Genomic DNA, 72089 nt, shown 5'->3' on the forward strand with positions numbered 1-72089 from the left:
TGAAGGTTTCTTAACGGCCGCTTGGCTCTCTGGAATCTTTCCAGTATCAGTGGAGAGGAAGGCATAGTTCCTGGAAGGGGGTACAATTCCAGGAAGGAGGCACAGTTCCAGGAAGGAGGCACAGTTCCAGGAAGGGAGGCACAGTTCCAGGAAGGAGGCACAGTTCCAGGAAGGAGGCACAGTTCCAGGAAGGGAGGCACAGTTCCAGGAAGGAGGCACAGTTCCAGGAAGGAAGCACAGTTCCAGGAAGGAAGCACAGTTCCAGGAAGGAAGCACAGTTCCAGGAAGGAGGCACAGTTCCAGGAAGGGAGGCACAGTTCCAGGAAGGAGGCACAGTTCCAGGAAGGAGGCACAGTTCCAGGAAGGAAGCACAGTTCCAGGAAGGGAGGCACAGTTCCAGGAAGGAGGCACAGTTCCAGGAAGGAAGCACAGTTCCAGGAAGGAGGCACAGTTCCAGGAAGGAGGCACAGTTCCAGGAAGGAGGCACAGTTCCAGGAAGGGAGGCACAGTTCCAGGAAGGAAGCACAGTTCCAGGAAGGAGGCACAGTTCCAGGAAGGAGGCACAGTTCCAGGAAGGAGGCACAGTTCCAGGAAGGGAGGCACAGTTCCAGGAAGGAAGCACAGTTCCAGGAAGGAGGCACAGTTCCAGGAATGGGGCACAGTTCCAGTATCAGCGGATAATAATGCGGTTCCAGAACCACTGGAGAGGAGAGAAAGGGTTTTCCAGTCAGTAGAGAAGGTACAGTTCCAGGAGGAGGAGAGAGGGCAGTGTTCCAGGAGAGAGAGAGAGAGAGAGAGAGAGAGAGAGAGAGAGAGAGAGAGAGAGAGAGAGAGAGAGAGAGAGAGAGAGAGAGAGAGAGAGAGAGAATTTCTCGCACCGGCAGACGAGTCCAGGTGCCGCCGCCTGGATCCGGCTGGAACACGTGTGAGGGAAGGGCTCTGTGTGTGGCACCAGCAGATCACGACTTAGGAAGCAACACACACACACACACACACACACACACACACAGAGGAGCTTGACTGTGGGGGAGAACAGTCGAGCCATCGAACACAAGAGGTCCCAGCCTCGCCCCTAGCCAACACCTGTGTAAACCTGCCTTGTGTGTGTGTGTGTGTGTGTGTGTGTGTGTGTGTGTGTGTGTGTGACTCACAGCTCTGGGGTGAGAAGGCTCTTAGCCCGGGTGTGTGGTGGAGCGATGATGGTAGTTGGATGGGGGGGGGGGGGGTGTAGTAGGGCGTCCTGAGGTGATGGTGGTAGTGTACGTAGGCCCTTGAATGGGTAGTAGGATGGGGGAAAGGGGTGAGGAGGAGGTGAGGAGGAGGGGTGGTAGGTAGGTGGTTGAGGGAAGGGGTGAGGTGGTGTTTACTAATTACACAGCGACTGATAAGAGATACTGTTATCATCTTATCTTACCCCCCCCCCCCGCTGACGACTGACGATGACCCTGGCTCTGCGGCAGCCAATCACACGCGTCGACTTAGTGACGACCCTCCCTCCCCCCTTCCCATGACCCTTGACACACCCCCCCTCCTCCTCCTTCCCCCACCTCGCTCGCTCGGGGTCATGAGGGGTCGCCAGGTACACTTAAGGTCAAAGTCGCTTGTGATTAATACCACGAATAAGCCATACATGACTCATGACACACGCATGACACACGCATGACACCGATGGTGCAGCTGACACGACAGATGACACATGACACAAGTGAATCCACAAGAGACGACACACAGGGTCGACGACGGAACATGACACGTATCATACGACACGATGGTCATGCATAATGACCCCCATGTGACACATACTCAACATGACACCCCCATATATGACACGTGGAAACAGGAGACGCAACACAAGTGACGCAATAGATTCTGACACACAAATATGACGCAATAAACTGACGCAGAGGCCGACCCAGCACTGGTGTCATGCCACGTGCGACACACAACAGCTGTGCGACACAGCGCAGTTGACACAGAACGCACCGGTCACGTTACGTAACACAGGTGTCAAGCCGACCCATGTGACACCACACAACACCTATGACACAGATCCTCGGTGTCAGACTGCTGTGTCACGCGGAACCAAGCAGAGGAAACCCATATTTGACACATAACAATGTCAAGTGACACACACACACACACACACACACACACACACACACACACACACACACACACACGTTCATGACGCCCTCGATACCTCAAAAATCATCTGACACAAACAACAAACAAACAAACAAAACAAAACAAACACATACCTAACAGCTAACCAAGGTGTTGACACACAAGAACATTTCTTAAAACTTCGAGACATTATTGTGTTATGTAAGTCAGGCGACCAGACTGTGCGCACGAGGCGCAACACAGTGGCATACTGACTCGTGGGGGGGGGGGACACACCCCACCCCCGCACTGCGCCAGAACAACACGAAATGCTCATCGTCAAAGCCAGGAAAAAAATATCTATCTATCTATCTATGTATCTATGTATGTATGTATGTATGTATGTATGTATGTATCTATGTATGTATGTATGTATGTATGTATGTATGTATGTATGTATGTATGTATCTATCTATCTATCTATATATATAAACAGAGAAGAGGTAGTAAAAGCTTTGCGGAAGATGAAAGCCGGCAAGGCAGCAGGTTTGGATGGTATTGCAGTGGAATTTATTAAAAAAGGGGGTGACTGTATTGTTGACTGGTTGGTAAGGTTATTTAATGTATGTATGACTCATGGTGAGGTGCCTGAGGATTGGCGGAATGCGTGCATAGTGCCATTGTACAAAGGCAAAGGGGATAAGAGTGAGTGCTCAAATTACAGAGGTATAAGTTTGTTGAGTATTCCTGGTAAATTATATGGGAGGATATTGATTGAGAGGGTGAAGGCATGTACAGAGCATCAGATTGGGGAAGAGCAGTGTGGTTTCAGAAGTGGTAGAGGATGTGTGGATCAGGTGTTTGCTTTGAAGAATGTATGTGAGAAATACTTAGAAAAGCAAATGGATTTGTATGTAGCATTTATGGATCTGGATAAGGCATATGATAGAGTTGATAGAGATGCTCTGTGGAAGGTATTAAGAATATATGGTGTGGGAGGCAAGTTGTTAGAAGCAGTGAAAAGTTTTTATCGAGGATGTAAGGCATGTGTACGTGTAGGAAGAGAGGAAAGTGATTGGTTCTCAGTGAATGTAGGTTTGCGGCAGGGGTGTGTGATGTCTCCATGGTTGTTTAATTTGTTTATGGATGGGGTTGTTAGGGAGGTGAATGCAAGAGTTTTGGAAAGAGGGGCAAGTATGAAGTCTGTTGGGATGAGAGAGCTTGGGAAGTGAGTCAGTTGTTGTTCGCTGATGATACAGCGCTGGTGGCTGATTCATGTGAGAAACTGCAGAAGCTGGTGACTGAGTTTGGTAAAGTGTGTGAAAGAAGAAAGTTAAGAGTAAATGTGAATAAGAGCAAGGTTATTAGGTACAGTAGGGTTGAGGGTCAAGTCAATTGGGAGGTGAGTTTGAATGGAGAAAAACTGGGAGTGGATCTGGCAGCGGATGGAACCATGGAAGCGGAAGTGGATCATAGGATGGGGGAGGGGGCGAAAATTCTGGGAGCCTTGAAGAATGTGTGGAAGTCGAGAACATTATCTCGGAAAGCAAAAATGGGTATGTTTGAAGGAATAGTGGTTCCAACAATGTTGTATGGTTGCGAGGCGTGGGCTATGGATAGAGTTGTGCGCAGGAGGTTGGATGTGCTGGAAATGAGATGTATGAGGACAATGTGTGGTGTGAGGTGGTTTGATCGAGTAAGTAACGTAAGGGTAAGAGAGATGTGTGGAAATAAAAAGAGCGTGGTTGAGAGAGCAGAAGAGGGTGTTTTGAAATGGTTTGGGCACATGGAGAGAATGAGTGAGGAAAGATTGACCAAGAGGATATATGTGTCGGAGGTGGAGGGAACGAGGAGAAGAGGGAGACCAAATTGGAGGTGGAAAGATGGAGTGAAAAAGATTTTGTGTGATCGGGGCCTGAACATGCAGGAGGGTGAAAGGAGGGCAAGGAATAGAGTGAATTGGAGCGATGTGGTATACCGGGGTTGACGTGCTGTCAGCGGATTGAATCAGGCATGTGAGGCGTCTGGGGTAAAACAAGGAAAGCTGTGTAGGTATATATATTTGCGTGTGTGGACGTATGTATATACATGTGTATGGGGGTGGGTTGGGCCATTTCTTTCGTCTGTTTCCTTGCGCTACCTCGCAAACGCGGGAGACAGCGATAAGAAAAAAAAAATATATATATATATTCTGCATCTCGCTTTTTAAGAACTGTAGAAACGAGAGGTCAGAATTCCTTGCCTGACGTGGCATTATTGTGGGAAGGTAATCGCTCAGATAATTTCTATATAATTCCTGTGTGTGTGTGTGTGTGTGTGTGTGTGTGTGTGTGTCAATGCTGGTCATGTCACGGTCCCGTAAGGTCGAAAATCGTATGCATCACGTCCACATTCTAGTTCTCATGGCTGTAACTCACTGCGTAACAGAATGAACATAGCTATATAGACCCAGGTTAATGGCTTTGTACCTCAGGGTCATGAACTCCGTGCTCCTCCTGCCACAGGTCAGGTCAGCCACGGGCGTGTTGCGAAGCCCCGTACCGGAACCTTCTAACCTCCATGCGAGACGGGAGTGTGTCATTAGCGGTTCCGTCTACGATCTTTACTGTCAACAAGAGACGCAGTCTGTCTACACACCTTCTTCTGTCACTGGTTTAGTAATGAGCTCAAGGATAGACAGTCTGGGATACGGAACGGGAGTCGATAAGTTTCCCAAGTGCACGTTCGTGTAATAATCACATCATCAGGGTAGACACAAGAGAGAAATATAACAGTCAGTTGATATACAACGAAGAGACGTAGCTAGAACGCCATTTGGTAAACAAGTGACTATCTGAATAGAGGTTCAAGTGAGTTTAACTGACTGTTATATTTCTTTCTTGTGTCTCCCCTGATGATGTGATGATATAACGAAAGTGCACTTGGGAACTTATCGTGTTTCATTTTCCCCGTGGACTCATAGGAATATATATATATATATATATATATATATATATATATATATATATATATATATATATATATATATATATATATATATATATATATATTTTTTTTTTTGTTTATACTTTGTCGCTGTCTCCCGCGTTTGCGAGGTAGCGCAAGGAAACAGACGAAAGAAATGGCCCGACCCCCCCCCCCCATACACATGTATATACATACGTCCACACACGCAAATATACATACCTACACAGCTTTCCATGGTTTACCCCAGACGCTTCACATGCCTTGATTCAATCCACTGACAGCACGTCAACCCCGGTATACCACATCGCTCCAATTCACTCTATTCCTTGCCCTCCTTTCACCCTCCTGCATGTTCAGGCCCCGATCACACAAAATCTTTTTCACTCCATCTTTCCACCTCCAATTTGGTCTCCCTCTTCTCCTTGCTCCCTCCACCTCCGACACATATATCCTCTTGGTCAATCTTTCCTCACTCATCCTCTCCATGTGCCCAAACCACTTCAAAACACCCTCTTCTGCTCTCTCAACCACGCTCTTTTTATTTCCACACATCTCTCTTACCCTTACGTTACTCACTCGATCAAACCACCTCACACCACACATTGTCCTCAAACATCTCATTTCCAGCACATCCATCCTCCTGCGCACAACTCTATCCATAGCCCACGCCTCGCAACCATACAACATTGTTGGAACCACTATTCCTTCAAACATACCCATATATATATATATATATATATATATATATATATATATATATATATATATATATATATATATATATATATATATATATGTATATATAATATTGTTTTATATCTGGTTTTATAGATATTTCTAGAACGTTTTAATATATGTTGCCTTTACGAAGGAAGCGGATCTTAAGCCAGACATAAAGGAACGTCATTTTGCAGTAAAAATTCTCAATGGTTGTTTTCTCTTCGTTACGTCATAGCTTCGGTTCTTTTACGATTGTAAGAGCATTTGCTCGTTTCATTTGGGTCATGTTGAGTAAAGTTTAATGTTACTTTACGTTGGTTTCCGCCACCAGACAGAAATAGAAATGGAAAGCATTGGTTTGCGATGACATGTGACGCCTCCTTGCCTCCTTGTGTGGGTGGACCAATCAGAGCCTTCGAAGTGGTGATATCACAAAGTCGGCTAATTAGAGCGTGGCTCGAAACTGATGACGTTTAATGACGTAATGTAAATTAACCAATCACACCGTAGCTCGACAATGACAATGACGTTACGTGGGCTGGCCAATTGGAACAGCTTGTCAGGTTACTGGAGCTTCGAGACTGGATGGAACTTTAACAGGTTCTTGAAGCTTCGAGACGGAAAGGAACCCTAACAGGTTCTTGAAGCTTCGAGACGATGAATCTTGAAAACACACAAATTTCTTTCTTTTCCTGGGATGTCACTCAAGCCACACGTATCCCGAGTGACAGTCCAAATAGAATCAAAACAAAAACAAAACCGAATCGTACATCGTCATGGTTCGTAGTTGTCTCGAGGCTTCGGGACTCTTGTCAGTATCTTCCTCGTCTCGAGACATCTGAAACTCATCAGGGTTATTCCTTGTTTCAGGGTCACAGGAGCCTTCAGTCGGGGCTCTTCCTCATATCGAGCCTTCAGGAGGCCACCAGGGCTCCTCGTCTCACGACTACAGAAGCGAGGGTCACGCATGACAACAAACGAGACTCAGAGACGAAGCTGGTTTGTCAACACGCCTGGGGGGCATCTTGGATTGACCTCATTTCCAGGAACAGATGATGAAATCCGAAGAAACCGGCTCAGTTGGCCGGTCTGGCTGGAACTGGCTGGATCTGGAACTGGCTGGATCTGGAACTGGCTCAACGTGATTTTTGGACTTCGACAGCTTATATCAATCCAAGGAATGTGGATTTGAAGGTAAAGATTCAAAGGGAAAAATACGATTGAACTTAATCTGTTATTCACGTAACGAAGAACAGCCATTGGTGTTCTATTTTAATATACATATCTGCTTCTTGTATACACCCACACAGACTGAAATAAAAGAAGTCTCTATTGGAATCTCGAGATCATTGGTGAAGTCAGTCAAGGTTTGGAGAGGAGCAGGGCGTGGCTTGTGCCGCCGGGGAAGGAGAGGGGGGGGGGAGAGGGGGGGAGAGGGGGGGGGGCTTAAGGAAGGAGACGTGACAAATTTGCTAATGCAAGTTATGCGTCCTGATAACGGGGTTTATGACTAATGAAGTGATGTAAGTCGTTAATGAAGAATGAGACGATGGAACTATGTCTACTGCTTGTGGGTCAGGACACAGGACTCGCTGTAGCCCATAGTCGACTACAGGCGAAAACTAAATACAAAAATACAGGACCTTTCAACTCCCTTTTTTCGCTCTTGGAATTCTGTGGTCCTCCGAGCGCTACATGTAGCGAGGTGGGGAAGGTGTTACAATTTTAGCAGCGAATATCTTTTCCTATTATCATCTTCGTCAGTATGAGGAAGCCATTATTTTTTTTCGGCCCAAATTTCTTTTATCATTTTCCTTTCTAGACAATAATCAATAACCCAGCGCCCTTCCTTTGTTTACAGGCAGACTGACTCGAAGCTTGGTAGAGATGTGTCTGGGTTCAGCACGACCAAACCACATCATTTTGAACCACGTTAACTCCTCAGAGGTCAAAGGCTACCACCATACTTTTGTGGTGTGGGAGCAGAGGAGCGCCACATGAGAACAATTGAATTCTTCGTATCATCGGCGCAGATTTTAAGGAGAGAGAGAGAGAGAGAGAGAGAGAGAGAGAGAGAGAGAGAGAGAGAGAGAGAGAGAGAGAGAGAGAGATTTGGGATCTGAATCAGAGTACGTGAAGGTAGGTGTTGGAGTCATGTTGGGTTTGCAAGATGGGTTAGTTGTTACCACGGCCTCAAATATATCTACTGTATTGAGGTTTTAGGATTACCTAGTCATTGTCGGAGGTGGGGAATGAGTGAGTAGACTTTTTGAAGGGCGATAGATGTGAGGACATTTAGTGTTTAGAGCGTCAGATGCGATTATGTTAGGTCTTATCCTGCTTCGAAAACCTGGTCTTAATCCTGATGGACAGAATCAGTTCAGAAGATGAGACGCCGGTGGAACTAAGGTGGCCCATGTTGGAGGAGGAGGTGGTGGGCTGTGGTGGGTTGGAGGAGGAAGAGGGTCGTGCTGTTGATGGTGGGAGTGGCAGGTGACGGGAGTGGTGGGTGTGGGGGGAGAAGTGGGTGTGATGGTGGGGAGAAGTGGGTGTGGTGGTGGGGGAGAAGTGGGTGTGGTGGTGGGGGAGAAGTGGGTGTGGTGGTGGGGGCAATTACCAGCGTGGATGGTACATGGGAAACAATTCCTCCAGGTGTTGGAAGATGGAGGCGAGAGTTCTCAAGGGGTCGATTTCTTGGAGGTCGACCTCCTCACGGTGTATCTCCCTCGCTACTAGCGAGACGGGGCGGCAAAGACGTAAGCAGGAGTTCGGAGTGTGTGAGTGAGTGAGTCTGAGGACGTCGTACTGACGGAGGAGCAGTAGGAGGAGGAGGAGGAGCAGCAGTAGGAGGAGGAGCAGTAGTAGTAGGAGGAGCAGCAGTAGGAGGAAGAGGCAGCAGAAGGAGGAGGAGGCAGCAGCAGGGTCGTCCTTCGTCATCCTGGGCCTCCACACCTGCTCACATCTTCCTCCAATTTCAAAACCTGGCACCACAGGTCCACACCTCCTCCCCCTCACACCTCACGACCCTCCCTCCTCAACTTATTCTCTGGAGTCTTACCTCCCCCGTGTCATACCCCGTAGAGGGGGGAGGGGACTGGTTGGAGGTGAGGGCTTGTGACGAGGGCGCTCAGGAGTGTTGAGGGGAAACGAAGTATGAGGGGACAGTGAGGGTATGAGGGGACACTGAGGGCGTGAGGGGACACTGAGGGCGTGAGGGGACACTGAGGGCATGAGGGGACACTGAGGGCGTGAGGGGACACTGAGTACTGGAACAGGAGAGGACGTCATAACCTCCTCTTTTTCCAGACCACCTTCAAACTTCCTGACCCAAACGACCGACTTTCCCATCCTTTTCCTTCGTCCGTTCGACCATGAGGCCCTGCAAGACGGGGCTGGAACACAGCTGCAGCACAGTCTTGCCCCGAGAGCTCCCCCCCCCCCACCAACCACAGCTGGTACTTCAGAACGAGATTTCACTCGAGGACACAGCTGGTGGGTTGAGGCAGCTGGTTCTGATGGCCAGACAGCTGGCTCAGGAACTGCGTCGATCCATCTAGATGGTTCAGGCAGCTGGATACAAAGTGGAGGAAGCTTTTTAAGACCTGCGATCCACAGACAGATGGCTACAGACACACACGCATAGACACAAACCCAGACAACGGCACCAGACACACAGACAACGGCACCAGACACACAGACAACGGCACCAGACACCCAGACAACGGCACCAGACACCCAGACAACGGCACCAGACACACAGACAACGGCACCAGACACCCAGACAACGGTACTAGACACACAGACAACGGCACCAGACACACAGACAACGGTACCAGACACCCAGACAACGGCACCAGACACACAGACAACGGCACCAGCCACACAGACAACGGCACTAGACACACAGACAACGGCACCAGACACACAGACAACGGCACCAGACACCCAGACAACGGCACCAGACACACAGACAACGGCACCAGACGCCCAGACAACGGCACCAGACACACAGACAACGGCATCAGACACCCAGACAACGGCACCAGACACCCAGACAACGGCACCAGACACACAGACAACGGCACCAGACACACAGACAACGGCACCAGACACCCAGACAACGGCACCAGACACCCAGACAACGGCACCAGACACACAGACAACGGCACCAGACACAGACAACAGCACCAGACACTCAGACAACGGTATCAGACACACAGACAACGGCACCAGACGCCCAGACAACGGCATCAGACACAGACAACGGTACTAGACACACAGACAACGGCACCAGACACACAGACAACGGTACCAGACACCTAGACAACGGCACCAGACACACAGACAACGGCACCAGACACACAGACAACGGCACCAGACACACAGACAACGGCACCAGAGACACAGACAACGGTACCAGACACACAGACAACGGCACCAGACACACAGACAACGGTACCAGACACACAGACAACGGCACCAAACACACAGACAACGGCAACAGACACCCAGACAACGGCACCAGACACACAGACAACGGCACCAGACACCCAGACAACGGCACCAGACACACAGACAACGGCATCAGACACACAGACAACGGCACCAGACACACAGACAGCGGCACCAGACACCCAGACAACGGCACCAGACACCCAGACAACGGCACCAGACACCCAGACAACGGCACCAGACACCCAGACAACGGCACCAGACACACAGACAACGTTACAAGACACCCAGACAACGGCACCAGACACACAGACAACGGCATCAGACACACAGACAACGGCACCAGACACCCAGACAACGGCACCAGACACCCAGACAACGGCACCAGACACCCAGACAACGGCACCAGACACCCAGACAACGGCACCAGACACCCAGACAACGGCACCAGACACCCAGACAACGGCACCAGACACCCAGACAACGGCACCAGACACCCAGACAACGGCACCAGACACCCGGCTCCGCTGGCGGGAGAGGAGGTCAGAGGAGGGGTTTGACCTCAAGCCACACGACTGTAGGAGTCCCTGCAGCAGCCAGCCAGCCAGCCAGCCAGCTAGCCAGCCAGCCAGCCAGCCAACCAGCCAGCCAGCCAGACAAACAGCCAGCCAGCCAGACAGCCAGCCAACCAGCCAGCCAGACAGCAAGCCAGCCAGCCAGCCAGCCAGCCAGACAGCGAACCAGACAGCCAGACAGACAGCCAGACAACCAGCCAGACGGCCAGCCAGTCAGCTAACTAGTCAGTCAGCCAGCCAACCAGACAGACAGCCAGCCAACCATCCATCCAGCCAGCCAGCCATCCAGCCAGCCAGCCAGCCAGACAGCCAGCCAGCCAGCCAGCCAGACAGCCAGCCAGCCAGACGCGTCTGTGTGTGTACCCTGCCGCCAACCTGGCTCTCAGGTCATCGTCTTTAACCTCCCAGGTACAACGGTCATAACCAACGTCTGTACGACGACCTGACTCCTCCTGAGTACGACGACCTGACTCCTCCTGAGTACGACGACCTGACTCCTCCTGAGTACGACGACCTGACTCCTCCTGAGTGCGACGACCTGACCCTCTTATGACGACCTGACTCCTCCTGAGTACGACGACCTGACTCTTCCTGAGTACGACGACCTGACCCCTCCTGAGTATGACGACCTGACTCCTCCTGAGTACGACGACCTGACTTCTGAGTACGACGACCTGAATCTCGAGTGCGATGAGTTAATCCTTGAGGACGAGGACTTAGCCCTCGAGTATGATGACTCGAGACTCCTCTTCCTCCCTTCCCCTCCTCCTCCTCCTCCTCCTCCTCCTCCTTCGCTCTCTCTCTCTCTCTCTCTCTCTCTCTCTCTCTCTCTCTCTCTCTCTCTCTCTCTCCCAATACCTTATTAGTCAACGATCCTTATCTTTCTCTTTCTTGATGTCGTGCTGTTCACGTTGTGTTCTTCAACCCTTCATAACAAATGTCTGTTCGTCGCTCCTAACTCACCCCAAGCGTCGTCGCTCCTAACTCACCCCAAGCGTCGTCGCTGTTGTATTTCCTGCTCGCCAAATAACTGGACTTCCTGCTGACCAAGTTTTTAAACCCGCCAAAATTTACGTGACTGGCGAAATTCCATTTCTTTTTTTTTTAGCAAAGTTGTGAAATTTCATTTTGTTCATCTAAATACTTTTTTTTTTAATGGGTGATTGTAGTGGGTGTGTGTAATGATTGAGTATAATAGGTGAATGTGGTTGGTGAGTGTGGAGGGTGAGTGTGGGGGGTGAATGTAGTGGTTGACTGTAATGGGTGAGTATATTGTGTGATTGCAAAGGGTGAATGTAGTGGGTGAATGCATTGGGTTGTTGTGGTAAAGTGTGATGGGTGAGTTTAGCGGATGACGAGGTGGATGGGAATGTATTAGTTGATTTCATTGGATGTGTGGAGTGGGCGAGAGCTGTGAGGGTTAGTGTAGTGGCTGAGAGTTAAGAGGGTGAGAGAGGGAGAGTATAGTGGGTGAGAGAGGGAGAGTATGGCGGGTGCGAGAGGGAGAGTGTAGTGGGTGAGAGAGGGAGAGTATAGTGCGTGAGAGAGAGTATGGTGGGTGAGAGAGGGAGAGTGTAGTGGGTGACAGGGAGAGTAAAGTGGGAGAGTGAGGGAGAGTATGGTGGGTGAGAGAAGGAGAGTGTAGTGGGTGAGAGAGGGAGAGCAGAGTGGGAGAGAGAGGGGGAGTATGGCGGGTGAGAGAGGGAGAGTATGGTGGGTGAGAGAGTGAGATTAGAGCAGAAGAGAGAGGGAGAGTATGGCGGGTGAGAGTGGTAGAGTATGGTGGGTGAGAGAGTGAGAGTATAGTGGGACAGAGAGGGAGAGTAGAGTGGGAGAGAGAGGGAGAGGAGAGAGAGAGAGAGAGAGAGAGAGAGAGAGAGAGAGAGAGAGAGAGAGAGAGAGAGAGAGAGAGAGAGAGAGAGAGAGAGAGATGTGGTTGAAAGAGGGAGAATGTATTGTGTGAGAGTTGGTGAGTGCGGTACGTAAATGAAGGGAGCTGGGATGGGGAAGGGTGGGGGGTAGGTTGGATGGGGGGAGGGTGGGGGGTAGGTTGGATGGGGGAGGGTGGGGGGGTAGGTTGGATGGGGGGAGGGTGGGGGGTAGGTTGGATGGGGGGAGGGTGGGGGGTAGGTTGGATGGGGGAGGGTGGGGGGTAGGTTGGATGGGGGAGGGTGGGGGGTAGGCTGGATGGGGGGAGGGTGGGGGGTTGGTTGGATGGGGGAGGGTGGGGGTAGGTTGGATGGGGGAGGGTGGGGGGTAGGTTGGATGGGGGAGGGTGGGGGTAGGTTGGAATGGGGGGAGGGTGGGGGGTAGGTTGGATGGGGGGAGGGTGGGGGTTGGTTGGATGGGGGAGGGTGGGGGGTAGGTTGGATGGGGGAGGGTGGGGGTAGGTTGGATGGGGGGAGGGTGGGGGTCAGGTTGGATGGGGGGAGGGTGGGGGGTAGGTTGGATGGGGGGAGGGTGGGGGGTAGGTTGGATGGGGGGAGGGTGGGTGGTAGGTTGGATGGGGAGGGTGGTGGTAGGTTGGATGGGGGGAGGGTGGGGGGTAGGTTGGATGGGGGGAGGGTGGGGGGTAGGTTGGATGGGGGGAGGGTGGGGGGTAGGTTGGATGGGGGGAGGGTGGGGGGTAGGTTGGATGGGGGGAGGGTGGGGGGTAGGTTGGATGGGGGGAGGGTGGGGGGTAGGTTGGATGGGGGGAGGGTGGGGGGTAGGTTGGATGGGGGGGAGGGTGGGGGGTAGGTTGGATGGGGGGAGGGTGGGGGGGTAGGTTGGATGGGGGGAGGGTGGGGGGTAGGTTGGATGGGGGGGAGGGTGGGGGGTAGGTTGGATGGGGGGAGGGTGGGGGGTAGGTTGGATGGGGGGAGGGTGGGGGGTAGGTTGGATGGGGGGAGGGTGGGGGGTAGGTTGGATGGGGGGAGGGTGGGGGGTAGGTTGGATGGGGGGAGGGTGGGGGGAGGTAGGTTGGATGGGGGGAGGGTGGGGGGTAGGTTGGATGGGGGGAGGGTGGGGGGTAGGTTGGATGGGGGGAGGGTGGGGGGGGGTAGGTTGGATGGGGGGAGGGTGGGGGGGGTAGGTTGGATGGGGGGAGGGTGGGGGGTAGGTTGGATGGGGGGAGGGTGGGGGGTAGGTTGGATGGGGGGAGGGTGGGGGGTAGGTTGGATGGGGGGAGGGTGGGGGGTAGGTTGGATGGGGGGAGGGTGGGGGGAAGGTTGGATGGGGGGAGGGTGGGGGGTAGGTTGGATGGGGGGAGGGTGGGGGGTAGGTTGGATGGGGGAGGGTGGGGGTAGGTTGGATGGGGGGAGGGTGGGGGGTAGGTTGGATGGGGGGAGGGTGGGGGGTAGGTTGGATGGGGGGAGGGTGGGGGGTAGGTTGGATGGGGGGAGGGTGGGGGGTAGGTTGGATGGGGGGAGGGTGGGGGGTAGTTTGGATGGGGGAGGGTGGGGGGAAGGTTGGATGGGGGGGAGGGTGGGGGGTAGGTTGGATGGGGGGAGGGTGGGGGGAAGGTTGGATGGGGGAGGGTGGGGGGTAGGTTGGATGGGGGGAGGGTGGGGGGTAGGTTGGATGGGGGGAGGGTGGGGGGAAGGTTGGATGGGGGGAGGGTGGGGGGTAGGTTGGATGGGGGGAGGGTGGGGGGTAGGTTGGATGGGGGGAGGGTGGGGGGAAGGTTGGATGGGGGGAGGGTGGGGGGTAGGTTGGATGGGGGGAGGGTGGGGGGAAGGTTGGATGGGGGGAGGGCTCCGTCTGGAGATAAGGCCAGGCGCCGCGTGTGGTCTGATAAGGACTATCAGCAGTGTTATCATGAACGGCTGCGACTCCTGCTTCTCCATCACTGCCACCCACCTGTTCCTGGCCCCCTCCCTCCCTCCCTCCCTCCCTCCCTCCCTCCCTCCAACCCTTCACCGTCATGCCTCCCTCCCGAGGCCTCCCACAGATGGAAGGAGGGAAGGGAAGGGAAGAGGAGGTTTAGGTGTTGCAAGAAGACACCTCCCTCAGGAGAGAGAGAGAGAGAGAGAGAGAGAGAGAGAGAGAGAGAGAGAGAGAGAGAGAGAGAGAGAGAGAGAGAGAGAGAGAGAGAGTTTCCAGCTTCGAAGTAGATTCCAGGAGTGACCCTCGTGATGCCTTCGAAGTGCGGTACGATCCAGGAATAAGTGTCGAAGTGATGCATTCCAAGACTCAGTGAATAGCTGACGGCGGCGCGTGCCCCTAGGACCCTCCTCCATCATCACACAACAGTCCAGGACGTCACCACCGAAGTACATTCCAGGACCAACGACATTCCATGACGCACTGCTGGAGTCGATTCCAGGTCACGGTGACAAAGAAACATACCTCATCTCAACACCAAAATGAATTCCAGGACCCACTACCGAAGAATATTACTAGGATTCACTGCCAAACAGCATTCCAGGATTCAGTGCTGAAGAACATTCCAGGATTCAGTGCAGAAGAACATTCCAGGATTCAGTGCTGAAGAACATTCCAGGATTCAGTGCTGAAGAACATTCCAGGATTCACTACCAAACAGCACTCCAGGACCTACGACCAATGAACGTTCCAGGACTCACTAAAGAAGTAGATTCCAGGACGCATGACCGAAAATGATTCCAGGACCCATTATCGAAACAGATTCCAGGAATCTTTTCCGAAGCACCTGATAGACCACTCCTTCCAGGCAACCGGTGCATTCCAGGCCTCACTACTGACCTTGACACCAAACTCTAAACAAACTCACACCCATTTCCGCAAACACTGCTCCCCAGCTGACTCAAGTTCACCCACCCTTTCCTTAGAAAATGTAAGGCGGCTCACCCATATCATCCCCCCTTCGAGGCCCACTCTTCCACAGGAGAGAGAGAGAGAGAGAGAGAGAGAGAGAGAGAGAGAGAGAGAGAGAGAGAGAGAGAGCCTGAGAGAGAGAGAGAGAGAGAGAGAGAGAGAGGTCTACTGGAAGAGGGGGGGAGGGGGTGTGTCTGGGTTGGTGGTGTTGGTGACGGTGGATCATGATGAGTGCTGGAAGAGGTCAAGAAGACGTATGGGGGGTTAGGTGGGAGGAGGAGGAGGTGGAGGAGGAGGAGGTGGCGTTGTCGCCTCCGCTCTGAATCACTAGAAATTCCAGGCCACCGAGGAAAGGCCGCCAGAATTCTTCTTTTTCTTCTCAACAGCAGAGGACATACAGCACTTACCTACTTACCAACCCCCCCGGCGTAAGCTAAGCGCCTCCCCTCCTCCTTCGCCACCCTTCCCTATGTTTCAATGGACAAGCTATGGCTCATGAGTCGTCATGAAGCCCTCTTCAGCGTATCGTTACCTCATGGCGTATTTACGCACCTCATGGGAAATCGATGCATCACGCCCGTGCATCACTCACTCGCTACTCGTACATCACCGCCTCTCTCCACCTACTCGCGTCTCCACCTCTCCTTCTTCCGTGAGCCATCCATCACTTCGACTTAGCCTGTGCCGTTCGGGCACGTAAGCGGCTTGCGGCCCCCCTGTCGATGAGGCCAAGAGGATTCCGAGGAGGACTCAATCCTCTCGCTAGCAGATGTCACAATCCTGGGATCACACCCAGACTGGCGTTGCTACATTTTTTTTTTTTTTGCTCCAGCTGATGGCGGTCTGGTTTACAAGCCAAGGAAGCGGATATGTAGGTCTCTTGTTCTGTAGGTTTGGTCAGTGCCAACCCGAGGCCTGTCATGTTGGACAGTGTTATACTGCGATGTCCCAACTTAAGCTGAACTTACTTCTCGCTGAGAGGGGAGGATGAGGGAGAGAGAGAGAGAGAGAGAGAGAGAGAGAGAGAGAGAGAGAGAGAGAGAGAGAGAGAGAGAGAGAGAGAGAGAGAGAGAGAGACTCGGCATATCAGATTCTACCATCCTGCCAGGTTCAGGTGAAGTTGTTATAGTGTGTTGCAGTAGTTATGATGGTAAGGCTTCCCCTGCTCACGTAAGGCTTGCTGCTGTTACCGACCCGGCCACCCTAGCGCCTCTACTCCCGCTACCACTATACAGTAAAAGGTTCGCCTGGCTCACCATTATTAATCATGGAGGACCAGGGACACGTCCCCCTCCTTTGGACAAGGCACTAGAGACACGTCCCCGTTTCCTTGACAGGGTACCAGGGACACGTCCCCCTTCTCTTGACAGGGCACCAGGGACACGTCCCCCTCCTCTTCACAGGGCACCAAGGACACGTCCCCCTTCTCTTGACAGGAGGCTAGTATGACATACTATTCCTTGACAATAAGGTTCTCTCTATACCACTGACTAGTAGCTGAACTCCAAGACACAATCTTTAAACTGTGACTCCAGGTCTTTAGGCTCTGGACAAATCCAAGGCTGCTGACGCTTAGGATGATGGTTGAGTTAGGATGTAAATACAGAATATGCTAGAACCATGAGGATAGTCGTGCCAATCCTCGGTGCGATGGTAGGGCCTGGTCACTGTATGCAAGGGTCGTTCCGGCTAACGCAAGTGGTGGAAGACACACGACTTCTACACCACGCAAATGCTCCTCCAGTTACTCAATCAAGACAAAGAAAAGCTCCTGTTGCCTCTTCCTTCTCTCTCTCTCTCTCTCTCTCTCTCTCTCTCTCTCTCTCTCTCTCTCTCTCTCTCTCTGTAACAAAACTGTAACAAACACAAAATAGTGCACTCAGAACAATCACTGGCTGCCTAGCAACAAGAAACACTAAACACCATCACAGTGAAAGAAACACACCAAGAGGCTTGACACTCACCAGTATAACAGCACAAGGCTCCTCCCACCCACACCACTCTACAACGAACCACCAGCACCCACAAATCCTCCCTCACCCACCCACGTCAAATACAACACGGACAAAACAATGTTACAACCCGACAAGTACGCTAAACAACCGACCTCTCAACTCAGTCTTCAACTCAAACCCACCAGATATACACCCGTCAGAAACCACACTTCCCAGATAAACAAGAGTCACACTCTCGCGCTTACGCCGTATATCTAACCATCACTACAACACTAGAAACACCATTTCAACATATCCCAGGACCCTTTTTTGCCCATGAGACAAATACCATGATAAGAAGAGAGCGAATACTTACTCTACAATTACCCCGTAGTCCCTGGACACAGACGCACACACATCAAAACACTTTTTGACCTGTGGTCCCGCCCGGTGGACGTGGCCAGCTTCCTGAGTGCTGTATTAGGGATAGATTGGACTCAAGGTGAAGGAATGTCTATTTAAGCTTAGAAAAGAGGACGTTCAGAGGTGATCTAATACAGGTATTCAATTTGATATAAGCTTGATCTATCAAGTTGTCTAAGACTCAATTCGTCTGATTTCACACATAGTAATGGATGCAAACTCGTGGGCAAACGTTTCACCTCACACGAGGCGAAGTACCTTCTCTTCAACAGGATTGTTAACATATGGAACGATTTGCCAAGTAGAGCGGTTGAAGGCAGTACCATAGTTACGTTTAAGAATAGACTTGATAAGAGAATATTTGGCTTCAAGTCCACGCACGACTTTCAGTATTTGTGTCTATAGTCATCCTGATGATTGGCAGGTAAATTCTATCTGAATTACCTGTATTATCATCTAACCACATTTATCTGAGTTTCTGATATCATCCACCATCACAGACAGAATCGAGAAGACCCAAGTGGTCTTTTGCTGCTGTTTCAATTCCTTTTTTTTTTTTTTTTTATCTACGTATGAACTTTTCCTTTTCTAAAGTGAAGGATCAAAAACTGCCGTCCATCTGATGAAGATAGAGGAAAACAGAAAAGAACTGGGAGGGAAAGAGTCGAATTCTACCCCTAACTCATTGGCTTATTGGTGCAGGGGCCTCGCTGTCATTAAAACTTTCCTTTATATAAGAATTTGATGAAATTTGGAATAAAAAAGAATTGGATCGTATTGTAGCCGTAAGATGATCTACTATATAATCCCAGTCACATTAATGATTTACTCTCAGATGCAGCGGGTTGGAGGTAATGAGGCTAAATTGGCGTCGCGAAATTATCCTTAGCACATGTGATACAGTGAGAGAGAGAGAGAGAGAGAGAGAGAGAGAGAGAGAGAGAGAGAGAGAGAGAGAGAGAGAGAGAGAGAGAGAGAGAGAGAGATGATCTGACCTTACCTTTAGCAAGTCAGGTACTTAGTTCTAAGGGTCGGACACCTTCCCTCGGTGTCCAGATGGAGCTCACCTGCCGTGGGTAGCGAGGTGAGCCAGGCGTGGCGTTGGCCCAGGGAAGCCCCAGCAGTGATGGTCCCTCACACTATTCAGGATCTGGTGTTTACCTTAGATAATCTGTCTATCTATCTATCGATTTCCTGCCTAGGTGTCAAACTTTCTTCATTTTTGAACAACCGCTCCTTTTATACAAGGGATTTGATCCGTCCTTGTATGGAGTACTTTTAGACTTGACCCCCCTTGCCCTACGCCGCAATGTTGGTTCACTTTCCCCTCTTCTATAGGTATTACTTCGGTTTTTTGACGGTTTTTTGCTCCTGAGAGCCCACGTTCACCAGGTCAAGTCATCTTGTACGTGCACTGCTCACGCGCGTCCGATCTCGGGTACGGCTCACTGTTTCCGTCCACACACACACACACACACACACACACACTGCCTGCCGGAGCTGGGCCCCTACTGTTCATGCTAGGCCTCTGCTTATTGGCGCTCGTCATGGTAGGCCTCTGCTTACTGGCGCCCGTTGCTTACTGTTGCTCGACCCCTACTGTTGCCCTGTTGGACTTGATGTTATCAGCGTCTCTTGTAGACATACTATTGGCTACCTTACCCTTCCAGGAGGACGAGCCTCGCCTACTTTTATAAAGACGTCGTGTGTAACAGAGCGAGGTATGGCTTACAGGGATTCGTGGCAGTTAGCCGTCATGCCCCAACCACCAGCCCGGGCTGGGCAAACTGTCTCCATGGTAGTTAGATACTCACTGACCCTCGTCTTGTTCTGCGTTATGGAGGATGACATTTCTTGTATTACTAAGGCAACAGTTTTCTGTTTCCTGGGTTAATTACTCCACTAATTACTGGGTTAATTACTCCACTAACTTACTTTTTCACTTTTCCACCCACTATACATTTTCATCATCACTTAAATTGTTACTTTATCCTCGTATATTTTCTCACTTGACCACTACAAATATTACAATTTAAGGTTTATTTCATCTTCTGGGGGGACCAGCTATGGACGTTGCCAGGTCTCGTGAGTCTGACAACTTGACTCTTACTACTAACTTACTACTAACTTACTACTAACTAACTACTAACTTACTACTAACTCACTACTAACTTACTACTAACTTACTCTTACAAACTTGATACAAAATATAAACAAGTTATTCAAGAACTTCAACACTCGGTCACTTCTCTTATTGCTACAATCTGGAGTTTGATTTACTAGTAATTAAACAATTTTACAAGAATATCTGTAATCGGTAACGTTCCGATGCGTATCCGTAATCGGTAATGTCCCGATGCGTATCCGTAATCGGTAATGTTCCGATGCGTATCCGTAATCGGTAATGTTCCGATGTGTATCCGTAATCGGTAATGTTCCGATGTGTGAGTGAGGCGTGGGATGACCACATAGTTCATGACCCTGGAGACAAAGGTCACAATGAGGTCAACCTAATGTTAACACACACACACACACACACACACACACACACACATCACACATACCACACACACACACACACACACATACCACACACACACACACACACACACACACACACACATACCACACACACACACACACACACGCACACACACACACACACACACAAGCTCCCTATCTCCCAACCTGTCCCGTCCTGTTATATATATATATATATATATATATATATATATATATATATATATATATATATATATATATTGGAAACGATCACAATTGAGCGCGTGATCAAGTATATTCCCATGGGTCCACGGGGGAAATGAACACGATAAGTTGCCAAGTGCACTTTCGTGAAATAATCACATCATCAGGAGATACAAGAGAGAAATATAACAGTCAGTTGATATACAAAGAAGAGACGTAGCTATGACGCAATTTGGTAAACAGGTGACTACCCGTGGCCTCAGGAATACACACACACACACACACACACACACATATATATATATATATATATATATATATATATATATATATATATATATATATATATGTATATATATATATATATACATATATATATATATATATATATATGTGGTTTCAGAAGTGGTAGAGGATGTGTGGATCAGGTGTTTGCTTTGAAGAATGTATGTGAGAAATACTTAGAAAAGCAAATGGATTTGTATGTAGCATTTATGGATCTGGAGAAGGCATATGATAGAGTTGATAGAGATGCTCTGTGGAAGGTATTAAGAATATATGGTGTGGGAGGCAAGTTGTTAGAAGCAGTGAAAAGTTTTTATCGAGGATGTAAGGCATGTGTACGTGTAGGAAGAGAGGAAAGTGATTGGTTCTCAGTGAATGTAGGTTTGCGGCAGGGGTGTGTGATGTCTCCATGGTTGTTTAATTTGTTTATGGATGGGGTTGTTAGGGAGGTAAATGCAAGAGTCTTGGAAAGAGGGGCAAGTATGAAGTCTGTTGGGGATGAGAGAGCTTGGGAAGTGAGTCAGTTGTTGTTCGCTGATGATACAGCGCTGGTGGCGGATTCATGTGAGAAACTGCAGAAGCTGGTGACGGAGTTTGGTAAAGTGTGTGGAAGAAGAAAGTTAAGAGTAAATGTGAATAAGAGCAAGGTTATTAGGTACAGTAGGGTTGAGGGTCAAGTCAATTGGGAGGTGAGTTTGAATGGAGAAAAACTGGAGGAAGTGAAGTGTTTTAGATATCTGGGAGTGGATCTGTCAGCGGATGGAACCATGGAAGCGGAAGTGGATCATAGGGTGGGGGAGGGGGCGAAAATTTTGGGAGCCTTGAAAAATGTGTGGAAGTCGAGAACATTATCCCGGAAAGCAAAAATGGGTATGTTTGAAGGAATAGTGGTTCCAACAATGTTGTATGGTTGCGAGGCGTGGGCTATGGATAGAGTTGTTCGCAGGAGGATGGATGTGCTGGAAGTGAGATGTTTGAGGACAATGTGTGGTGTGAGGTGGTTTGATCGAGTAAGTAACGTAAGGGTAAGAGAGATGTGTGGAAATAAAAAGAGCGTGGTTGAGAGAGCAGAAGAGGGTGTTTTGAAATGGTTTGGGCACATGGAGAGAATGAGTGAGGAAAGATTGACCAAGAGGATATATGTGTCGGAGGTGGAGGGAACGAGGAGAAGAGGGAGACCGAATTGGAGGTGGAAAGATGGAGTGAAAAGGATTTTGTGTGATCGGGGCCTGAACATGCAGGAGGGTGTAAGGAGGGCAAGGAATAGAGTGAATTGGAGCGATGTGGTATACAGGGGTTGACGTGCTGTCAGTGGATTGAATCAAGGCATGTGAAGCGTCTGGGGTAAACCATGGAAAGCTGTGTAGGTATGTATATTTGCGTGTGTGGACGTGTGTATGTACATGTGTATGGGGTGGGTTGGGCCATTTCTTTCGTCTGTTTCCTTGCGCTACCTCGCAAACGCGGGAGACAGCGACGAGGTATAAAAAAAAAAAAAAAAAAAAATATATATATATATATATATATATATACATGCAGAGAGAGAGAGAGAGAGAGAGAGAGAGAGAGAGAGAGAGAGAGAGAGAGAGAGAGAGAGAGAGAGAGAGAGAGAGAGAGAAGTTTTATCATATTGATACCTGGAATCTGGCCAGCAACACTACCTACCAGCCAATAATTGCACACCACACCGCCTCACTCACTCACCTGCTGCCTCACCCAGCCCCAGCTCTCCCTCTTCCCCCTCCTCCTCCGCGGCGGGTAGGAGGGGAGAACGGGCGTGGGGTGTGGGGAGAGGGGGTGTGGGTTGTGGGGATGGTGCAACACGGAAGGCAAATGATTCAAGTTGTGATAAGAGATAAGAGGGGACAGAGCGGCCCAGCGTTCACCACTGGTGCGGCCCACACCTCCTAGATATGACGTCGCCCATGCCAGCCCTCCCTCCCTCCCTCACATGCACCCCTCACCTCCCCACTGCAGAACAGGTCAGTGTTCATAACTCACACACTATCGACACTATGCATGACGCTGACTGCCTCACCTTAACCCCACCTGCCTCCCCACTCAACCCTAACACTTCCCCCCCCCCCTCATTCAACCCCAACACTCCCCCTCAGTCAACCCCAACACTCCCCCTCAGTCAACCCCAACACTCCCCCTCAGTCAACCCCAACACTCCCCCTCAGTCAACCACCAACACTCCCCCTCTTAGTCAACCCCAACACACAATACACCCTCTCAGTCAGAGCAAGACAAGCGAAGACGCTACACAGCAACATAGCTATAGGTTAAAGCGCTCTACCACACACACAGACACACACACACACACACACACACACACACACACACACACACACCACACACACACACACACACACACACACACACACACACACACACACACCACACAACACACACACACACCACACACACACACACACACACACACACACCACACACACACACCACACACACACACACACACACACACACACACACACACACACCTCACCTTACGATCCTGCCTACGGAATTCTTCCCCCACTCCACTGAGCCAGCCAAAACACCCCCCCCCTCTCCCCTCTGCCTCCATCATCAACGCTTTCTTACATCAATCAAAATACCCCTTCCCCTCCCCCCCCACCACACCGGTCGGGTGATTGGATGACGTCATATCCCCCCCCCTAGTACCGGAGTAAACAAGCCCCCCCCACCAGACACCCCCCCTCCCGCAGTGGGTTACGACCCATTGCCTTCAAACCCACCCACCTCCCTTTCCCCCTTCCCCACCCCCCCTGCACCACCATCTAGCAGAAACGATGGAAATTCCACTGAGTTTCAAGTTTTTTTTTTTTTTTAATATATTCATACGTCCGCTATCATCATCATCATCATCTCGGATCCCGGCCTGGTGTCCACCGTCATGCCACTGGCTCACACTTTCCTATCACAACATCTCTGATCATGTTTACACACAAGCCTTGCTACACCTGGAGATCCACCTCGAACTGGTAACGTAAGTAGAGCAAAATTTACAATCATCCATCTGAAAATGATGTATGACTAACATCTACATCTACATCTACCCTAAAACTCTAACATCTTCATCTATATCTACATCTACCCTAAAACTCTAACATCTTCATCTACATCTACATCTACCCTAAAACTCTAATAAGTAAATACCTTCATTTTCTGGTCTTTCAAGCAGCCCTACACTCAGTGACAAATATGAGTTGTGAGACACTTTTTCTCTGAATACGGGAGCCATTGATCATCACGTCACCCACACCATCATCACGTCACCCACGCCATCATCACGTCACCCACGCCATCATCACGTCACCCACGCCATCATCACGTCACTCACGCCATCAACACATCACCCACGCCATCATCACGTCACCCACGCGATCATCACGTCACCCACGCCATCATCACGTCACTCACGCCATCAACACATCACCCACGCCATCATCACGTCACCCACGCCATCATCACGTCACCCACGCCATCGTCAACTATTCAATAAGTTATTATTTAGGTCGGCTTAGCGTCCTATTCTCACCGCCATGGCTACGTGAACAGTTCCTTGTGAGTGAGGCCACTTGGAGGACAACGTCCCCTCTCCTGTCCCTCCCACTGTGTAGGATCTTGTTCATCCTGACATTCAGCAGGTGAGGGACGTGGCCAGCCGAGGAGCTGCTGCTCCATCACCCGCCCTTCGTCGTCACTACCCTCACAGTCTGGCCCTCCCTTCCCTGCCTCCTTCCTTCCTCCTCCTCCTCCTCCTCCTCCTCCTCCTACGAGGCTCGACGAAGTCTGAGAGAAATACCTCCAACAATTGGACTCATTACACCTCCAACACACCTCCAGCACTGGACTCATTACACCTACAACACACCTCCAACACTGGACTCATTACACCTCCAACACACCTCCAACACTGGACTCATTAGTTTGTTTTCCACTCCTAAGCTTAAGATCCTCTGCTCCTACAGGATCAGCTCAGAGGTCAATTCTGCTCCTACAGGATCAGCTCAGAGGTCAACTCTGCTCCTACAGGATCCGCTCAGAGGTCAATTCTGCTTCTACAGGATCAGCTCAGAGGTCAACTCTGCTCCTACAGATCAGCTCAGAGGTCAACTCTGCTCCTACAGGATCTACTGAGGATCTGATTCTCCTAAGAAGGATTCCCCATAGACAGGGACCTCACTGTGATTTCGACGGTCATGTTATGTTTCTCCCTCGTCACCTGCACATCTCTCGCTGGACCAGTGGCCTCCATGGATCCCGTCTGTTCAACACACCAATTAATCTGCCTCATACCCTCATGTTTACCTGTCTGTTTCCCCTATTTCACTGTTCCTCAGATTATGGCTACACACACACACACACACACACACACACACACACACACACACACACACACACACACACACACACACACCAAAATTTACCCCATCCGTTTTTACTCTAAGATTTATCCCTTAGAATTTTCGCACCAAAATTTACCCCTTAGATTTCACAACCATAATTACCCCTACACCAGTCTACCCCTCCACCTCCCCCAGCTCCTCCTACCAGTGTTGTACCCCTCACGTCTGACGTCAGTGGTCTACCTGTTCATTACCAGGCTCTTCACTGGAAATGTCGCTGGGGTGTGGGAAAGGTCAACGGGCATCGAGCAAAGGTAAAGAAGTTGAGAAAGGTCACCTGAGGTCGATAACAACTGCTTTAGAGGAAAGGTCAGACGACGACACTGGAGGATAAGATTACAATGAAGAACTATATATATAAAAAAAAGAATAATAAAGGGTTGTTTATGTGACTTTTTCATATTCCTACGAGGGGAAAAAATATATCCTCACTTGGCTCCTTTCTTCCAACTCCCGCCCCTCTTGGTCGCCTTTTACGACACGAAGGGGACGACGACGTGGGCAACATTCAGCAGAGTCAAACGCAAGAAGGAAAGGTTAGCCATTACATGAAGGAGGTTAGGCACTGTGGCAGGGGAGGAGATGTCTCGGAGAGCTTTCGAAATGGCCGCCAGGAGATGGCGGTAGTTAAGGTAACAAGAGCGGGTCACGTAAGGACATGCGATTGTCGCAGAAGAGCGGAAGATTTCGAACAAGGGCAGAGACTTCGATTAAAGGCAGAAGACTTCTTCGACCAAGGGCAGAAGACTTCTTCGACTAAGGGCAGAAGACTTCGATGAGGGGCAGAAGCCTTTGAGGGTCAGTAGTCTTTGACCAAGGACAGATGGCTTCAACCCTGAAGGCAGAAAATCTCGACAAGGGAAGAAAAACTTCGACCCATATCAGGAAGCTTCTCATGGTGTCAAAAGACTTCGGAAGACCCCCAGCTGAGGTTGGGAAACGTGGGCCCAAGGACAGAAAATGTCGACCGTGATCCCCGAACTCCAACTGGGGTTAGAAAACTTTGAAGTCGAAGTTGGAGCGCATCGAGGTAACCTTCCACGAGAGGGTTAGCTTGATCTAATGTTCTCTACTGGGAGACCTTGATGGTGTTTTGATTACCTCTTCTTCTGCAACCGGAGACGAGATGTTACTTTTCTTAACAATAAAAGAAAAAAGACAAAAAAAAGTGTTTGGGAAACCCCTCTCCCCTTTTGTTCCCCGATTAAAGGCCATCCGATAAGAAAAATCAAGCATTATTTTCATTTTGTCATTGTCAGACGTGGTCCTTCAAAAAAACACCCCCTCAAATTGTAGTCCACAAAAAAAGATATATATGTGAATATTTTCATCGAAAAAGATACTGTATCTCAAGTCCTTGCAAAGTATCTTAATCTGCCAACTGTAAATACTGATTTTGTTTATATGTCTTGATACATATTAATGTAGTTATTGTTTAATGTTTGTGAACATGTCATCATGTACCATGCTAAGTGATGGTTGATCATCATATCCACTGCTGTCCAATCCTTGTCGACCCTTCTGTACCACAATGTAACTGGAGTTACATCACAATGTAACTAGTAATACGTCACAATGTAACTAGTAATACGTCACAATGTCACTAGTAATACGTCACAATGTAAGTAGTAATACGTCACAATGTCACTAGTAATACGTCACAATGTAAGTAGTAATACGTCACAATGTAACTAGTAATACGTCACAATGTAAGTAGTAATACGTCACAATGTAACTAGTAATACGTCACAATGTAAGTAGTAATACGTCACAATGTAACTAGTAATACGTCGCAATGTAACTAGTAATACGTCACAATGTAACTAGTAATACGTCACAATGTAACTAGTAATAAGTCGCAATGTAACTAGTAATACGTCACAATGTAACTAGTAATACGTCACAATGTAACTAGTAATACGTCACAATGTAACTAGTAATACGTCGCAATGTAACTAGTAATACGTCACAATGTAACTAGTAATACGTCGCAATGTAACTAGTAATACGTCACAATGTAACTAGTAATACGTCGCAATGTAACTAGTAATACGTCACAATGTAACTAGTAATACGTCGCAATGTAACTAGTAATACGTCACAATGTAACTAGTAATAAGTCGCAATGTAACTAGTAATACGTCTCAGTGTCACTGGTAATGTAACTCCGCTACAGAAGCCTAGTCCCTGAGACCATTTTGTGCACACGTCGTGTCCTGTTTTGAGAGGAAAAAAATTACATTAGAAAAAACAATATACGTCTATTCCCCCCCCCCACCTTCCTCCCTCCCCCCTTCCCTCCACTGTTCAATGTAATCCGTAAGAGAATCCGTCGCTCTAACTGAAGTCATTAATTTTAGTCAGAGAGATTGGGGCTCAACGCAAAGGCCTGGCCCACTGAATTAATTACCTTGACAGTGTTACCAGAGGTTAATCTAACATGACGATACATCAACCTTGGGGAATAGGTGGGGGGGGAGGAAGGCTGAAGCGTGACGTCATACAACGTTATGACGTCACTCTCCCCCCTTTTGACATACGCGCGCGCGCGCACACACACACACACACACACACACACACACACACACACACACACACACACACTCCCCTCTCTTCCGTCACCGAAAACCATCGTAGATGAAAGTGATGGTGATGGGAGAGAGAGAGAGAGAGAGAGAGAGAGAGAGAGAGAGAGAGAGAGAGAGAGAGAGAGAGAGAGAGAGAGAGAGAGAGAGAGAGGCGTATGCGTATGACGCCGCCACACGTGTGACTGGTTTACAGGTACGCCAGAACGGTCCACATAGGCTGGTGTGTGTACGTGGTCGTGTTGATCTGGTCACAGGTGAACGTGTGAAGATGTTTATATCAACAAGGAACGTTGTCTGGACGATGAGGCTTGGAATACTCGAACCCCAGGACGTCGTGGTCAAGAGTCGTACTATCGTACTATAGGGTCGTACCGTCGTGCTATAGGGTCGTACTGTCGTGCTATAGGGTCGTACCATCGTAAAATAGGGTCGTACTGTCTTGCTACAGGGTCGTACCGTCTTGCTCAAGGATCATACCATCGTGCTCTGGGGTCGTACCGTCGTGCACAAGGATCGTACCGTCGTGCACAAGGGTCGTACCGTCGTGCACAAGGATCGTACCGTCGTGCACAAGGATCGTACCGTCGTGCACAAGGGTCGTACCGTCGTGCACAAGGATCGTACCGTCGTGCACAAGGATCGCACCGTCTTGCTCAAGGATCGTACCGTCGTGCACAAGGATCGTACCGTCGTGCACAAGGGTCGTACCGTCGTGCTTAAGGACCGCACCGTCGTGGTGAATGGTCGTACCGTCGTGACCATGGGTCGTACCATCGTGATCTAGGGTCGTACCGTCGTGACCATGGGTCGTACCATCGTGCTCTAGGGTCGTGCCGTCGTGCTTAAAAAAGAGATCAAAGTATTAATCATAAAGAGTGATTAAACCTTAGATCATTTCTACTCTGAGCCAGACTGTGAGACGTGAGATCGTACCACACAGGGAGGGAGGCCAGGGTAATGGTAGCTGCTCCTGATGACCAGGTTAATGGTAGGTCAGTAACGACCAATTGTAGCTATTTACAGAGGTCATTATTCCCGGTATAGACCAGGGCAATTCCCAAAGGGAAGGTATTAATTATGACCTGGCATCGACCTTGCCGTTGGGTCACGACTTCCCAACACGCTAACGATGGTTTGCTGGCACGCTCAGTGGGGTCAGGTAACGACACAACAAGGTCCTCAGGTGATACGTAAATCCTGGACACACACACACACACACACACACACACACACACACACACACACGATAATGATCGCCTGGTTGCCATCTCCAACTACCTCACCAAACCAGTCGTTAATGTCAATGGAGTCCAGTAGTTAAAGGTCATAACAAAGGAAACCCATACAATAGTGGTACGTAGGAACGAGTAAAGGTCCAGAGGGGTGATCTCTGCTCACACCAACATGGTGGTGATCTCTGCCCACACCAACATGGTGGTGATCTCTGCCCACACCAACATGGTGGTGATCTCCGCCCACACCAACATGGTGGTGATCTCTACCCACACCAACATGGTGGTGATCTCTGCCCACACCATCATGGTGGTGATCTACGCCCACACCAACATGGTGGTGATCTACGCCCACACCAACATGGTTGTGATCTCCGCCCACACCAACATGGTGGTGATCTAAGCCCACACCAACATGTTGGTGATCTAAGCCCACACCAACATGGTGGTGATCTAAGCGCACACCAACATGGGGTGATCTCCGCCCACACGAACATGGTGGTGATCTAAGCCTACACCAACATGGTGGTGATCTAAGCCCACATCAACATGGTGGTGATCTCCGCCCACACCAACATGTTGGTGATCTAAGCCCACACCAACATGGTGGTGATCTCCGCCCAAACCAACATGGTGGTGATCTATGCCCACACCAACATGGTGGTGATCTCTGCCCACACCAACATGGTGGTGATCTAAACCCACACCAACATGGTGGTGATCTCTGCCCACACCAACATGGTGGTGATCTAAGCCCACACCAACATGGTGGTGATCTCCGCCCACACCAACATGGTGGTGATCGCCGGCCACACCAACATGATGGTCACCTAAGCCCACACCAACATGGTGGTGATCTCTGCCCACACCAACATGGTGGTGATCTCTGTCCACACCAAAATGGTGGTGATCTAAGCCCTCACAAACATGGTGGTGATCTACGCCCACACCAACATGGTGGTGATCTAAGCCCACACCAACATGGTGGTGATCTCCGCCCACACCAACATGGTGGTGATCTACGCCCACACCAACACGGTGGTGATCTAAGTCCACACCAACATGGTGGTGATCTATGCCCACACCAACATGGTGGTGATCTCCGCCCACACCAACATGGGGGTGATCTCTGCCCACACCAACATGGTGGTGATCTAAGCCCACACCAACATGGTGGTGATCTATGCCCACACAAACATGGTGGTGATCTACGCCCACACCAACATGGTGGTGATCTCTGCCCACACCAACATGGTGGTGATCTCTGCCCACACAAACATGGTGGTGATCTCTGCCCACACCAACATGGTGGTGATCTACGCCCACACCAACATGGTGGTGATCTACGCCCACACCAACATGGTGGTGATCTCCGCCAACACCAACATGGTGGTGATCTAAGCCCCCACCAACATGGTGGTGATCTCAGCACACAACAACATGGGGTGATCTCCGCCCACACCAACATGGTGGTGATCTAAGCCCACACCAACATGGTGGTGATCTAAGCCCACACCAACATGGTGGTGATCTCCGCCCACACCAACATGGTGGTGATCTAAGCCCACACCAACATGGTGATGATCTACGCCCACACCAACATGGTGGTGATCTATGCCCACACCAACATGGTGGTGATCTCTGCCCACACCAACATGGTGGTGATCTAAACCCACACCAACATGGTGGTGATCTCTGCCCGCACCAACATGGTGGTGATCTAAGCCCACACCAACATGGGGTGATCTATGCCCACACCAACATGGTGGTGATCTTCGCCCACACCAACATGGTGGTGATCTCCGCCCACACCAGCATGGTGGTGATCTAAGCCCACACCAACATGGTGGTGATCTACGCCCACACCAACATGGTGGTGATCTATGGCCACACCAACATGGTGGAGATTTAAACCCACACCAACATGGTGGTGATCTCCGCCCACACCAACATGGTGGTGATCTAAGCCCACACCAACATGGTGGTGATCTCCGCCCACACCAACATGGTGGTGATCTACGCCCACGCCAACATGGTGGTGATCTCCGCCCACACCAACATGGTGGTTTTCTACGCCCACACCAACATGGTGGTGATCTCTGCCCACACCAACATGTTGGTGATCTCTGCCCACACCAACATGGTGGTGATCTCTGCCCACACCAACATGGTGGTGATCTAAACCCACACCAACATGGTGGTGATCTCCGCCCACACCAACATGGTGGTGACCTAAGCCCACACCAACATGGGGTGATCTATGCCCACACTAACATGGTGGTGATCTAAGCCCACACCGACATGGTGGTTATCTACGCCCACACCAACATGGTGGTGATCTAAAGCCACACCAACATGGTGGTGATCTACGCCCACACCAACATAGTGGTGACCTAAGCTCACACCAACATGGTGAAGATCTCCGCCCACACCAACATGGTAGTGATCTACGCCCACACCAACATGGGGGTGATCTCTGCCTACACCAACATGGTGGTGATCTAAACCCACACCAACATGGTGGCTATCTCCGCCCACACCGACATGGTGGTGACCTAAGCCCACACCAACATGGGGGTGATCTATGCCCACACTAACATGGTGGTGATCTAAGCCCACACCAACATGGTGGTTATCTACGCCCACACCAACATGGTGGTGATCTAAAGCCACACCAACATGGTGGTGATCTACTCCCATACCAACATGGTGGTGACCTAAGCCCACACCAACATGGTGGTGATCTCCGCCCACACCAACATGGTGGTGATCTACGCCCACATCAACATGGGGTGATCTCTGCCCACACCAACATGGTGGTGATCTCTACCCACACTAGTATGGTGGTGATCTCCGCCCACACCAACATGGTGGTGATCTACGCCCACACCAACATGGGTTGATCTCTGCCCACGCCAACATGGTGGTGATCTCTACCCACACTAAACATGGTGGTGATCTACGCCTACACCAACATGGTGGCGACCTAAGCCCACACCAACATGGTGGTGATCTAAACCCACACCAACATGGTGGTGATCTACGCCCACACCGACATGGTGGTGATCTATGCCCACACCAACCTGGTGGTGATCTACGCCCACACCAACATGGGGGTGATCTAAGCCCACAACAACATGGTGGTGATCTACGCCCACACCGACATGGTGGTGATCTATGGCCACACCAACATGGGGGTGATCTCTGCCCACACCAACATGGTGGTGATCTCTGCCCACACCAACATGGTGGTGATCTGAATCCACACCAACATGGTGGTGACCTAAGCGTACACTGACATTGTGATGATCTCCGCCCACACCAACATGGTGGTGATCTCTGCCCACACCAACATGGGGGTGATCTCTGCCCACACCAACATGGTGATTGATATGGTTCAGTGTTACAAATGTTCATGTGACAGACTTAAGTTGCCATGTTGTGTCCTCATGACGCAGTGACCTCTCTAAGTCTTAGGTCATGACACAGTGACCTTTCCAAGTCTTAGGTCATGACACAGTGACCTCTCCAAGTCTTAGGTCATGACACACTAGGAATCATCCTCTGAGGGCATGAGGCAGATGGTGTCGTGGAGTCAGGTGTGTCATATGGAGTCAGGTGTGTCATATGGAGTCAGGAGTGTCATATGGAGTCAGGTATGTCATGTGGAAGCAGGCGGTGCTATGGAGAGTCAGCTGGTGTCATGAAAAATCAGTTGATCATGTGGAGTGAGTTTGTGTCATGTGGAATCAGCTGGTGTCATGTGGAGTCAGTTGGTGTTATATGGGGGCAAATAGCAGTGTCAAGTGGAGGCAAATGGAGTTATTTGGAGTGAGATGGTGTCATTTGGAGGCAGGTGGAGTTATTTGGAGTGAGATGGTGTCATTTGGAGGCAGATGGAGGTATGTGGAGTGAGATGATGTTATGTGGAGGCAGGTGGAGTAAAATGGAGTGAGATGGTGTCATGTGGAGGCAGGTGGAGTTATGTGGAGTGAGACGGTGTCATGTGGAGGCAGGTGGAGTTATGTGGGGTGAGATGGTGTCATGTGGAGGCAGGTGGAGTTATGTGGAGTGAGATGGTGTCATGTGGAGGCAGGTGGAGTTATGTGGAGTGAGACGGCGTCATGTGGAGGCAGGTGGAGTTATGTGGAGTGAGATGGTGTCATGTGGAGGCAGGTGGAGTTATGTGGAGTGAGATGGTGTCATGTGGAGACAGGTGGAGTTATGTGGAGTGAGACGGTGTCATGTGGAGGCAGGTGGAGTTATGTGGAGTGAGATGGTGTCATGTGGAGGCAGGTGGAGTTATGTGGATTGAGATGGTGTCATGTGGAGGCAGGTGGCATCTAGTGGAGGCAAATGATGACGGCTGATGGCAAGGAATGTCACGGAGATACAAGTGATGGCAGGTGGTGATGGCAGGTGGTGGTGGCAGTTGTATAACAGATGGTGGCAGCTGGTGGCGGAGGCGGCGGCGGAGGATCCCACAACCACTGCCATATTGATCCAGCAGCAGAAGTTTGGGGCTGACGTGTGGGAGCGAGCGGTGGGCGGGCTCCCAAGGGGCGCCCCTGCAAAAGGTAGTGGCCTTCCGAGGGGCGCGGTCCCTCCAGAGATGCCCCCTTCCATGGGTGATCCTCCTTCAGAGGCAACCTAGCCTTCCAGGGGACGTCGGCTCCGTACCACTGGAGCCCCTCCGTACATGGCCCTCCAGGGGCAGGCACCTCCTCCTCCTCCTCTCCTCCGACCCCACACCGACGGACCTCCTGCCCGTGGTGGCTGAGCAGCAGGCGTTCATGCACCGTGGCTCGTGCACCACGGCAGGCGAAGGTTCCGAGCAGAGCGCTCGATAGCAGCGCCTCTCGCTCAACTTTGCCCCCTCGAGTCAGTAGTGCGACATAGCGGTCGGGTACAGCGAAGGGCCTCTCTGTCTCTACTGTATCTCAGCCACGTCGTGGCATAGTAACAGCTGTGGCACAGAGATAAAAAAAAAAGACAAGAACTTCTTCGTAGATAAATCTAAAAACAAGAATATCTATACAATCCTCGTAGATAAATCTAAAAGAATATCTATACAAGATTGGCTTCATTCCTTCCGTTTTAATCGGCGTCGACACGACAGGTGACTGATGAAGCCTAGGTATATGAGCAGGATCCAGGTGTGTGTACTGCACCACCACACGTCATCGTGGCGCACCACGGGCGGAGGAAGACGGCCTAGCGGGTGACCTTGATTGTGGAGAGGGGGAAAAAAAAGGGAAGCAGAAGGAGGTACTAGCACGGGTGACCTTGTGGTCGCACAGTCGTCAGGGCATTAAGGAACTTTATGGTTTAGGGGAGACGCGCGTCAGGGCTCAGGGGACGTTGTGAATCTTGTAGTTCCAGGCATTTGTCTGGAATGGTGAGGTGAATCTGGCCGGCCCAGGCCACCACCACCACCGCCGCCGCCGCACGCGGGAGATCGATGCGGCTCACCTGGAAGCATCGACTACCCGTCGCTCCTACCTGGTGCCTCCAGACCCACTCCCTGCCTCTCATGGTTCGTCCAGACCCACCCCCCTGCCTCTCATGGTTCGTCCAGACCCACCCCCCTGCCTCTCATGGTTCGTCCAGACCCCACTCCCCTGCCTCTCATGGTTCGTCCAGACCCACTCCCCTGCCTCTCATGGTTCGTCCAGACCCACCCCCCTGCCTCTCATGGTTCGTTCAGACCCACCCCCCCTGCCTCTCATGGTTCGTCCAGACCCCACTCCCCTGCCTCTCATGGTTCGTCCAGACCCACCCCCCCTGCCTCTCATGGTTCGTCCAGACCCCACTCCCCTGCCTCTCATGGTTCGTCCAGACCTCTCTTTCCTGCCTCTCATGGTTCGTCCAGACCTCTCTTCCCTGCCTCTCATGGTTCGTCCAGACCCACTCCCCTGCCTCTCATGGTTCGTCCAGACCCACTCCCCTGCCTCTCATGGTTCGTCCAGACCCACTCCCCTGCCTCTCATGGTTCGTCTAGAATGATTCGGTGACATCACCCCTGCCTCTGGTGGTCACATGAGATCCCTCACACACCTCTCTACCTCCTCGTAGTCCACACGATCCTGCGTTATCCCTTCCCACCTCACGCTTCTACCCTGAAGCTGCTCCTCTCCTCTACCCAGTCCACCCTACCTTCCTCCGTCGGTGTTCCCTCGTCCCCCCAGGCTCTCTCTCTCTCTCTCTCTCTCTCTCTCTCTCTCTCTCTCTCTCTCTCTCTCTCTCTCTCTCTCTCTGTCCCCAGGAGTGTCTCCTCCTCGCCCGGATCCTCATCGTCTTGTCCTCTCTCCTCCTCCTTCTCCTCCTCCCGCCTTGCTGACGTGTCTCCCGTCCGTCGGTGCAGGTAGGCAGGTCCTCCTCCTCCTCCCTACGTGTATCCCGTCCGTCGGTGCAGGTCGTCGTCCTCCTCCTCCTCACTCAGTCCTCCCGGTAGAAAGATCTTAGCCCGAGTGTGGAGACGTCTGGCCGCGCCGGTGGAGGCCAGACTGAGGCAAGGCAAGGTGACCCTTGAATAAAGTCGCACCTTCCGAAGGCGACGACGACACCCGCGGCCTCCCTCACCTTCACCAAACTTCCCCATATGACTAAGGCTCATGCGACGAGCTACACTTACCTCTCCCCTTTCTTCCCCCTCTGGAACTACTGACCCCTTTCCCTCCCCTCTGGGCTACAATCACCACTTTCCCTCCCCTCTGGCCTACAATCACCCCTTCCCTTCCCTCTGCGCTACGTTTACCCCTTCCCTCCCCTCTGGGCCAAACTCAACCCATTCCCCTCCCTCTGGGCCATAAGCACCCCTTCCCTCACCCTCTAAGCCACAGTCACCCCCTCCCCTCCTCTCTGGGCTACAATCACCCTTTTCCCTCCCCTCTGGGCTACAATCACCCCTTTCCCTCCCCTCTAGGCCACAGTCACTCCTTCCCTCCCCTCTAGGCCACAGTCACCCCCTCCCCTCCCCTCTAGGCTACAATCACCCCTTCCCTTCCCTCTGGGCTACAATCACCCCTTTCCCTCCCCTCTAGGCCACAGTCACTCCTTCCCTCCCCTCTGGGCCACAGTTGCTCCTTCCCTCCCCTTTGGGCCACAGTCAACCTTTCCCTCCCCTCTAGCTAGAATCATATAACACACACACACACACACACACACACACACACACACACAGCACGTTGCCTAGCAACCCTCCTCCACCCATCCTCTAAACTTGCACGGGGGTGGGGGGGAGGGGGGGGGGAGTGCTTGTAACCACGTGCTAGGGGGGGAGGGAAGGGGTGAGAGGGGAGGCGGGTATTGTTCGGGAAATGGTTGAGGGAGATGGTATAGTTAAGGTGATGGTGTGGGTGCCTCATGTTACCTTCTCAAGGAACCGAAGACCCTGTCTGTACTGGCATCATAACACACACACACACACACACACACGGACAGGTGACTGGCTAACTCCCTCAGACACTACCTCGAGGCTAACTGTCACATGGACAGTCATGGTCTTGCCCCCAGGGACCTGGGAGGAAGGGGTTGGTGTGGGTGGTATACATGGTGATCACATAGAGCCTGCCTGTGGTTGGTGCCTCTTGCATTACTACCAACCGTAAGACAGGTCACACTCATTGCATGCACCCCCCCTCCCCCCACCGCCCGCCTCCTCCATGTGTGTATGTGTGTGTGTGTGTGTGTGTGTGTGTGTGTGTGTGTGTGTGTGTGACGTCAGAAAAGAATTGACGTTTTATTGTTTACAGATACGAATGCCCGACACGTCAAGGTTGCCCAGGGTGCGGTTACTATCGGTCAATACCTGGGGGTCAGGTCAAGGTCAGGTTGGTCAATACCTGGGGTCAGGTCAAGGTCAGGTTGGTCAATACCTGGGGGTCAGGTCAAGGTCAGGTTGGTCAATACCTGGGGTCAGGTCAAGGCCAGGTTGGTCAATACCTGGGGGTCAGGTCAAGGTCAGATTGGCCAATACCGGGGGTCAGGTCAATGCCAGGTTGGTCAATACCTGAGGTCATCATGTTGAAAATCTTGCAGTGTGTATGACTGCACCTTATATGGATGTGTGTTCAAACTCGATCATACATCCCTCATGGTGGGAGTGAGGCGTGAGTGTGGTGGGAGTGAGGCGTGGGTGTGGTGGGAGTGAGGCGTGAGTGTGGTGGGAGTGAGGCGTGAGTGTGGTGGGAGTGAGGCGTGAGTGTGGTGGGAGTGAGGCGTGAGTGTGGTGGGAGTGAGGCGTGAGTGTGGTGTGAGTGAGGCGTGAGTGTGGTGGGAGTGAGGCGTGGGTGTGGTGTGAGTGAGGCGTGAGTGTGGTGGGAGTGAGGCGTGGGTGTGGTGTGAGTGAGGCGTGAGTGTGGTGGGAGTGAGGCGTGAGTGTGGTGTGAGTGAGGCGTGAGTGTGGTGGGAGTGAGGCGTGGGTGTGGTGGGAGTGAGGCGTGAGTGTGGTGGGAGTGAGGCGTGAGTGTGGTGGGAGTGAGGCGTGAGCGTGGTGGGAGTGAGGCGTGAGCGTGGTGGGAGTGAGGCGTGAGTGTGGTGGGAGTGAGGCGTGAGTGTGGTGGGAGTGAGGCGTGAGTGTGGTGGGAGTGAGGCGTGAGTGTGGTGGGAGTGAGGCGTGAGTGTGGTGGTCACTACGGGATGGGTAGGTCACATATAGGCTAGGAGTCGTCATGAGGGATTCATACACATTGATACACATTCATGCATCAATCGATATGATTACCTGGAACTCTCCATGTTCCTCCACTCTGCAGTTGAGCTCTGAATTAACTGACCGAACACCCAACTAAACCTATTAACAGCATAAATGATAATGGGATAATGACACAATATCCATTATCATCTGGCCAGCCGACATTTTAATTATTCATTTAAACAATTTATCAAATTCACCTTACTCGATACTAATTTATAATCTCATATCAAACCTCACATGTCATCTTACCTCACACAACAACAAAGTTCCCATGTTGTAGGTGTTGACCAAAGGCAACAAACAACACAGGTTATAGTTGTGCACAACACAGCGGAGGACCCTAACTTGTTATCACTTTATCCAGACCAAACCACCACAACCCCACCCACCATAGACTATGTACATCCCCATGATGAAGATGGCTTACTCACCACAACACATGAGGGGTGGTGGGTGCTGACACCCCTTCCCCTTCTCTTCACGCCTCACTATACACATCGCTACACTACAGCTAGTACCATACTGTTGTTACAGGCTGTAATCCACGACACGTTACATCGGCCAGTTGATGTCTGCTTGAAAAGCATATTCCTTCTTCGTATTTATCATTTCTTAAGACGTTTGACAACTTCGTGGGTAAATATTGAGAACAACATGGTTAAGCAGTCGTTCAAATACATCCCTGTCCAGCGAGAACAGGTCGTAAGAGCTGCTTCCTTCCCCCACTTACGACACCCTCCAGCAAGTGGTAAAGTTCAACCCACGAACTGGGCAAAATTTACTACTGTGGGAGGACGGAAGGACGTGGACTGAGGGTGTGTTGGGGGAGGTGTGCCTTCGGGGTGAACAGTTCAGCTGTCTAGCAACAAGCTGAGATCAACGGCAATTTTTCCTTAGTCTTCTTTAATACTTTACTATTTAATTCTTTAATATTTACTTCATATATCGCGTCGTACGTCAGCTATCAGCGTCCTCCTTGTGTTTTCCACTCCCCACCCACCCTCACCTTGTTACCTCGTCACCTCCTCGCGCTCCCCCTACCCCAGGTCACTATTGAAAGCTTCGAAGCCGCGAGTCGATACTGCCAGGGTTCGCATCTCACAGGAAACAGAGGATCAACAATGCCTACTGGCCCCGTTTGGCAGCGAATGTGGCTGTCCATACATCAGGGAGGTGAAGACGAAACTGGAATACACAATCCTAGTCGAATTACAAACGTTTATAACATTGTTTGTATGAAAAGACAAAGGAAAAACAGGACGAAATACAGTTGATAAAGACACTTTTGGCCAAAGACCAGAATGATCTGGTTATGGAACAAAAGATGAGAGTGTGTTTTGCCCACAAACAACTTGTTGTTAGAAATGGTAATTGAAGGAAGAGGATCTTTACCCAGACCCTTACCTGGATGACCTCAGAACCAGAGGAACACGACGGCTTGGAAGGATAACTTAGCCTTACAAGAAGAGTTGGTGTGTGTGTGTGTGTGTGTGTGTGTGTGTGTGTGTGTGTTGATATTCAGTATTCATCACTGTATACACATGTATAACCCTGCAGGACGTGTCGTTCCAAACGTGGAAACTCAGAGGCAAATGATAATCTTACAGTTCACACCTGCCTGACCCTTCACATGAAATCGTGGTAACACCTGTAACGCATTACGTTACGTTACCTGGTATACTACTGGTAACGTTCACCCCTCGAACCCCATGGGTGGAAGGCTACAACCCCCTGGGTTTACCAGGGCAATGCTGCGCCCCTGGGAGGGATGAGGGGTGTGTTACCAAAGACCCATTGATAAAAATCCTAGATAAGATCTTTGAAGGTTGGATAAGGATGGGAAGATAGGGGTCATGTGGCTTTGGCCTTCTTTGCCAGAGGGTTAAGATGAGAGCCACCAACTCGACCCACCTACATCATCTCCTGACGAATACATCAGTACCCTGGCTGGAGCAATACGCTGAAGGCGTTGACGATGACGTCTGCCTTTGTGAAGACTGTGGAGGTGGTAGGGAGGGACCCGGTGTGGGCAGAGACTCGTTATAAGCAGGGACTCAGTGTGGGCAGGATGTGGACAGGGACCAAGCGTAGGCAGAGGTATCAGTGTTGGCAGGGACTCAGTGTGCATAGGTACTTATTGTGAGCAGCTGCTGTATGTGGGCAGGGACCTAGTGTGGGCTGGGAGCCAGTGTGGGCAGGGAGCAAGTGTGGGCAGGGAGCCAGTGTGGGTAGGGAGCCAGTGTGGGCAGGGAGCCAGTGTGGGGCAGGGACCCAGTGGGAGCCAGTGTGGGCAGGGAGCCAGTGTGGGGCAGGGAGCCAGTGTGGGGTAGAGTAAGACCAGGGAATTAAGATAACATAGCTTCTAAGATAAGCAGGTCACAGCTTATCGTGGTGATTACTTTTACTTCCAAGAAACTAACGTGACACATTACAACCTTCCTAATTCTACAATGTATGAGTCCACGGGGAAAATGAAACACGATAAGTTCCCAAGTGCACTCTCGTGTCATAATCACATCATCAGGGGAGACACAAGAGAGAAATATAACAGTCAGTTGATCTACATCGAAGAGACGTAGCTAAGACGCCATTTGGTAAACATGTTATTGTCCAAGACAGACAGATTGTCTTGGGCAATCGTATGTTTACCAAATGGCGTCTTAGCTACGTCTCTTCGATGTAGATCAACTGACTGTTATATTTCTCTCTTGTGTCTCCCCTGATGATGTGATTATGATACGAGAGTACACTTGGGAACTTATCGTGTTTCATTTTCCTCGTGGACTCTTAGGAATAGATAAATATATATATATATATATATATATATATATATATATATATATATATATATATATATATATATATATATATATATATATATATATATATAATCAATTGTTTACTTATACTACACATGACGTCATACAACTATGGGTGGGACCTTGCATGCTTCACTGTTCCAACAGTCTCGCCGTTGGCCCAACGGTAACCGTTAACTTGTTATCTTGCCGTTATCTCTCTCCTGTTGAGGTGGATTAGACACTCAGACAGACAGACCCAGCCTCAACACCCCCCCCCCCTTCCTTCCCTGGCGAGTGCGAGTCTTGCTTCTGTTATCTGACCTTCGGCTGTAATGTTATCTTGGCTGTAATGTTATCTTCGCTACCATACACATGGGCTGTTATATTGGCTGTCGTTGTTTTCTTCATTGGATGCTGACGTATTTTGTTATGTTCACTGGATGTTCTCTTGGCTGTTATGTTCTGTGTCTGACATCTGGGCTGTCATGAACTGTGGCTGACATCTGGGCTGTCATGAACTGTGGCTGACATCTGGGCTATCATGAACTGTGGCTGACATCCGGGCTGTCATGAACTGAGGCTGACATCTGGGCTGTCATGAACTGTGGCTGACATCTGGGCTGTCATGAACTGAGGCTGACATCTGGGCTGTCATGAACTGAGGCTGACATCCGGGCTGTCATGAACTGAGGCTGACATCTGGGCTGTCATGAATTGTGGCTGACATCCGGGCTGTCATAGACTCTATGAATTTCTTTTTCTAGTGTGGGACTCTGGGACTAGGCTGGGGATAACATCTAGTCCCAAGTCCCACACACACACACACACACAGATTCCTGAGGCTTATTTACCTGCTAAGTGACGCTCATAAGGAGACTTCTCCCATCACTTTGGCATCATCCGCAAACACCGACTCTTCCTGGAGGTCGTCCACACACAGATGATGAAGTGTAATGGTCACAGAACACAACCCAGCGGCACGCCACCACCACCCGTGACTGACTGACCTCAACCCATGTTGTGAGAATGCTCCTCCCCTAACCTAACCTAACCTAACCTAACCTAACCTTACCTAACCTTACCTACCTAACCTAACCTAACCTAACCTAACCTAACCTAACCTAACCTTACCTAACCTTACCTAACCTAACCTAACCTAACCTAACCTTACCTAACCTAACCTAACTTTACCTAACCTAACCATAACCTAACCTAACCTAACCTAACCTAACCTAACCTAACCTAACCTAACCTTCCTTCCTTCGTTCGTTCTCTCCCACGAACATAATCTTTCCAACTCTTGAAGTAAGGTTTGTTCTCATATCTCTGCCTGAAGATGATCACCAGTCTCTTGAGGTAGTTCATGGTCACGTGATTTGTGGCAATCCAGATACAGAAGGCGACACATCCCATCTTCTCTCTCGCCTCAGACGAGTCTCCTTTCTCTTTTTTTTTCTTGACGAAATCCAAGAGGTTTGGTGAGGCAGGACTTCCATTTTCTGAAACTCGTGTTGTTTCTCCCTCGCAGGAGAGGGTCATCCATCTGCTTCCTGATTGCCTTTTCTAACACCTTAGAGACGAGGATAGTCAAAGGAAATCGCTCCTTCCTTATGGGTCTCCTTCTACCCTCCTTCCTTATGGGTCTCCTTCTACCCTCCTTCCTTATGGGTCTCCTTCTACCCTCCTTCCTTATGGGTCTCCTTCTACCCTCCTTCCTTATGGGTCTCCTTCTACCCTCCTTCCTTGTGGGCCTCCTTCTACCCTCCTTCCTTATGGGTCTCCTTCTGCCCTCCTTCCTTGTGGGCCTCCTTCTGCCCTCCTTCCTTATGGGTCTCCTTCTACCCTCCTTCCTTGTGGGCCTCCTTCTGCCCTCCTTCCTTATGGTTCTCCTTCTACCCTCCTTCCTAATGGTAAGGTATGGCTTCCATCCTCTTGGTACTTATATCTTCTGCGACATCTTAAGCACCATTTCAGACGGGTTTACCACATGTATCTGCTCACACATCGGAATCACATATGGAGACATGCAATCAGGACCATGAACCTTATATGTGGTATTCTATTAGTCTTTTGTGGACATTTCGGTGTTTTCAAGATGATCTCCTCCCCATTCTGTCTCAGTGGTGTTGGGGCTACAGTGTAGCCGCCCACTGTGAAAATACTTTCGAGCTTATGATTCAGTTCCTCTTATATTCCTTCTATGATTAACTCTCTCTTCTCTTTGTTCTCTCAGAACATGCGTGTGTGTGTGTGTGTGTGTGTGTGTGTGTGTGTGTGTGTGTGTGTGTGTGTGTGTGTGTAGTCAGCTATCGTCATATTTATTCACGTCTCCCTCGGCCGTCAGGACTGTTGCTGACGCTGGTGGGTGGGCGTGGGGGCTGATTTGGTCTGTCTGACGTGTTCACCCCTGACCTCCAAGGCTGACACTCGTGGGAAGAAGGAGGAGGAGGAGGAGGAGGAGGAGGAGGAGGAGGAGGAGGGAAGCTGGTGATGGAGTGGGGTGGAGGTGGTGGGGTAGGGGGTGAGAGAGGGAGGGATTTGGGGGGGGTTGGCGGGTGCTGACCTGGCTGACGTATTTATCTACTGATCTCCATGATGACGTCAGCTGACATCACCACATTACGTCAGCAGAAGATATACACTTAAGTAGCGTTATGAAGAATTTAACAAACGTTAACTTAACAATTAGTTTAACAGGGCCAAATGTACGGATCTCATAGCAACGAAGATCATGGAATATTGTTAAAAACCAGACCACATCTGAACCATGGTTAGCGTTAGCTTAATGTCAGGTATCAGTAACGACCCTGTGGTTGTTAAATGTCGGGCTAACTACACAAATAACCTGAATTGGTCGTTACTCTGGTGTCTCCTCCAGCCTCTAGGAGCCACACTCACACCTCTCCCTCTGTGAACGGAGTGGCTGCCGAAGACGTGACAAATGGCCTTCATGGTTCACGATGCAGAGAAATGTAATTTGATGAGAAATATGTAGAATTACAAGCATCAAATGCTCAATGCGTTGTTATTACTGAAGGTCAATTGAAGTTATTCGACTCGTATCAGACTAACAACATACAACACCCTGGCTAAGATTTCACCCAGGATACGTTTTTCGCTTCCGGTGACCCAGATGGGATGGTGATTTTAGTGAAGTTTGGCGAGGTTAGGACAATGAATCAACCAACACGAAACCGTGGTTATCAGAGCGTGATTGTAATGACTCACCAAACTGTTGCTGTCGGCAAGTATAACGTTAACACGTAAAACTTCGTCAGAACAATCAAAAAGGAACTCTAACTGTCCCCCCTCCTTTCTGTGGCTGAAAGCCTCAAGTCTCAGCCCAGCATCCCAGCTGACCACAGTCGGTGTAACACACACACACACACACACACGGTCCCGCTGCCCCTCCGTCAGCCATAAGCTAACACATGCCCTCCCCCTCCTCCGCCCTTCCGTCAGCCTTCTTTGTCGCTCAACATCATCATCCTTTACCATCAAAAGCTATAATTCCTCTCGAGTCCCCTGAGCTCGGCCGAGCCTCCTACAGGAGTCGGAGGTCCTCCGGGATACAGTCAGTGGACAAGCAGCGTCGTGCTGGGCGGCAGGGAAGGTGCCTCATCTTGTGTTCCTCCCTCCCACTCTGGGCAGGCCAGCCGAAGCCGTTGGATCACTGGGTCATACTAATCACCATAATATCGATCCTGACGTAGTAGCAGCAGAAGCAGCAGAAGCAGCAGCAGCAGCGGTACGCACCTCCTCCTCCCTCCCCCCTATATAGTCGTCTTTCAAAGCGCCGTTGCCGTCAGGGCACAGGAGGAGGAGGAGGAGGAGGAGGAGGAGGAGGAGGAGGATAGGTGTCATGGACAAGACATGGTATTAACATGATCATGTCGCACTTGCGGGACGTCCCTGACTTACCTGCTCGAAGTCGCGGGAATTTCGCTGGCCTCCTCCAGAACTGCTGACGACGACGCCGACGAAAACCACGACCACCCAAATCATCATTAAGAAATAAACACACACAGAGACGTGACGTCAGCTTGTCGGGTCTCAGGTTCGAATTCCACATATTTTCTTTTCTAATCCCACATAGTTTTCAAGACGAGAGACAGGAAGGGTTCCGACACGGTTCTCAGCTGAACTTCGACTACCGACTGAAAACGTTCAAGATGATGACCAACTGGGGGTTTGGGCCACACGTTGACCACTGACGGTATTATGATGAGTCTGGCTCCAAATAAAGGACGTCTGAATCCAGGTTTTTAGTAGAGTTATATGATGATGATGATGATGAGACGAAGACGTAAGCAATTGATCTTGCCATAGAGAGATTTGTAAGATGTTTGTTGAAGAATATAAAGCAAACGACCATTATAACCCCGTAAGGGTCGGGTCAAAGTTTGGGTCATTACGCTCAATGGTCGTATATACACATATCTTTTTTTTTTCCTTTCATCTAACTAATGCCTTCCATGATATTCTTCCATGAATAACTGAACTGACGCTTCGAAATCTATCCTTATGTGCCCATACACACATACACACACACACACTCGTCTGTTGTTGGTGAAGTGCTTCAGAGAATGACTCAACTAGTGGTTGGGTCAGAGGTAACTGGAAAACACGACGACACTTCTGCTTGTTTGAGGTGAGACAGTCGACTGGAGTCTTGCTTGACTGGATTCTGCAGGGAGAGACAGTCGACTGGAGTCTCTCCAGGTTAAACTGAATTACTCTGTGTGTGTGTGTGTGAGTGTTCGAAGGCATTTCATCTCCTCATTTCCCTACTGAAATGTAGAACAGCCAATTATCGCTGATACTGACAGACACAACATAATGCCAAGGTGAAGCGAGAGAGAGAGAGAGAGAGAGAGAGAGAGAGAGAGAGAGAGAGAGAGAGAGAGAGAGAGAGAGAGAGAGAGAGAGAGAGAGAGAGAGAGAGAGAGAGCCGTCTCTTTTGACTGTACGTGTATGGCAGTATGGCTGGCCTTTGTGTACGAGGGGACGACCCTTGTGTACGACGGCACGACCCTTGGGTAGTAGTACCTCCGTGCTCAAGGGTCGTGCTTAAAGCATCTTACGACAGTCGTGTTAGAGAGGTCGTAATGGTAACGTACTCAAAGGGTCGTCGTACCGTTAATGATCGAGATATATAATGATCGGACAGTCCATGTTACATTTCTCTGGTCTAGTCTGAATCAAACGTAACATACCGGCGTTAAGCAAACTCTCCTGGGTGGGCACCTTAGTAAACCAATAAAATTCTAAGGTCTTCCTGAATATACCTGGCGAACTCATCTAACCCCGAGAGGAATATCTTCGAATCAGATAAAAGAGATTGATTATAACCAGCCAAACCTTTAACTGACAGACGTCTGCACTTTTGAGTTATCTATGATCATCTTTATCTCGCTCTGCATGGGATGAAGGGATGAGGCAGAGGGGTTCATTGATGATGGTTTGTTACATGATAGACAACCATAGTTCCAGAGGTGTTGAGAGGACAGCGTGTGGGGGGTAATGGTGGTTAAGATATCTTGAGGGAGGCAAGAAGCGTCGGGTTGTAAGAGGGAGGTAACGATGAAGGCTGGGCGTCGTGGCTTGCGAGGCGGGGAAGTGATGCCCTTGTACCTGTTGCCATGGTAACTCTCGCCCTGGCTGGCGTGTTGTAGTCAACACACCAGGAGGAGCCCCGCCGCCCGCCCGCCCCCTGCCGTCGTATGGGGAATGGGGAAGTCTTGCTGTGTGGTTAGGATTGTGGGAAGGAGGGAGGGAGGGAAGGAGGGGAATGAGGGAGGTGGGTGGTGTAGTGAGGCTACTGTGTGGTAAGGGACGGAGGAGTAAGGGGAGGGATTCTGTCATGTGGAATGGGAGGGAGCCATAAGGGGGAGTTGGGGGGAGGGGAGTTGGGGAGGGGGGAGGAGGTAAGTCAGGGGGTATCAGGGTACCCCCTCCCCCCTTTTGACGTCACTACACGTCCTTATCCATCCAAGAAATCAATTAATGACTACCTTCACCACGACAGTTGGCCACGACCAGCGCTCTGGAACATATACAGAAACTCCCGACAGATCATAACAATAGCCCACTACATCATCTATAGTGATGGCTCTCGCGACTGTGCCAGTGGTAGGGCAGGCAGTGCTGCCACTGTGATCCAACCCAGTGACTACAGATGAGAGAAACATGTCAGAATAAACAACTGAGCATCTATACTCTACAAACTGAATTGTTCGCCACACACTTATCGCTCGTGCGCTGGTAGAAATCATTGCTACACACAGTTTTATCCCCCCGATTCCTTATCTTCACTACTTGCCCTCAACACCCTGAGATCAGAACGTAATATGTTGCTCACTGAAGCCAGACACAAATACTCAGACATTATTCCACAAGGGATTCGAACCCAATCATTATGGATTCCCTCTCATACAGGCCTCCGTCCGTGATCACCAAAAAGCCGATGCTTTAGCCAGACTTGTACCGAGTAAAGGTCATGTTGAAGACAACATTACGTTGTCAATGACTGATGACTGATGGGAGGCGGGGGAGACATGACCAACACACGAGAGAGACACACACGGATTACTGCGGACGAAAAGGTAAAGACAGGGATAAAAGTGGTTGAACCGGGTTTCAGAAAACCGGGGGAGAGAGAGAGAGAGAGAGAGAGAGAGAGAGAGAGAGAGAGAGAGAGAGAGAGAGAGAGAGAGAGAGAGAGAGAGAGAGAGAGAGAGAGAGACTATAATCCCCCCCCAAGAATCTAACAAAGTGTATCTCAAGAGTCTTGACGGAGTGTAAGAGGGAAGGTCATGTAACCAGTTATGAATACATACATTCCACGGGTCTTTTCAAAGTGTGGAATCACAGTCAGGTGAGGCGCAAGATGGCAAAATGGAGGAAATGTCCTGTCCTCAGAGCGGACGACTCGTGCTCAGCCCTTGACTACGGTCCAGTTCGTCAGACGTCAACTGAGGGAAAGTATCTGGAGGAGAGGAAGAAAAAAAAAAGAAATATATGATCACAACTTTAATGAATGATTGACATTCTAGATCTGTTAAAGTAAGGCCTTGGAGCACAGACGGTCGGGCGTCGGACATCCTTTTTTTTTTTAAGTAGTTGACTTACAGACATTTGACATAGTGTGCTCTGGGACAGTGAGGTGGGGCTTTGGGACAGTGAGGTGGGGCTCTGGGACAGTGAGGTGGGGCTTTGGGACAGTGAGGTGGGGCTCTGGGACAGTGAGGTGGGGCTCTGGGACAGTGAGGTGGGGGTATGGAACAGTGAGGTGGGGCTCTGGGACAGTGAGGTGGGGGTATGGAACAGTGAGGTGAGGGTCTTGGACAGTGACGTGAAGGTTTGGAACAGTGGGATTAGACTCTAACAGTGAGATGAGGGTCTGGAACAGTGAGATGAGGGTTTGGAACAGTGAGGTATTGCTCTGAGACAGTAGGATGAGGCTCTGGAACAGTGAGATGGGGCTCCGGAATAGTGAGATGAGGGTTTGGAACAGTGAGGTAAGGTTCTGAGACAGTAGGGTAAGGCTCTGGAACAACCAGGTCAGGTTCAGAAACAATCAGGTGAGTCTCAAAGACTTAGCAATACTTAGGATTCACCAGGTGTTATCACCAGAGGTATACAAACTCCAAGATAATAAGAATTCATTTTTCTTTTGTTTTTTACGTTGGTCATCATCTTCACGCTGAGAGAAGTATTGATCACGGTGACAATACAGTAGTGTATTAACCTCGGGACAATAATGCAACAGCTCGTTGCGTCTGTCTTCATCCCTTTGCGCCTTAAAGTGACACCAAAACCAGCACAGTTATCATGTGTGTTTCCTTCCTTACGCCGCCAAGCTTTAGGAACTCTTAACCCTCAATTGTCTTTCTCCAACAGATGTGACCTGACGCTTTTTTTCTTTTTTCAAAAGGCAGATTTTTCACCTTCCTCCAAAACCCTTAGAGCATATCAGCCCCCCCCCCCCTTTTTTTCTACATTTTTTTCCTTTTTTATATTTCATTCAAGGACTGGTCTAGACGACCAGAGCCTTCGACAAATTTAAGTGATATGAAAGATTAAAATAAACTTGTGAGACACACACACACACACACACGGCCCCACCTGTGTGTCTGGAGCAACGGCCAATATCGCATTGTACAGGATAACTACTTACGTTGCCTCTCCTGGAGAGATCTGCTCATGTCATTAAGCAATTAAGCACGACAGTACGACCCCCCTCCCAAAGAGTTGAGTTAGACGGCCTTCCAGTCATACCCAAAGGTCGTGTCTTCATGCTCAAGGGTCGTACGGCCTTGTTCAAGGATCGTACGGCCTTGTTCAAGGATCGTACGGCCTTGTTGAAGGATCGTACGGCCTTGTTCAAGGATCGTACGGCCTTGTTCAAGGATCGTACGGCCTTGTTCAAGGATCGTACGGCCTTGTTCAAGGGGCTGTTCCTCATCTGACATCAAGAGATAAGGAATAACATCTACAGTGACTTTCCGCCGCTGGACCAAGTATAACAAGACGTCTCTCTTCATCAACGGGTCTCGAACGTGGAGCTCCTGAGGAGGGAGACGGAGGCGGAGGAAGAAGAAGAGGAGGAGGAGGAGGAGGAGAAGGACATCAGCCACTGAGGGAGGGAGAGGACGCCCCTCACACATCTTGACGTGGCTCAGGTCTCTCCTGAAGGAGACGCTACCTCCCCACACACACACAAACACACACACAAACACTCAAGATATTGTTCAGTAAATCTTCCACGGCTTCCAGCCATGAGTTTCCTGCTTGAGGATCATCATTCTATAGAATACCCGACCCAGGATTTAGGGTTGTTAACCCCTCAGTGGGGAGAGGGGGGGGGGGGGGGAAGGCTTTTAATCTCGTGGTCTCTGGTGAACAACCTTCGAGTAATTTACTTTTGTCTTTGTCTCTTGGTTGGTGAGGTCTCTCGTATCAAGGAGTCATCTACTCATCTACTTGATCTACTTGGGTTATGTCGTAGTTAAAGGCCACTGGTGTGAGACGAAGTTTACTTTAATCATTCGCCTCTTTGAAGGGTTTTGTAACTAATAGTGGACTGAGTCATCAATGATAACTTCCCTATTTAAAATGGCTGTGTAGTTAACGCCATGAGGGTATCTGCGTGATCTGTGGGGGTTGTAAGACATCTCTCTTGCCTTTTGTTAGTAGTTTCAAAGGCTATGCACTGTGAAGTCTTGCGTCAGAGGCTATGCACTTTGGAGTCTTGCGTCAGAGGCTATGCACTTTGGAGTCTTGCGTCAGTTGCTATGTACTTTGGAGTCTTGCGTCAGATGCTATGCACTTTGGAGTCTTGCGTCAGAGTTTATGCACTTTGGAGTCTTGCGTCAGAGGTTATGCACTTTGGAGTCTTGCGTCAGAGGTTATGCACTTTGGAGTCTTGCGTCAGAGGTTATGCACTTTGGAGTCTTGCGTCAGAGGTTATGCACACCGCTGCCTGAAGTGACACATCTTACTACCTTAATGAAGCACCTGGATCTCTTGGTGTTATCTTCCAGGTATCAGACGGCAAGATACCGTATTAACAGGACTCTGATCTACACGACTGTGGCTATACGCCTCTGGTCTTCCTCTTCCCTGCGTTACATATCTCCATATCCTCTCCAGCTGTGCCACTCTCCAGCTGTGCCACTCTCGGGCTGTGCCACTCTCGCGCTATGCCACCAGGTCTTCTACAGTGCGTCTCTGTGTCTCTCTCTTGCCTCAGCGTTCCCTGTAGTTCGCCACTATGGAAGCTGCAGGTTCTTCCTACACTCAGGGTCGTCGACCTCAGCTGGTCGTGTGTTGATGCGGATCCAAGGAAAGCCTTGTGCCTCGCTAGCAACCTCCTCCTCCTCCTCCTGCCTCGCTAGGATCCTCCTCCTCCTCATCCTGCTCTTCTTCTTCTTCTTCCTCCTCCTCCTGCTCTTCTTACTCCTCTTCCTCCTGCTACTCCTCCTCCTCCTCCTCCTGCTCTTCTTCCTCCTCCTCCTCCTCCTGCTTTTCCTCCTCCTCCTCCTCCTCCTTCTCCTCCTCCTCCTCCTCCTCCTGCTTTTCCTCCTCCTCCTCCTCCTCCTGCTACTCCTCCTCCTCCTCCTCCTGCTCCTCCTGCTCCTCCTTCTCCTGCTACTCCTCCTCCTCCTCCTCCTGCTACTCCTCCTCCTCCTTAAGTTATTGACTTTCCGAAGACCATCGATCCGCAGGTCTCTGCACCTCAGGCCATATTAGCTAAAAATCCCGCCTCTCTCTCTCTCTCTCTCTCTCTCTCTCTCTCTCTCTCTCTCTCTCTCTCTCTCTCTCTCTCTCTCTCTCTCTCTCTCTCTCAGCTGGGGGGAAGGGGGCGGCTGGGCCTACAGTGGGAGGGGGGAGGGGGAGTGAGGATGATCCCAAAGAGAGTAATAAGGTCTTCAGCACAGGTCCTCGGAGGGTCTTGGGCTTTTGGAGTGTCGTGAGGCTGGCGTGTCGAAGGAGAGAGAGAGAGAGAGAGAGAGAGAGAGAGAGAGAGAGAGAGAGAGAGAGAGAGAGAGAGAGAGAGAGAGAGAGAGAGAGAGAGAGAGAGAGAGAGAGAGAGAGAGAGAGAGAGAGAGAGAGTGTCTTTATCACGTCCCTTTCTCTAGACGTAATATTCAGCGATCATTTCTAATCGCCAAACGCTATATGAAACTTTAAGCGATACTTTTTTTTTTCTTCTTTTTTGAAGTGATCATGTTCAGTCAACATGGTCCAAGTTGTGTGGTGGTTTTAGGTTGAAATGAATGAAGGAAATTGACTATATATAACCGAGAATATTCCGACTCGACCACTCGAGGCGCTGGAATATAAGGAGAGCGATGGTGTGTGTGTGTGTGTGTGTGTGTGTGTGTGTGTGGGGTGGTGGGGTGGGTGGGAGGTGGGAGGTGGGAGGGAGTGCTTGGTGGAGGCCTCTCCCACGCCCAGGACCTGCTCTGCCTGGCGTTAATCAGGTCAAGCTGGGTTGGTAGAACTGGTTGTGTCAGACAGGCTGGGTTAAGATGTAGGTTATGGGGTTCGGGAGGAGTTATGTTTTACTTGGGCTGGGCCAGACTGAGTTAGGTTGAGTTAGGCCAAGTTAGGTTAGGTTAGGTTAGGTTAGGTCAAGTTAGGTATGGTTACATTAGGTTAGGTTAGGTTAGGTCAAGTTAGGTATGGTTACATTAGGTTAGGTTAGTTTGATTTACGTTGTCAAGCTACATTGATTTAGGTCGTTAGGTCAAATTTTGTTAGCTTACGTTGCGTTTATTCAAGCTAAGTTAGGTTGGGTTAAGTTAGGTCAAGCTAGGATGGTTTAGGTCAGTTTAGGTTACGTTAGGTCAAGCTAAGTTGGTTTAGGTTACGGTAGGTCAAACCAACTTAGTTTAGGTAACATTAAGTCAAGCTAAGTTAGTTTAGGTAACGTTAAGTCAAACTAAGTTAGTTTAGGTTACGTTAGCTCAAGCTAAGTTAGGCGAGGTTAAATTAGGTTGAGCTGGGATCGTTTTAAAAAGTAAAGTAAAGCTGGAGTAGTTTAGGTTAGGTTAGTTTATGTTAGTTTAAGTTAGGTTAGTTTAGGTTAGGTTAAAATAGTTTAGGTTAGGTTAGGTTAGGTTAGTTTACGTTAGGTTAGTTTACGTTAGGTTAACTCAGGTTATTGGATGTTGACAGGAAGACACGAGGGATGAGATATTCCAGTGCCCAGTGTTTTGGATTCTCCCCTCTGAATACAGCAGCCCTGGCGATCCTCCAGACTTTAGGTAATGGCGAGGGGCGTTGCCTTAGATCCTGCCGTCTCCTTGAGAACACAGCCTGTTTCATCCTCGGAGGACAACCCTAGCGTCTGCGTGTTGCTAAAGGAGACACCCACTTCAATGTACCTTTTTCAGGATGGGCCATTGCTGGAACGCATATGTTCCACAATAAGCCATTGCTGGAACACATATGTTCCACAATAAGCCATTGCTGGAACACATATGTTCCACAATAAGCCATTGCTGGAACACATATGTTCCACAATAAGCCATTGCTGGAACGCATATGTTCCACAATAAGCCATTGCTGGAACGCATATGTTCCACAATAAGCCATTGCTGGAACACATATGTTCCACAATAAGCCATTGCTGGAACGCATATGTTCCACAATAAGCCACTACTGGAACACATATGTTCCACAATAAGCCATTGCTGGAACACATATGTTCCACAATAAGCCATTGCTGGAACGCATATGTTCCACAATAAGCCATTGCTGGAACACATATGTTCCACAATAAGCCATTGCTGGAACACATATGTTCCACAATAAGCCATTGCTGGAACGCATATGTTCCACAATAAGCCACTACTGGAACGCATATGTTTCACAATAAGCCATTGCTTGAACGTATATGTTATAGAATAAGCCATTGCTGGAACGTATATATTCCTGAAGGAGCCCCTGCTGGAACTTTAATATTTCAGAGAAAGCCATTGCTGGAACTTAAATGTTCCGGAAGGAGCCATTCCTGGAAAGTATATATTCCAAAATGTGACATTCCGGGAACGTATATGTTCCAGCAGGAGCCATTTCTGGAACATATATGTTTCAAAAGGAGCCATTGCTGGAACGTATGTGTTCCAGAATAATGCTACTAGATCTTCCAGATTTCAGATGGCTTCTAATCCAGGTCTTCCATGAGTGTGAAGGTCTTCCCCCTCGATCCTCTGTATTACGCACAGACGGTACCTGAGGTTCAGAGGGACGACATGGTGACCTGTAACACGTTCTTGAAGACCTCCTCTTCTGTGATCTTTGCGTTCCAGGACTGTGGTACACGAGATCCTGGATGTTCTACGTGGTCCTGCAGGACCGTATACCTACGACCTCATGTGCTGCTGGAAGACGGGACGGTGTAGGAGCTTCTATGTGCTCCAGAAGGACATTAAGGGGGAAGGTTCATCTTTCTGTAGGAGGCTTGAGAACCCTATCCTTCGTCATGAAGGAAGCTACGAACCCAACCGCCCGCCCGTCCACCTAGATATGACTCAGACGACCTTCCCAGACGGCGGTCTTCCCGGCCGCCTCTCCCTCCCTCCCTGCCTGCCGCACCGCCCTCAGGCAAGCAGGCAGGCAGGCAGGGAGGGAGGGAGGGAGTACGGCTGGAGCACTGGGAGAGTGGGACAGGGGAGGAGGAGGAGGGAGGGGAGGATCCAGGGCTTGGTCTAGGGAGGGGAGGGGGGGGAGTATATCTGAGGCCTGGAGAGGAGGGGTGATGGGGGGGGGGTGATGCGGTATCTCCCCCCCCCCCCCCCCCCCATCCTTCAGGCACCGACGGCATCATCTCAGGGCGGCGGCGGCGGCGGTGGTCGCGTCTGCTCTCTACTACTACTGCTGGAGAGGAGGGAGGGAACTGGGAGGGGTCTTGTTTCCCCTCCCTCCCTCCCTCCTCCGCCGCCGCCGCTGCTGCTGCTGCAACGCCGCCACCATGACGCTCTTCCTGGGGTCAACCTTACTCACTAATCACCTATGGTAAGAGCCTATATGGTCGTCATCATCCGTGGACGGAAGGCGAGTTTCGTCACTGATGACTTCTTCAACTCGAGGTGACGATAGAGCCAAAGTGACCTACATCGCTCATGATGAGGGAGATCGTTGGGGCCTCATGTCCGTGACTCATGTCCGTGACTCATGTCCGTGACTCATGTCCGTGTGACTCATGTCCATCGCTCACACACATGACTTAATCAAAGTACAGTAAACAGTCTTCACGTACATAGGGATATCAGAGAGATGCACAAAGTACAGTACACAAGATTTTAGCACATGTATAGAGAGGGAAATTAATCACGTGCACAAAGCACTGCAAACAGGTTTAGTACATGTACATTAAGGGAGGTTAATGGCGTGTACAAAGGGAGGGGAGAGCACAGGGTGATACATGGTACGTGGTACACTTTAGGGATGGGAGAACAGAGAGTGATACATGGTACGTGGTACAGTCTTGGGTGGGACGCTGGGGTTCGTTCGATATAGGAAGCTTTTACGTTTCTCCCCCAGAGGAGGAGGGGAGCAGCAGCTAGCGTTACGTGCACCCAGCCCCAGGACCAAGGGGTGGGAGCCATGGCTGGGGAGGACCCCTTCCTGCAGCAAGGTGGGTCTGGTGGTTGGCATGAAAGAGTATAATGTGGTTCTTGAAGTGAAGGTAGCGAGTGTTGTAGCAAAAATGGATGGTATATACAAGTGAATTGGGTGGGTATAGTGAGTCTATCTAGCGATGAGGATGTGATGAGTAAAGAGATTGGGGAGCCAGACTCATGCATAGTGAAGAAGACCTCGCGAATCTATCACCCGTGCGAGGGTGATGTGGTAGTCGTCCACGATAGATGCATTGCTCAACCCAAGCCAGGAAGGAAGGAGGAACCCGTGATCAGCAGTGGTCAACTTGGAATGGCTGAGGGTCACAACTTTCCTGACTCGTAAAGGACAATTGTAAGAGAGACAACTGTTCCGTACTAGGTCAAGCTCAGGTCACCATCGTTCTCATCCCTCGAGTTTCGAGGGTCATCATCGAGGGCGACGTGTGACCGTCGAGGATTAGATGCCACTTTGGTAGTGGTTGGTGGGTGGGTGGGTGGGTCCACCTCGAGTGGCTGTTGGTGGGTGGGTGGGTGGGTCCACCTCGAGTGGCTGTTGGTGGGTGGGTGGGTGGGTCCACCTCGAGTGGCTGTTGGAAGTAAGGCTTTCCCTCCCCCTCCCCATCTTCTTCAGCTAGTGTTCAAACAATGTACTTTTGAGGTTCCAGGATAAGGGTGCCGGAACTACGTCGGGGTCTCTGGAAGCCCAGCAAGTGTTCCAGGAAGAACGTCGACCCTCCTCCTCCTCCCCCTACCTCTACCTCCCTCCCTCCCTCAGTACCCTTATGTCTGACGTCATCACCCTATACAGGCCCACACTTCAACAGGTTACAAAAAAAAAAAAAAGAAGAAAAGTACGTCTCGTAGTAAGAGTGACTCTGACGTCAGAAATGGACATACGGACTTAAAACTTGTGTGTCGGCCGGAAAGTGAGAACAAACATGGAGTCATCTGAGGCGAGGTGATGGTCCCCCCCTTTAGGAGTCCGTACCCCCGCGACCTTCACCCCTCCAGACGACCCCGCGCGCCTGCGCACTCAAACTCTGCCGTCTACTGCACTGCGCTTCTAAATTTTTTTTGTTCTTATCCAACTTCCGATGCGCCGTTGATAAGCAATAGACAATTGAGATAAGATCAACTACGTTCAATCTCGAGTTATGTGTGTGTGTGTGTGTGTGTTCCGTGGTATATATCAATCCATGATCGGCACCTGCTCACTGAACAACTGTATTGATCTCGTATTCTCCGCGTTGCGGGGACCGCTCCTTGTAGTCGTGGCTCCCCTCGTCCCGCTCATTGGCCAGTCGCGCTTCCAGCAACCAGACGGTGAACGCTCATTGGTCTTCACGCCGTTGAGAGACATGCCGACGAGGCTGGCGATTGGCTGGGTGGCCGGCCGTCCCGCCAACACACGCCCTCGTATCATGTGGCAAGTAAGCAATCAAGGGGAGGTACCAGAAGCGCGGGAACATTTGCTCTCGTGTTTCTGCAAAAACAGAAAGAAGGAAAGGTTGACGTAAACCTTCACGTACTGCCGTCACCTACGGAGGCCGTGTGAGACGGAGGAAGCGCCGATGCTTCCCCCTAAGGCGGCGTGGACCTCTGCCAAGGAGGAGGCGATGATAATGATGAATAAAGAAAGTCCGGGAATGATACCGGTGGACAAAGAGGAGAGCGATCATGGCGGATGGTGCAAGGAACAGCGTCCGCGTCCATCCCACCTTAACCCTATTCCTCGACCGCCTCTCTCCGTCTTCTCCCCCACGTAATCATTATATTCCACCTTCGAAACCCGTCGCCAGTGGCTTATTACAGAACCCTTGAAGACCGGCAGAGTGCAGTCATAAATAGGGGCGTTCATGATTAACGAGCGGAAGATCATATAATTTTTTGGGGGGTGTGTGTGGAGGTGGGTGAGGGGAGTGTGCAGAGGGGAGGTTGGGGCGGGGCTCGGCGAGGGGTGGAAGGCAGCTGGTCCAGGGATGAGGGCTGGGGGGAACCTGGACGGACGGGTGCCGGCCTCGGTGCCCCAGCCAGGCCAGGCCGGAACTCCCCACCTCCCGGGGCGACAAACATGGTAGTCTCCCTCCCGAGGTGCGGGAGGGGACCTTCCGTCGCCTGCACACGTCCTGCTGTGCCTCCTTCCCGCCGGCTGGGCCTGCTGTGGGCTGCAGGGGCGTCTGTACTTGGTATTGATCAGCGGCTACGCCCCGGCTCCTGCCTCACTGACCTCCATCCTGCCAGCGGCCTCCCCGGTGTGTGTGTGTGTGTGTGTGTGTGTGTGTGTGTGTGTGTGTGTCTGGGGGGGGGGGGCTCCCTTCTCTTCTCCTCCCCCCACAAGGCACACGGGGGTCGTGAAGAGAGGGAGGGAGGGAGGGAGGGAGGGAGGGAGGGAGGAGGGAGGGGTGGGTGAAGTTATTTGTCTGCCTTGGGTTTAATATCCAGAACACGAACAAAAAGAAATCAATACTTCTGGAACTCTGCTGCCTTGCCAGCCATCAGGGCCAGGTACAGCCATCAGGGGTCAGGCACAGCCATCAGGGCCAGGTACAACCATCAGGGCCAGGTACAACCATCAGGGGTCAGGCACAGCCATCAGGGCCAGGTACAACCATCAGGGCCAGGTACAGCCATCAGGGGTCAGGCACAGCCATCAGGGCCAGGTACAGCCACGAGGGCCAGGTATAGCCATCAGGGCCAGGTACAACCATCAGGGCCAGGTACAGCCATCAGGGCCAGGTACAGCCACGAGGGCCAGGTATAGCCATCAGGGCCAGGTACAACCATCAGGGGTCAGGCACAGCCATCAGGGCCAGGTACAACCATCAGGGCCAGGTACAACCATCAGGGCCAGGTACAACCATCAGGGCCAGGTACAACCATCAGGGCCAGGTACAGCCATCAGGGCCAGGTACAGCCACGAGGGCCAGGTATAGCCATCAGGGCCAGGTACAACCATCAGGGCCAGGCATCAGGGAGCCATCAGGGCCAGGTACAACCATCAGGGCCAGGTACAACCATCAGGGCCAGGTACAACCATCAGGGCCAGGTACAGCCATCAGGGCCAGGTACAGCCACGAGGGCCAGGTATAGCCATCAGGGCCAGGTACAACCATCAGGGGTCAGGCACAGCCATCAGGGCCAGGTACAACCATCAGGGCCAGGTACAACCATCAGGGCCAGGTACAACCATCAGGGCCAGGTACAACCATCAGGGCCAGGTAGAGCCATCAGGGCCAGGTACAGCCACGAGGGCCAGGTATAGCCATCAGGGCCAGGTACAACCATCAGGGGTCAGGCACAGCCATCAGGGCCAGGTACAACCATCAGGGCCAGGTACAACCATCAGGGCCAGGTACAACCATCAGGGCCAGGTACAACCATCAGGGCCAGGTACAGCCATCAGGGCCAGGTACAGCCATCAGGGCCAGGTACAACCATCAGGGCCAGGTACAACCATCAGGGCCAGGTAAAGCCATCAGGGCCAGGTACAGCCATCAGGGCCAGGTAAAGCCATCAGGGCCAGGTACAGCCATCAGGGCCAGGTAAAGCCATCAGGGCCAGGTACAACCATCAGGGCCAGGTACAACCATCAGGGCCAGGTACAGCCATCAGGGCCAGGTAGAGCCATCAGGGCCAGGTAAAGCCATCAGGGCCAGGTACAGCCATCAGGGCCAGGTAAAGCCATCAGGGCCAGGTACAACCATCAGGGCCAGGTACAACCATCAGGGCTAGGTACAGCCATCAGGGCCAGGTACAACCATCACAGCCAGGTACAGCCATCAGGGCCAGGTAAAGCCATCAGGGCCAGGTACAGCCATCAGGGCCAGGTAAAGCCATCAGGGCCAGGTACAACCATCAGGGCCAGGTACAACCATCAGGGCCAGGTACAACCATCAGGGCCAGGTAGAGCCATCAGGGCCAGGTAGAGCCATCAGGGCCAGGTACAGCCATCAGGGCCAGGTAAAGCCATCAGGGCCAGGTACAACCATCAGGGCCAGGTACAACCATCAGGGCTAGGTACAGCCATCAGGGCCAGGTACAACCATCACGGCCAGGTACAGCCATCAGGGCCAGGTACAGCCATCAGGGCCAGGTATAGCCATCAGGGCCAGGTACAGCCATCAGGGCCAGGTACAGCCATCAGGGCCAGGTACAGCCATCAGGGCCAGGTACAGCCACGAGGGCCGGGTATAGCCATCAGGGCCAGGTACAACCATCAGGGCTAGGTACAGCCATCAGGGCCAGGTACAACCATCAGGGCCAGGTACAACCATCAGGGTCAGGTACAGCCATCAGGGCCAGGTAAAGCCATCAGGGCCAGGTACAACCATCAGGGCTAGGTACAGCCATCAGGGCCAGGTACAACCATCAGGGCCAGGTACAGCCATCAGGGCCAGGTACAGCCATCAGGGCCAGGTATAGCCATCAGGGCCAGGTACAGCCATCAGGGCCAGGTAGAGCCATCAGGGCCAGGTACAGCCATCAGGGCCAGGTACAGCCATCAGGGCCAGGTAGAGCCATCAGGGCCAGGTACAACCATCAGAACCAGGAAAAAACAGCCATCAGGGCCAGGTACATCCTTCAGAACCAGGAAAAACACAGCCATCAGGGCCAGGTACAGCCATCAGGGCCAGGTAGAGCCATCAGGGCCAGGTACAGCCATCAGGGCCAGGTAGAGCCATCAGGGCCAGGTAAAGCCATCAGGGCCAGGTACACCCATCAGGGCCAGGTACAACCATCAGGGCCAGGTACAACCATCAGGGCCAGGTACAGCCATCAGGGCCAGGTACAACCATCAGAACCAGGAAAAACACAGCCATCAGGGCCAGGTAGAGCCATCAGGGCCAGGTAGAGCCATCAGGGCCAGGTAGAGCCATCAGGGCCAGGTAAAGCCATCAGGGCCAGGTACAACCATCAGGGCCAGGTACAACCATCAGGGCCAGGTACAACCATCAGGGCCAGGTAGAGCCATCAGGGCCAGGTACAACCATCAGAACCAGGAAAAACACAGCCATCAGGGCCAGGTAGAGCCATCAGGGCCAGGTAGAGCCATCAGGGCCAGGTAGAGCCATCAGGGCCAGGTAAAGCCATGAGGGCCAGGTACATCCATCAGGGCCAGGTACCAACACCTCATACCTGGTCACCAGGACCATTTATTGGACCCACGTACCACGTACAGTAACCGCCCCTCCCCTCCCGGATAAATGAAGGGTCACTCCACCTGGGGAAGGGCTAACATAAAGGTCACGCTTTATCGAGAGCTGGATTATAGACAACCAGTTATATATATATATATATATATATATATATCCCTGGGGATAGGGGATTAAGAGTACTTCCCACGTATTCCCTGCGTGTCGTAGAAGGCGACTAAAAGGGGTGGGAGCGGGGGGCTGGAAATCCTCCCCTCTCGTTTTTTTTTTAATTTTCCAAAAGACGGAACAGAGAAGGGGGCCAGGTGAGGGTATTCCCTCAAAGGCCCAGTCCTCTGTTCTTAATGCTACCTCGCTAACGCGGGAAATGGCGAATAGTTTAAAAGAAAGAAAATATATATATATATATATATATATATATATATATATATATATATATATATATATATATATATATATATATATATATATATACAGAAAAAAAATAGAAGAAATCTTTAATGGTGGGAGAAATAAAGATTTAGCTTAAAAGAAGCTCGTTAAACGTCAAACGAAATGTTCATTTTCAAAGGAAGGAATGGGAAATGGGGTCTTTCCATTACATTAGAATTTGAGTACAAGAAAACCTTTTGTCCCCTAAAAAGCTTTTACGATCCCAAGAATAGAAAACCTCATTCGAGGTTTCAAAGTCCCAGAGACAGAAAACCTAAGAGAGGTTTTTCACAGCTCCAGAGTTAGAGACCCTTTGAAAGGTGTCACAATCTAAGAGTTCGAAAACTTCAGAAAAAGGTTTTCCAGTCACAAAGTAAAAAGTCACTGATCTACAGTAGTGTCGGTAGAACGTCAGTTATCTACAGTAGAGTCAGTAGGAAGTCAGTTATCTACAGTAGAGTCAGTAGGAAGTCAGTTATCTACAGTAGAGTCAGTAAAAAGTCAGTTATCTACAGTAGAGTCAGTAGAAAGTCAGTTATCTACAGTAGAGTCAGTAGAAAGTTAGTGAGGAGCAGAGGCCCACTGGTGTAGTTAAGAGAGAATGAATCACCCAATTGAGCAGTTAGGAGGGTAGTACACCTCGTCTCCGCAAGGGTCAGTCAGAGCACAGACAATAGTCAGTGAGAAAGACGAAGGTGTTCAGTCAACTAACATCCATCCCCCCCATCCCCAAGTGACTGAATCAGTGGGAAGTCATGACTGAAGCACTTTAGTGACTGACGTACATCTTAGCCCCATTCATCAGTCAATCAGTCAAGTACAAGGCTTCACGATGACCAACCCCCCTCCTCTTCCGCCCAACATAAAGTCGTCAGAGCACCGCGTATGACTGAACTCATGACCGAACTCTCTTAATCTGCATGTGAACCTCACTCATGGCATCGGTCAACCGACTTTGAGCCGATGATGAAGAAGAACACCAACCCTCCCTCCCTCTCCTTCCTCTCCCTCCCTCATCAACCTTGTTCCTCCTCCTCCTTCTCCCACCTCCCTCCGACCTCGTTGACCTATGATCTTAATTGGCACGGCATACGTCGTGATGCCTGACCTTTTGACCTTTCACCCTTTGCTACCCCCGCCCTCCCTCCCTCCCCCCCTCCCTCCCCCCTTCCTTCCCTCCTTCCCTCCGTCCTACTCCTCCTCCTCCTCTTCCTCAGCAGCAGAAGCCAACAAGACCTTTTGACTTAGTGTGACCCGCGTTCGGGAAAATGATCTAAGATCATTTAGCGTTAGTGATGTGGAGAGAGAGAGAGAGAGAGAGAGAGAGAGAGAGAGAGAGAGAGAGAGAGAGAGAGAGAGAGAGAGAGAGAGAGAGAGAGAGAGAGAGAGAGAGAGAGAGAGAGAGAGAGAGAGAGAGAGAGAGAGAGAGACTGTGTTCTTGTGTGGGTGAGAGGTAACAGAAACACAGACTCTGTGGGGGTTGAGGAAGAGGGACAGGCAACCTGGGCCCATAAGGAGTGACACTTGACATCCACTGAAGTGCTGGCTGAGTGGGTGACTAAATCTTCTGATACTCAGGCGGGCAGTACAGGTAACAGGGCCTCCCTGGTGAGGACAGTACTGGTGTATTCCCCGCAACACAGAGGCCAGACCTTCCTACATCTGACTTGACTCGTGTAAAACAATTGCTCGAACAGCCTAGTCAAGCCGCCCGGGGGTGGAGGTGGGTAGGAGACGACGACGAGACGATAGAGGCCCTTGTATAAATGTCTCGGTTCGAACCCTAGAAGCAGAGGAGGAGGAGGAGGAGGAGGAGGAGGAGGAGGCTCGGTAGCACTGAAAAGCCTCGCCCAGACCCAGCTGTCCCCCGCCATCGACCTGGCTTCCCGCCGGATTCGATTCTCCCTCAACGATCCGACGTTTTCTTCACTCCTCCTCATCAGTGGAAACTTCTTTCCCCTTTTCCTCCTCCTCATTTCTCTTTCTCCCATCCCCTCCCCCCCTCTCCAGTCAAAAGGAGGGGACCCAATCGAGGTATTCATTCTACAAATCCTCTCTCCCCCACCTCCAGGTCCTGTGTAAGCATTATGATGTATTGTCTAGCTTCCCTAACAGCACCATTAGGTCTCCAATAAGACCTCGTAATCCAGGTTTTACGTCGAGACCAATACAGCACCATCGTCGAATCCCCTCACTCCTCCGACTTCCATATACCGGATCCGGTCGTGGGTCGGTGGGGGTCCGGAGTATAACGGTAGGGCTTGGTCGAGGTCGGCCCATACGTGCAGTGAGGGAGGGGGTCTGGTCTTAGAGATATCTGACGAAGGTGTGGGTGTTCTCCTCCTCAGATTCTTCGATTCGTAGTTATTATCTGACGACGACGAAGACGAAGACGGCCTTAACGACCCCTTGATGGTTCGATAAGCCTAAAAGCTCGGATTACCAATCAACCAACCAGTCTGGTTAAGGTGAACCACACGAAGATGTGAGGTCCTCATTAAGTACTGATGTGGTTCCTTTTGGACGGGCTCCGTTACTGAGTCTCGTGTTTCCTGAGGTGGTTGTGGTGGTGGCGGTATTGGCGGCTGTGGTTATCCCGCGCCCTCTGAGGTTGCTGGTGGTGTGGGTGGTCTGCTACTTCGCTTACCTCAGGGGGTTCGTCACGGACCAAAGGGGTCTTCATTGAGGCCACGTCCGTGGACGAGGCATGTAATGAAAAAGGACTCGAAAAAAGTGGACGAAGAGGAAAGAGAATGATCCAAGGGTTTGTTCTTCAGGAGGAGGACCTGATACCTCCTGCATGAGGGGCAGATCTTAGTTTTCAAGGAAGACCTGAGAAGGTGAAGAAGAATTCCAGAGCTTAACGGAGCAGGAGAAAGAAACAGGCGTCACATCGACTCATCCTCGAGTACTACGACGGCGGGAGAGCAATCTGAGCGGTGCGCCGTGGCACGCTAGATACTGTCTGGTCTTGGTAATGTTGTGGGCACACACACACACACGCAGCCAGCTCACGTAAACAGGAACCGAAGGAATATCTGTGAAAGAGAGGAAAGAGAACCAACGACTTGGATTAAGGAAAGAGGGAAAAGTTGAGGAGGTGAACTGGTGGAGATAATGAGTCATTCTGCTTTCGACTCAAGTTCTGTCGAGGAAGTTCGTATTCCCAGCACTGCCGTAGGTCGTCTTACTCCATACTAGGATTAAATAATCCTTTGTATAGACAAAGTAACGAGTGAAAAGAAGATAATTTTTTTTCGGCATCTTGAAATAAAAGAAAAGACTCGTTCATTTTTCTCTGAGGTGTTCTTTGTTGTTATTTATGGAATATTACTTTTCAAACATGATTAATAAGCCATCAGAGGTCATGAAAGAGTCGTCAGGAAATGCAAAGTGAGGAAGAGGAATGAATTAGAATTAACGAGAGCGATCTATGGTGCGCCTGCTCCCATGGGATGTCTTACGCAAATCGGAGTTCACGAGGGTAATTTATGTAGGTTTAGGAAGAGGAGATGGAAGTGATATGAAAGACGTGTATGGTTAAGTCGTCAGCGGCGAACGAAAGAACAGGGTAGTTCGCTGAGGAACGATCGTTTGTAGGAGGAGGCGAAGGGTAGGAGGCAGAGAGAAAATTGACCAAGAAGAGGAGGGGAAACTTGAGTTATCAAATTGCGACTGAAAGAAAGCTGGAAGGAAGAGACTAAAGTGAATGAAAGAAAAAGGGAGAATGGAGATCAGACTTCCTGTGCCACATAACATCTAAAGCTTTTGAGATATCATGGTCCTCCAGAGGAAAAAATCTCCAAGAATCTCTCAGAGAATGATAATTAAGATAGCAATATATGAAAAGGATACCAATGGTGGATTTCGCCTTGGGAAAATCATACAAATAATCAGAGAGAAGAATGAAATTCAAGTTGTTCATGGCAAAAGGGAGCCATTGGGTAGTACTTATACGACCTTCGAGATGGTTAAAGCAAGAGAAACGGTAATTGGAGGGATTACAATTGGCCATTCATCCTTGAGGCCAGCCACCCCAGGGCAAGTGTCACAAAAGAAGGAAAAGATCTGCTTTTAAAAACAAATTCGAAACAAACCAGTTAAGCACGAGAGTAAGGTCGGACACACACACACACACACACACACACACACACTTCGTCCTCAACACACGAAGAAAACGTGATAACTAAAATTTCCACGAGATCATTTTGAAGTATTTATCACAGATGAGATTGACCCCAACGTACACCCCAACTCGTCCTCGTGTCCTCCCTATTCTGTCGTACCTTAATCTGCTGTAACCCGGGATCCAGACTGGAGTGGTCATGTAATTCTTTATGGCAGTTTCCATGGAGGCTCTTGGCTTATGTCCAAGGACAGGAGTGGCTGTTGTACTATACGATAGAGAACCATGGGAAGAGACACAGCATCAACACGGGCGTGAATCCGATGGTGAAGGAATGTTGGAATCGTCTAAACTGACGATCATGGAAGAAACCTATAAAGGGAAGTGTGTTTCTTCCGGAGAAGAAACAGCTCTAATACCACAGGTGCGGGTAAAAAGGAGAGGAGAAGCAGCAGGCTGGCAAGGTTTGAGGATGTTTTGGGGAGCAAATCTATGAAAAAAAAGACAGAGATTGTGAATAGAAGAGGATGAGAGATTATTAACAGGTTGTCTTTGGACAAAGGAGCGTCTGGCCTTATGGATAACAAATGTGCAGTTAATTGAGAAGAACGACAGACATAAATGTTTTCCAGACATGAACCTGTTACAAGTCCCTGGCATTGATATCCCTCAGACCAAAGTGGGTGAACCATTGAACTGGACGAAGAAATATTCCAAAGGGAAGACTGGATTTCAACGCTCCCACACCCAACCACTAAACTCCGCTCATCTCTTCACTGAGGCAGAAGCATCGACCGAGGAAGGCCAGCGACCTATCCATGAAACATCGAGATGTCTTTCGCACGTTTTGTTCACTCAGCGACGCTAGACCGATACAGCAGTCGGTACACAGCCAGTAATTGACTCGTGTGGGAGTTTGATTACATGTCTCAAATGGAAGGGGATATTGTGGAGCTACAGCGAGAAGGAGTAGCGGGAGAGGCTTGGTAGCGCTATAGCGCGAAAGAGTAGCGGAAGAAGGTAACTGTCTCTGTAGCGCGATGGAGTAGCGTCATAAACGAATCCAGAGTAGCGGGAGAGAGAGAGAGAGAGAGAGAGAGAGAGAGAGAGAAGGTTGGCAGCGGTCTGGAAGAGGAGGAGAGGGTGTTTGATGATCTGTTCCAGATCGTTAAGAATGGAATATGAGAGGTTCTCAGCGAACCTTCCCCCTCACCTCTCCCATGACCCAACCTCGGCACGGGAGGAGCTAAGACCCTCCCTGTGGTACACTCTGGAGTCTTCCAAGACAAAGAGAGAGTTGGCCAGTCTTGAGGACGTCAAGGTATTATGATAAGACTTTAGACAGTAACAGAAACGTTATGGATTTAAGAAGAAGAAGAAGAAGGAGAAGAGGGAAGAATGAAATACAGAAACCGGGTGTGTGGCTCAGAGAAGTGCGGGTCTTGAAGCAGATGGGGAGAAGGTCTGGAAATCCAGGAGTGTCCTCCAGGCTTGCCACACGCACCCTGGAATACTGGAATATACATGGACGCCTCAGGTGAATCGGGGTCGTGGATCCATATTCCAGCTGGTGTTGGTGTTCTTAGTTGATGCTGGTCGCTCGCTTCCACACAGGTGGTGCTGTCCCCAGTACCACACAGGTGGTGCTGTCACCAGTACCACACAGCTGGTGCTGTCCCCAGTACCACACAGCTGGTGCTGTCCCCAGTACCACACAGCTGGTGCTGTCCCCAGTACCACACAGGTGGTGCTGTCCCCAGTACCACACAGCTGGTGCTGTCCCAAGTACCACACAGCTGGTGCTGTCCCCAGTACCACACAGCTGGTGCTGTCCCCAGTACCACACAGCTGGTGCTGCTAACTGGGGATCAATAAACCGATCATTGATACCCTCATGAATCTGGTGTTGCCTCTCGGGCCTCTCTCTCTCTCTCTCTCTCTCTCTCTCTCTCTCTCTCTCTCTCTCTCTCTCTCTCTCTCTCTCTCTCTCTCTCTCTCTCTCTCTCTCCTGCACCACCTCACCTCATCCCTTACCTCACATTTCACTCATAAAGCTCACGCTGTACCTCATTGCCTCCATTCCTCAAGCTTCTAGTCCTCCTCTCTGCGTCATTTCCAGCTTAAGCTGCGTTCCTCACCCAACCAGCTTCATCCCTCCCTCACCCCCTCATCACGCCACTCCTCATTTTCTACTCATGTGCCCTCATGCCTCCTGAGCGGGTATCTCTCGCTTGACACTTGACTTCCGCCTTGACTTCCACTAAAGGTCTTCCTGAGGCTCGTGCCTTCGCTTGACTTCCTTCCTCATACTTGAAATCTCCTCCCATTGTTGAGAGATCACGGCTGACCTCCTCATCCTCAATTGACTTCCGCATTCACAGTTGACTTTCACGTTCAAATGTGACTTACAAGACTCAGAGTTAACTCCCCAGACTCATAGTTGACTCCCCAGACTCATAGTTGACTCCCCAGACTCATGGTTGACTCCCCAGACTCATAGTTGACTCCCCAGACTCATGGTTGACTCCCCAGACTCATGGTTGACTCCCCAGACTCATAGTTGACTCACCAGACTCATAGTCGACTCAGCAGACTCATAGTTGACTCAGCAGACTCATAGTTGACTCCCCAGACTCATGGTTGACTCCCCAATGGTTGACTCCCCAGACTCATGGTTGACTCCCCAGACTCATGGTTGACTGCCCAGACTCACAGTTGACTCCCCAGACTCATGGTTGACTCCCCAGACTCATAGTTGACTCAGCAGACTCATAGTTGACTCAGCAGACTCATAGTTGACTCCCCAGACTCATGGTTGACTCCCCAGACTCATGGTTGACTCCCCAGACTCATGGTTGACTGCCCAGACTCACAGTTGACTCCCCAGACTCATGGTTGACTCCCCAGACTCATAGTTGACTCAGCAGACTCATAGTTGACTCAGCAGACTCATAGTTGACTCCCCAGACTCATAGTTGACTCCCCAGACTCATGGTTGACTCCCCAGACTCATAGTTGACTCCCCAGACTCATGGTTGACTCCCCAGACTCATAGTTGACTCCCCAGACTCATAGTCGACTCAGCAGACTCATAGTTGACTCAGCAGACTCATAGTTGACTCCCCAGACTCATGGTTGACTCCCCAATGGTTGACTCCCCAGACTCATGGTTGACTCCCCAGACTCATGGTTGACTGCCCAGACTCATAGTTGACTCCCCAGACTCATGGTTGACTCCCCAGACTCATAGTTGACTCCCCAGACTCATGGTTGACTCCCCAGACTCATAGTTGACTCCCCAGACTCACAGTCGACTCAGCAGACTCATAGTTGACTCAGCAGACTCATAGTTGACTCCCCAGACTCATGGTTGACTCCCCAATGGTTGACTCCCTAGACTCATGGTTGACTCCCCAGACTCATGGTTGACTGCCCAGACTCACAGTTGACTCCCCAGACTCATGGTTGACTCCCCAGACTCATAGTTGACTCCCCAGACTCATAGTCGACTCAGCAGACTCATAGTTGACTCAGCAGACTCATAGTTGACTCCCCAGACTCATGGTTGACTCCCCAATGGTTGACTCCCCAGACTCATGGTTGACTCCCCAGACTCATGGTTGACTGCCCAGACTCACAGTTGACTCCCCAGACTCATGGTTGACTCCCCAGACTCATGGTTGACTCCCCAGACTCATGGTTGACTCCCCAGACTCATAGTTGACTCAGCAGACTCATAGTTGACTCAGCAGACTCATAGTTGACTCCCCAGACTCATAGTTGACTCAGCAGACTCATAGTTGACTCCCCAGACTCATGGTTGACTCCCCAGACTCATGGTTGACTCCCCAATGGTTGACTCCCCAGACTCATGGTTGACTCCCCGGACTCATGGTTGACTCCCCAGACTCATGGTTGACTCCCCAGACTCATGGTTTGACTCCCCAGGACTCATGGTGCCCCAGACTCATGTTTGACCCCCAGACTCGTCGTTGACTCACAGTTGACTCCCAGACTCATAGTTGACTCCCCAGACTCATGGTTGACTCCCCAGACTCATGATTGGCTTTTTCCACTCATGGATGACTTCCACACTTTGGCCAGGCTTCCACCTTCCCCCCCCCCCCCCAATCTCATGATTCAGTCTCTGGTAAGTGGGTCTGTCACTTAACACTTATAAGTCCTACTTTATTACTGACTCTCACAGCAACACTTGACTCTAAGCAGCACTTTATAGATTTGCCTTTAGCACTTTACTTCTACTGACACATATACTTTTCGTTCGTCCTTCTACTTGACACTTATACTTTTCATTCGTCCTTCCACTTGACACTTATACCTTTCAAATTTTGTGCCAGGTTTTACATTTGCTCTTAAGTATTTCTTCCACTTGACACCCACAGATATCTGTGTCCCAAATGTCACTTGGATTTTACAAAGGATCTACTTACAAGAGGTGATTGTAAGTACATCACGTGCCCTTTTTCTTCTCCTCCTGTGGTGTGTAGAATAGATGGCAAAGAAAGATCGACGAAGTCAGGACAGCTGAAATAGATTCATGCATGAGTGTGAGGGGGTTAGCCTCGAGTCCCTGAAATACTTGCTGACGCATTTGACTTTGTGGAGGATAACATGAAGACGTGGAAGGAAGACAACCCCAGATATCAGAATGGCTACGGTGGAGACAACACTGGGAGGAAAACCCAGTGTTAGCTTCCAACTGGTTCGGAATGAGACGATTCCTAAGTCAGTAGGAGGGAAGGGGACGAGGAACGAAACAATAGGAGGATAGTGTTAGGTGATGGACGAAGTCTTATCCCTGTCGTTCGCTGTTTCCTTCATAAGTGACACCTTCTGTGTGATGGGGACAGACATGGGTGGGGGTAGTGTTACGCTGGGGGAAGGGGTAGTGGGGCTTGGGTTGGCAGGAACACACACACACAAACACACGCATACACACACACACACACATATGACTAACAAGGTACAGGACATAGGTAGGTGAGGGACACTCCTAAAATACAGCGATGGGACAAATGACGTGAGTAAAAGAGGATTCGAAGACGTTTAAAGAAAGTCACAGAAATGTTGCGCTACCGGGTCCTCCCTTCCCCCCCCCTCTCTCTCTCTCTCTCTCTCTCTCTCTCTTTCTCTCTCTCTCTCTTTCTCTCTAGACACGATGTGGGATCAGAAACTCTCAGCAGAATGTCGGGTATATCTTTGTCCGAGCTGAGAGGATCTGTCACACCTGAAGCGGTAGGACGACACAGATCAGCAGGAGAGTTGCTGTATTGACAGGAGGAGCTGGTTCGCCACACATGGCTTGCAGTGAGTCGGGGGGTTTGGTCCTGCAAGACGAGGTAGGGTGTTGGTGGACAGACGCGTGAAGCAGGAGGTACATGCCAGAAGTTGGTTAATTTCCGACTGAGAGGTTAGGTTCGTTCAGACATGATGGCATCTGCTGGTCCTCAGAGCCACAGCCAGGAGCATCAGCCTAAAATGCAGTGGACAGACGCCACACGTTCTGTTCGAGAAGTCTGCTCTGATAACAGTGACAAAGATCGAGATGAACTGATACAATAGCTGGAGACATGACACATGGATATCAACGTAGATAAAGGCACAGTGTTGCGCTTCGCCGTCAAGAACGTAAGGAATGAATATAAAAATGTTGGTGCTTAAACCGGTACTGAAAATGAAAGAAAACGTTCTTGGGGTGATTACTGACCTTAAATGCGGTAAACAGAGTCTAGCTGCATACAGTACAAGCCAACAGGATATTAAGATTCATAACTTTAGATATAAAACAAAGTCAACATTACTCGCCCATTATCATAACTTCTGGGTCAGACTTCACGCGAAATACGCTGTTGAATTCCGGTCAACAAACCTGATCAAAGATGAAGAAGGACTTGAACGAATTCAGAGAAGAACAACGAAACTAATTCCTTCACCCTGAAATAAGTGTAGTCCCAAGCTTGGGATGTACGTCCACTGCCGTGACGATGTATCATGCGCCATTGGTACAAAAGGAGGAGGGGGACGTCATGTACTGTGAGAGACGAGCAAGCTGAGATGCGACATGATCCGGGCAGATACCATGCACCATGCATGGCAGCTCGGTAGCGACGCCATGAATAACACAAGACACGGGCCTCTGGCCAAGCTGCTCCCTTGGCCAGCGCCACACAAGACGACCCTCTGGCCAAGCTGCTACCTTGGCCAGCGCCACACAAGACGACCCTCTGGCCAAGCTGCTCCCTTGGCCACCACCACACAAGACGACACTCTGGCCAAGCTGCTCCCTTGGCCAACCACACAAGACGACCCTCTGGCCAAACTGCTCCCTTGGCCAGCGCCACACAAGACGACCCTCTGGCCAAGCTGCTCCCTTGGCCACCACCACACAAGACGACACTCTGGCCAAGATCCTCCCTTGGTCACCACCACACAAGACGACCCTGTGGAAGGTAGCAACCGCAGATCTGCCTCACAGTGTAGAAGGTTCCCACTTACTCAACTTCTGACCCTCGTCCATTGGACCTTGACCTTTGACTTGCGTGACCACCAGAGCCTAAACATTGCTTCATCATGTGTGGATGTCATAGCTTCAAGATGTTCTCAAACTGACGAATGATTTTTGAGATATTTTCCCGACGACCCCCAGACACAAACAGATAAATCGTTCAGTCCTTAATACTGATCCAAGTAAAAAAATTTAAACACTAAATAGAGAAATACAAAAAAGGTTTCATCTTAATACACCTAACGAAGCAATTACCGTATCCTAAAGTAACTTACCCTTATCTAACGCTATCCATTATGCTATTTGGTGTTTACACCTACACTTCCTTAGTTACTGTAGTGGCTAGACGCACAGTGTCGCGAGCACAGACAGTTTCGTCATCATAACAGATCACTACACTCCTCACGTGTTGGACCATGTCACTCCCAAGACTAGATGTTCAGCAGGGAAATCCCTCCTCCTCATCTCATCTTATACCTCCGCGGTTCGTATATCCACACCCATGTTCACAACGCCTCTTCCTGTGCCATTTTCTTCTTCTTCTTCTTCTTCTTCTTCTTCTTCTTCTTCTTCTTCTTCTTCTTCTTCTTCTCCATCAGCCGCCCTTCACGGTCTGAGCCGCCCACAGTGGGTGGTGGAGGCACAGCCTTGCTGCCCAGAAGACTCGAAGAGACTCATCCTCGTCATACATCATAAAGGAACTGTAAGACTCCTTGGTCCAGTAGTTTTGGTGCTGATAAACATGATTCTTTTATCCAAATACTGAACTCTGATATGACTGCCCCCTCCTCTCCCGACCCTGATATGACCTTTCACATAACCTCTGACCTAAACCTGCTCTTTAATCTGACCTCTGACCCGAGCCAAAAACTTCCGCCATGGTTCTCACTGTATATTTGCTTTGAAACAAATTTGATTACTTTGTGGATCTTAATCTAAAATGATTTGTTAACCTTCACCTGTTCATTGATGTATGATATGTCTCTGCTGCACTATCCTGTCTCCATCTATAGTGGTGGGT

This window comes from Panulirus ornatus, chromosome 18 (genome assembly GCF_036320965.1).
Source record: "Panulirus ornatus isolate Po-2019 chromosome 18, ASM3632096v1, whole genome shotgun sequence".
Classification (NCBI taxonomy): Eukaryota; Metazoa; Arthropoda; class Malacostraca; order Decapoda; family Palinuridae; genus Panulirus; species Panulirus ornatus.